The sequence below is a fragment of the Molossus molossus genome, unplaced genomic scaffold (genome assembly GCF_014108415.1).
Source record: "Molossus molossus isolate mMolMol1 unplaced genomic scaffold, mMolMol1.p scaffold_m16_p_1, whole genome shotgun sequence".
In the NCBI taxonomy this organism is placed as follows: domain Eukaryota; kingdom Metazoa; phylum Chordata; class Mammalia; order Chiroptera; family Molossidae; genus Molossus; species Molossus molossus.
The window spans coordinates 49,575,570-49,647,658 of NW_023425344.1; the positions used below are offsets into that span (position 1 = coordinate 49,575,570).

The 72,089-nt window shown below is 36.3% G+C and overlaps 1 protein-coding gene across 1 annotated transcript; it reads right to left on the minus strand.

The window, feature by feature from the left end:
• Nucleotides 1–3,913: 3,913 nt before the first annotated feature.
• LOC118615484 (transmembrane protease serine 11E-like) lies at nucleotides 3,914–55,200 on the minus strand. Its single transcript, XM_036240469.1, has 10 exons — nucleotides 55,135–55,200; nucleotides 38,961–39,085; nucleotides 34,965–35,086; nucleotides 33,477–33,544; nucleotides 29,903–30,066; nucleotides 21,491–21,529; nucleotides 18,991–19,168; nucleotides 17,800–18,059; nucleotides 17,057–17,199; nucleotides 3,914–4,088 (listed from the first exon to the last, which is right to left on the minus strand). The coding sequence occupies exons 1-10, from the start codon at nucleotides 55,140–55,142 to the stop codon at nucleotides 3,927–3,929; spliced, it is 1,269 nt and encodes a 422-aa protein (XP_036096362.1). The 5' UTR covers nucleotides 55,143–55,200; the 3' UTR covers nucleotides 3,914–3,926.
• Nucleotides 55,201–72,089: the final 16,889 nt, after the last annotated feature.

Consider the following 72,089-nt stretch of genomic DNA (forward strand, 5'->3'; position numbering starts at 1 on the left):
CCTACGCACAGATGTTATAGTAGTTTTTTTCATAATAGCCAAAAACTGTGAACAACTTGAATGCCCTTCAATGGGTGAATGTATAAACAAATCGTGGTATGTCCATACCATGGACTAGTACACAGCAATAAAAAATAATAAACTGTTGACACACACAACTTGAATTGATCACAAGGGAATTATGCTGAGTGAAAAAGCCACCCTATAAAGATTAAATACTATAGGGAGGCAGGATATGGAGGAGGGTGTCTTGGAGAGAAAAAGGAGAAACTTCTGTAACAAAACTAAATTAGTAATAATTGAGGGGAAAAAAAGATTAAATACTGTATGATTCCCTTTATATGACATTCTGGAATTAACAAAATTATAAAGACATAGAACAGATTAGTGGTCACCAGGGGTTAGAGACTAGGGATGGAGGTAAGGAAGAAGCTGGGTGGCTGTGAGGAGCATGAGGAATTGTTACAATCAAACTATTATGTACCTTGACTGTGGTGGTGGTCACACAAATTCACATATCTGATAAAATTATATGAAACTAAATGCATACATACAAGACATAATTGAATGTTTTTAAAACTAATAAAATCTGAATAAGTTTGATGAATTGTCTCAATATCAACTTCCTGGTTTTGCTATTTTACTATTGCTCAGCCAGATGTTACCATTGGGGGAAATTGGATAAAGGATACAAAGGATCTCTCTGTATTACATTTTACAATGATACATGAATCTATGATTATTTGAAAATAATTTTTAAAAAGTTTTTGGTTAGGAATTTCAGAAAAGAGGATGTTATGTGTACTTGAGGGAGTCAGGGAAGGCTTCATGGAGGAAGCATCATTTGAACTAGACTAGGATCTTGCTGTAATCCAGCCACTCTTTGGTTAATAAGGCTTATTGTTTTTAGAAGTTGAAATGAAAAATTAGAAAAGCAGTCAGAGAAAAACTGGACAATATATTGTGGAATTATCCGTAAACAATTTATTTCATAGAATCAGAATGAAACAAGAAAACAGCTCATTCTCTTAGTCTATTTCTTCATTTCAAAAATATTTATTCAACCTGTCATGATCAAGAATCAATTATTCAAAACAAGCCAGTTTTATTACAACAGTTACAATAGCACCATTTCTTGAGCACCATTTCTTGTGTTCCATGAATATTTACATCTGATGTAAATATTATCGAGTGTTTAAATAACTGGATTAAGTGACACAGTTAATATAAAATCTGACATTACTCCTTAAAATCAATGTGTAAAAAATAACAAAGCTATGTTTTCTGAATAATACAAAAATAAAAGAGCTGTTCAGCAACATCTGTTGAAAGACTGTTAGACACAGAGCACTTTACTAGAGAGAAAAGATACAGAAGAGGAGTCACCTACCCTTTTGTACAATTAATAAATATTATTTTGGTCATGACTTAACTTTCTCCAGTGAATTGGTTAAAACAGACATTTCCAATAATGCTTAAACCCTTTCTATGTTGTCTTTAAAGGAAGTCGTCACTTTAAAAAATATGACACTATATTACCTGTTTTTCTGTGCACATGAAGTTTGAACTATTGCTCATATTTTCACAGTGACTCAACCTCTATTTCTCATATATTTTTAAAATATCAAAAATATTTCTCTGAGAAATATGATGTCATAGTAAAATTAAACTTCTAAAATTGGTCAATTTAAATCTCTTCAAGTTAAGTTTGCAGAGGAAATTCTTTATGTCACATGTTAATTTTATTTTTGTTTGGAAACTCAGCTCCAGAAATCTATAAAATACTAATCAGGATGTCAGTTTAAATGGATTTATTTTTAAATTCTTTTTCATGAATTGTATTCTTTTGGTTTCACAAGACCCTAATATAAAATTTCTACTTCGGTTTTTACTGTTACTTGAAGACACAGACATCGTATCTTTCTGCAGCTGGCGGGTGCCACCTACAGGACAGACTGAAGAATACACTGAAAGAAGGGAAATGGATTTTTCAATGGAACACTGAGTAAAGTGAAGGAATTAGCAAAAAAACAAAAACAAAAAACAAACAAAACAAAAAACACATATATGCATAACACATAGACACAGGCAACAGTGTGGTAATAGCCAGAGGGAAAGGTAGTTGAGAAGTAGGTGGAGGTGGGCAAAGGTGAGGAGAATGGTGATGGGAAGAGACTTTGCTTGGAGCAATGGGCGCAGAGCATGTTTTATTGAGTTGTACACTTGAAACCTGTATGGTTTTGCGAACAAATGTCACACCAATAAATTCAGTTTTAACAAATGCACTTAAATCTTTGTTTAAAGTCCATCATTTCCCCCCATTTTGTTTTTTTCTCAAAATATTTTATTAAATGGAACAAAAATATTCTGCAAACTATTTAACACTATCAATTCATGTCTGTTTTCATATCCTATTTTAGCCCAGTGCCAAATTTTATCAGCTCACACGCCAATGTTATATTGGGTCAGTTACAGTCAAATGTTCCTACTCATGTTAGTTTTCAAAGTGATTGTGGTACAATACACAACTTGTGTAAGCAGAGTATTAGCGGAAGATTCCAGAAATCTCACCATTAACATGGCATGCATCATTACACCAGCCCTAACTTCATAATAGCCGAGACCACTTGAATGTTGTATTTCTAACAACTCAGCAGAAATTTACCAAAACTGAAATTGTAAAGGTGGCTGATAATTCGGATTTTATTCTTCCATTTTGTGTCCAAGCAGTTAGCAATTCAGTGCCATTCTAGATGCGGGAGTCAGCTTCCCTATGATCTCCTCACATCTGAGCCCCCGGGGCAAGCCTGGGAACACAGCAGTGGGGAAGCAGGTCTGCAATTATTTCAGAATGTTGGGAATGAAGCTACAAAATAAACGTGGAGGAAGCCCTAGCTTCCTTTCCATGACCCTAAGTACGTACTCACATCTGGACTCCATTCTCATGCAAGGCTTGCAGTTCGGGAAAGCTTCGGATACAAATGCACAAACACTTGGTAATAATCTCATTTCATTCAATAGTTTGAACTGATTCTCTCTGCATTCCCTCTCATTCAACCACACGAAAATTTACCACATATGCTAAGCTGGTTGTTCTTAAATGAATTTTCATTTTGGCCTCAGATTTTAAAATAATTTGCAATTAATTAACTAGTGACATTTCCCCATGTTTTTCTCCTTCGTGGATTACCATATTATAATGTCAAGCAAATGAGAGATTTTATTATTTTTTATTATTATATGTTAACATCCTCAGCAGTACAATAGTAAATAAATATTATTTGCTTTATATATAGTTTGTATAATTACTGTAGGTCACAAGAAAACATAATCTTCCCCACTTTTATTCCTATAGTTGTTTGACTGGACATGGGGAAAAAAGTTAAACCTTGTATCTCTCTGTATTTCCTTAGCTTAGTTCCCATTCTTTGTCCATTATAAAGTGTTTGGTATTCTGTCTCTGCTTGACCTTTCATAATGAATATTATCATTTTCCTTATTCTGTAAAAAAAAAAAAAAAAAGCACAGTATTTTTCTCTACATAAAAATGTAGTTTTTCCTTTTTGTATTTTCTTTTATTCTTTGTCCTGCACCTTGAATATGGACATGTACTGATAAGACAGAAACTGGGGAAATGAAGGGGGGAATCACTTCAAAGTATGTATATGCATGAGAAATTTTACATTAACAAGGCATAAATGGCAGGAAACTTCCAGAAAATAAATGAGTGCAAGTTGAGACAGAATCCATCTGGAAGAAACAGGATGCTCACCTGTGGAGCAGAGCTAGGAAGGAAACTATGCATCAAGCAGACAGTTTTGTATTTGGTCAGATCGAGGTGACCTGCGAGGCTTCTTCTGCTCTTCTGTATCTCTAAAAATAGCCTGTAAATAAAAATGCATGCCATTCTACTAGATTTTTCTCTCTTAGATACCAGTTTGGGAAGCAATCCAGTCCCGGAGGGCAGTCACTCTGGTATAAACACCAGGCTTGTAGGGTTTCCCACATTCATCTCCCCAGCTCACGATTCCAGCCAGATACCAAATATCTCTAGAATCTGAACTAACCAGTGGTCCTCCAGAGTCGCCCTAAAGGAGAAAAAAGAGATTAGTCATTAATAATTCATTCATTACAGAGAAATTTGCTATTTTTCTTGTATCTTGAGTTCAATGAAAGGACAGGTTTTGAAAATTCTTTAGTGTGTTGAAATGCAGAAATGATTCCCTGTAAGTCACAACTCACATAAAGAAGGAGCTTCACCACCTGGAGAACTGGCTTAGCCTCAGTGTTCAGTACATTGTGATTAAAGGCTCCATCTCTTTGGAGAATTGTATTCTTAACCTACCTGGTACATCTGACAAAATCATTCCCCATACTGGTTGCCTCTTTATCAGTGTCACATAGCTCCCAAAATAAGGGTGATTCGTTTATTATTGATAATGAGCACAGACAGTATAGTCAAATACCTGGGCTTAAATCTCAAGTCTGACCCTTCCAAGCTGGCTAAGACCTTTAATTTACTTATTTGAAATGCTACTAATAATACCTACCTCTTATGATTGTTTTGAAGATTATATAAGAGTGTGTGAAGTGCTTAGCACAGAGCCTGGCACAGAGCAGAACTTAGCAAATACATATACAAAACCATAATTTCCAACTGTTAATATCGTGAACTCCAGAGGGTTGTTTCTTTATACATATTCTAAAAACAAGATACTGGCTAATCATTCCTCAGATTCCTGGGATCTCTACTTAGTGACCACCCATTACCAAGTGTTCAGCATCCTATGAAGCTCTTAATTAATTAACATACTATTTCATTAACTCCTATGATTCTTGCAACAAAGTATGGGGTTGGATTTCATTGTGTTCATTTTAGCAATAAGGAAACTGAAACACATAGCAATTACTTTGCCTGATGTCACGTGTTAGTGTGGCAGAATTTGAATTTGAAACTCAGAAGCCCATGTTTTTCCCCTCTACATTATATAAACTTCCTTGTGAACTTTCTTTTGTAAAAATATTAATTAATACTTATAATAACTGAATTTTAAACAGCGTGTTTGTGATTTTTAAGTCAATTACCAACAAGTGTTTACTGATGTCATATGTGGTAGGTAGGACATATAAAAAGAGTGGAAACATACAGGCCTTGCCCTCAAGAGGCCTACAATCTACATACAGAGATAAGATGTACCGTATGATGTTATTTAAAAAATAATCATTTTGATCATTGAAACCTAAGCCTTTATGAAGACAGAGCAGTTTAGCATGAAGAAATAATAGATGCCAGAGAAAACATGAAGATGTCTTAAAATAAAGTAATAAAAAAAACCCTAAAACATAGCAATGTATCCAACAACATTACAATTGTACTTTTCAAGATACAATTACTTGTCATTAATTCTCTGGTTGCATAGCCTTTGAGGGTCTGTTGTCTATCTCTAACACTATTTTTTGCCATAAATCCTATTATTTTTAGTGAATGATTTAGTGAGAAATGGAACAGAAAGTTTATTTAGGAATGCATATAACAGAAACTTTTAAAATCAGAAGCCAAACTATGAAGCAACTTCAGTGATCAAGATATGAAGTAAATAATGGAATAAATTGAGGTGTTAACAAAAGGAATGCAGACAAAAGGGATAAATATGGAAGATATGATAAAGAGGGAAAATATTCTAGAACTTTATTGACTCCGTGTGAAGGAGATAGAAGAGTAAAAGACACGAAGAATGATCAAACCAGGTAATATGAATGAGGAACTTGAAAATGGAGAATCTGGTTAACATCGCATGATGCCTGCTGAGTTTGTGATGGCATAAATACAAATGTTAGACTTATATTAACAACTTAAAACATATAAATAAAAATAGTTTGGGAGTAGTGGAAATATGAGACTAGATTTGGGCAAGAGGTTAATTCTGGGCGAATGGATTTAGAATGAAGTGCTGCAGCAGGGGACGGAGAGAGAGGGTGAGCATATTTCAGGATCGTAGAACCCAGTGAAGGATCATATTCTAACAGCCAAATGCCACTGAAGTGAGAAAGAGTAGGAGACCCAAGCAAAGATTTTTGCATGTGGTTATTGATGATTTTCGAGATATTAAAATATAGGGAGCAGGTCAAGTAGCAAAACTGTGAATGTTAGACATAAAAGAGATAAAATGGATGCTAGGTCCCTCCAAAGATAGAAAAGTAGGATAATATAATCACAAGGATAAACTTTTTCTCATCTTTAATTCCTCAAATTTGTGAAGAACATTCACCTTTATACCATTATCAAAATGGCATTGTAGAATAAGGGATATATTTTCAGATGAAATTATTTAACTTCTGGCATTTACTTCAAAATAGACTTGGACTTTTGTGGTGGAGGGGAGGATTGAGGATATCATGTTAGAATATACAGGGATAAAATAATGCATTGAAAATTGTTGAAGCTGAGTGATGAGTGCATGGGGGTTCATTATACTGTTCTCTCTACTTTTGCATACATTTTAAATTTAAAAATAAAAGACTTAAGAAGCATACAGCTGTTCCTATGAAACTTTTAATACCAAAGTTACTGTTAATAGAAGCTGAGGTATGTGAATGAAGGTCATAAATGATGATCACAAATGTGAAAACACAAGATGTTTTCAATAGTTTTAGTAAAGTTAGAGGCAAGTAGGATGAGGGGATTAAGACAAGAGAAGAACTATAATAATATCTAAACAATGATTATAGATTGTAGATCAATGTTTGATTATGTCTATCAAAATGTTATATAAAATACAATTGAGTCTCATTATTCATGGTAGTTATGTTCTCTGAAATTGCTGCATACACTAAATTAGTAAATAATGGATCACCATCACTCCTAAGGGAAATATAGGTTAAATTTCCATGACCCCTTTGGTTAGGTTCTTGTCAATTGATCAACACATAACCACATCTTATGTGTGTTTCTGTTTCAAGTCACCTTATTTAACATATATGATTGATTAATTAACATTGAACCCACAACCAACAGCACTATAACTCGTGCCTGAGTAAGGTTTATCTAACATATACATTTTCTCAATAGCACATCACAGCCTTCTTGCTCTTCATTTTAGACTATACACTTAGGGACTATTTTAAATAGCAGAATAACCAACAAAAATGTGGGAAATGTGGCATTAAATAGTCCACAAAAGGATATAATATTATGGTGTTAAAGGTAAACAAGAAGGCAGCATCACCTCTTTCTACCTGAGGTGGGAACATGCTCATTGGGTGACTCAAATATTTTGCCACTCTCGCTGTGTTCAGGTATGATCGTGAAAGTGCCTTAAGTATTGACTTTGGATTTTCAAACAAATCTTAGCAAGTAGATGAATTCACATGTACAGAATCTGCAAGTAAGGAGGATCAAGTGTAATTTCCAGTGAACCTTCTATTGTTTGTTTTATTTTAGTAGGTTTATTTATAGAATCAACTTGAATTCCCTATAGAATTTTGTAATAGAACCTATCTACACTGCATCATGTCTTCCTTTATGTACAAACAGAGCCTCAGAGCAGAAAAAAGAAACACAATGAAATGAGTTTAATCTTGAGTATTTGCCAGAAGTGTGCAGAAAGGTCAATTGGGTGAAAGAGCTTAGTAACCAACTGAGCAATACTAAAGTGATTGACCCAGAGGTAAATGTTGAGGAAGGACTATGGTGAAGTGGACTGTACTTTAAGGGCAGTTAAACCAATGAAGGGAACAAACAGGTGCAGTATATTATATAAGAGAAAGAGAAATTGAAAGTTGAAGAAAATCTCAAAAATTAATCATATCCACTCTCTGAATCCAAACTGAAAAGCATACAGAATAGCATATAATTTCAAAGACTAATATGAGGCTTAGAGAACACATTAAACATAAGAGCTGTCAAATCACAAAATAAAAGTTATAGAGGTATTTTGGGATTTACCCAAAGCATTAGTTATTGATCCCCTCCAAGGTCTTATCAGCAATGTGCCTAAGGACATAGAGTTCATGGTTGTCATATCTGGCAAAGGTACAAAGTCAACAGTAATAGCCTGTGTGCTGAAAAGCAAAATCGGAGTTCAATAAGATGTCTATGCTGTGGAACAACATGGAATATGCTTATTCCTTTTACCCAAACTAAATACCTCTAAAAAAAATAAAAATAGAACCCTGTACATTAAAAATAAAACAAAAATAAAAAGATTCTGCATCCTGGTCGGCTTGGCTAAGCAGTTAGAGCATCGGCCCACGGACCAGAGAGTCCCAGGTTTGGTTCCCACTAAGGGCACACACCTTGGTTGCTGTTTGTGTCCGGCCCCGGTTGGGGTCGTGTGGGTGGCAACCAATCAATACGTTTCTCTCACATCAATGTTTCTCTCTCTCTCTTCCTTCCTCTCTCCCTCCTGCTCTATCTGAAGATAAATGCAGAAATGTCCTCGAGTAAGGATTAAAAAAAAAAAGATTCTGAGCCATGGCTGGTATGATTCAGTTGGTTGGAGCATCAATGGGTACACCAAAAAGTCTCAGGTTTGATTCCAGTCAGGGTACATGCCTGGGTTACAGGTTCGGTACCCAGCTGGGGCACCTGTGACAGGCAACCAAACACTGTTTCTCTCTCTCTCTCTCTCTCTCTCTCTCTCTCTCTCTCTCTCTCACCATTTCTCTCTCTCTCTCTTTCTCTCTTAGAGTGTGTGTGTGTGTGTGTGTGTGTGTGTGTGTGTGTGTGTCTCAAATCAATACATATATCTTTGGGTGAAGATTAAAAAAACTTTTGTTAAAGAATCTGAAAGGTAGAATGAAGAAGGTAGATAAGCTAAGAACCTCAGGACTCAAAGAATGATAGAGCAGTGAGCTCCCTGGACCCTGAATTTTTTCCCCCTACTTAACTTATCCTGGGCATGGAGCTAAAGAAACCAACAACCTGGCAACCTGGCAATAGGTTCAAATGAAAAGGATTCTCAAGAAACGCCTTCTTTCTCTAATCATAAAACCGCAGGGGGGAACCTGGGAAGACAAAAAGCAATTCAACAATATTCTCTCCACTCCAGCCAAACACAGAAAAATACCGTGGCCCCATTTCAACCCCCGTTAGCACAGGCAAAGCAGGGAGCTTGGATTCCACCCTTACCAGGTGGACGTACGGTCCAATCCCTCACTACACTGGTTTTAGAGAAGCTCAGTGGGAAGCCAGACTATCATTCGTGCCAAGTGACAACAAAGGCCTCCTCCATTTCCCCCATAGTGACCAGCTGGGGAACATGGACTATAGTCCAGTGGTAATGAGGCATAACTCTCTCTCCCAGTGTAATGTCAGAGGAGACCTGGTGGAGAGTCAGGACTGTCACAACTGCTAAGCAGTAATGAGGCCACTACCCCATGTCATTAGTGGAGGCCAGAAGGGGAGCAGCAACAAGGTGCTCCAACCAGCATGGTAACAGAGGCCTAGTGGGAGTCTGAAATTTCACCACCACCACTAATGAGGCTCTACTCCCCTACCCAGGTGTCGAGGGAGGATGAGTGGGAAACGAGGTAGCACCTCCTTTCTTATCCAGTGCAATGTCAGAAGAGGCCTGCTGAAATAGATTTAAGTGAGATCCAGAGTCTCATAACAATACTCAAAATGTCAATGATTTAAAAGTCCAACCATGAACCAAAAAAATCTCAAATGAAAGAAGGCAACCAGCACACACTAACACTGAGGTGGCACAGGTATCGGAATTATCTGACAAAGACTTTAAAGCACCCATTGCAACAATGTATTCATGAGCAGTTACCACCATGCTTGAAACATACAAAATAAGAAGTTTCACAAATAAATAGCAGATATAAAAAAGAATCAAATGGAAATTTTGAAACTGAAAAATACAATGATCAAAATAAAAAATTAAAAACCCACTATATGGGCTTAACAGAAGAATGGAGATGATAAAATAAAATAAAATTTTTTTTTTTAATCAGTAAATTGTCCTGGCCTGGTAGCTCATTTGGTTGGAGTATCATCCTATACACCAAAAAGGTTGCTGGTTCAATTCCTAGTTAGGGCACATACTTATGTTGCAGGTCCAATCCCCAGTCAGGGTGTGTATGAAATATAACTAGCCAACCTATTCAGTTGTATATTTCTCTCTCTCTCCTCCCTCTCTCCCTCCATTTCTCTCTCTAAATAAAAGTCAATAAACATATGCTTGGGTGAGGATTTTTTTAAAAAATCAATGAACTTGAAGCTAGAATGACAGAAATTACCCAATCTGAACAACAGAGAGAAAAAAAGAAAAAATGAACAACAGGTGTCCAGGGACCTCTGAGACTATAACAAAAGGACTAACATTTCTGCCATTACAGTCCCTAAAGGAGACAGAAGTAAAATGGGTGTTGGTGGAGCTAAAAAGTATTCAAATAAATAATGGCTGAAAATTTCCCAAATTTGTCAAAGCACAGAAACCTGCAGATTAAAAAGCTGAGCAGACACAACCCCAGCATTAGAGGCTCAGGAGCAGACATCCATCCCCAGGCAGCAGCAGCACAGAGCAGTAGCTGAGACCCATTCCCAGCAGCACTAGCAGAGGGTGATCAGGAGCTGAGCCCCACCAGGTAGCAGTGCACCCTAACAGTACACCAGCAGGACCCATGTGCACTAGCCACCCATCCTGGTGAGATCCACATGCCCCAGCAGCCACATACTGGTGGGACCCAGGCACCAGTGGGACCTTTGCACCCAAGCAGCACCTACCAGGACAAACCAATACCAGCCACCAGCAGTCAATCCTCTAGGACCCACAGCAGGCAAGAGGTGCCACACACCAAAACATTCTAGGAGACACCACAGCTTTATTTGATACACACATCTGCCTACACATCCCAACATCTCTCACTGGGCCTCGAAATATCAGACAGCTAAAATGGTGAGACAAAGAAACAACATCCAAATTAAAGAAAAGGAGGGATCACCAGAAAAGGAACTACAGGAAATGGAAGAAAGCAATTTGTCAGATAAAGAATTCAAAGCAATGATTCTAAGGGTGTTCAAACAATTCAGTGAGAACTACAAGCAACTTCATGAGAATTATAAAGAGCTCAACAGGAACTATATCAGCTTAAAAAAAGAGGTAGAAGCTATGAACAAAAATCAAGAGGAAATAAAGAATAAAATAGCTGATATGAAAAATACCTTAGAAGGATTCAATAGTAGATTAGAAGAAGCTGAAGACTGAATCAGTGAGTTAGAAGACATGGTAGAAAAAAATACCCAAATAGAGCAGCAAATGGGGGAAAATATTAAAAAACAAGAGGAGAGTTTAAGGGAGCTGTTGGACAATTCAATATGTAACAACATTCATATCATAGGGGTACCAGAAGGAGAAGACTCAAAGAAAGGAATAGAGAACCTGTTTAAAGAAATAATGACAGAAAACTTCCTCAATTTCATGAAGGAAAAGGTCACACAAATCCAGGAAACACAGAGAGTCCCAAGCAAGATGAATCCCAAAAGACCCACAGCTAGACACATCATAATTTAAATGGCAACCATTAAAGACAAAGAAAGAATCTTAAAGGAAGCAAGAAAGAGACAGAATATTATCTACAAGGGAGCTCCCATTAGACTGTCAGCTGATTTCTCAGTAGAAACACTGCAGGCAAGATGGGAGTGGCATGACGTATACAAAGTAATGGAAGGCAAGGGACTGAATCCAAGACTACTCTATCCAGCAAGGCTATTGTTTAAAATTGAAGGAGAAATAAGAAGCTTCATAGACAAAAAAATGCTAAAGGAATACACCACCATCAAACCAGCACTGCAAGAAATGCTAAAGGGACTGCTGTGAGAAGAAGAAAGAGAGAGAGAGAGAGAGAAAGAAACAGGCATAAAATAAAAATGGCAACTAATAAGTATCTATCAATAATAACCTTAAATATAAATGGCTTAAATGCTCCAATCAAAAGACATAGGGTAGCTGATTGGATAAGAAAACATGACCCATGTGTATGCTGTCTACAAGAGATCCACCTCAAAACAAAAGACACAGACAAGATGAAGGTGAAGGAATTGAAAAAAAATTTCTAAGCAAATGGAAATGAAAAGAAAGTTGGTTTAGCAATACTTATATCTGATAAGATAGACTTCAACGTGAGGCCCATAATAAGAAACAAAGAAGGTCGCTACATAATATTAAAAGGATTAATCCAAAAGAGGATACAACCCCGGTAAACATATATGCACCAAATACAGGGGCACCAAAATATATTTAAAGACTTCTGGAGGACTTCAAGAGATGGATCAATAACAATACAATCATAGTGGGTGACTTTAACACCCTATTGACACCACAGGATAGATCTTCTAGACAAAAATTTAACAAGGACACAGAGTTCTTAAATGACAAACCAGATCAGTTGGACCTAATTGATATTTACAGAACATTTCACCCCAAAGCTGCAGAATATACATTCTTCTCAAGTGCACATGGGACATTCTCCAAGACAGACCATGTGTCAGGACACAAAGTAAGTCTCTACAAATTCAATAAAATTGAAGTGATATCAAGCATCTTCTCAAATCACAATGGCATGAAACTAGAAATCAATTATAACAAAACACACAAAAACATTCAAACACATGTAGGCTAAATAGCATGTTGTTAAACAATGAATGGGTTACCAAGGAGATCAAGGAAGAAATTAAAAACTTCCTGGAAACCAATGAAAACGAACACATAGCAACACAAAATCTAAGGGACACAGCAAAAGCAGTCCCGAGAGGGAAGTTCAGAGCACTACAGGCCTACCTCAAGAAACAAGAAAAATTCCTAATTGACTTTCTACAACTTAAAGAATTACAAAGTAAACAAACAAACAACAAAAATACCCAAAGCAAGTATAAGGGAAAAAATAGTAAAGGTCAGAGCAGAAATAAACGACATAAACACTAAAACAACAGTTCAAAAGATCAATGAAACAAAGATCTGGTTCTTTGAAAAGATAAACAAGATTGATGGACCCTTTGCCAGACTCACCAAGGAACAAAGAGAGAGGACCCAAATGAACAAAATCAGAAATGAAAGAGAATAACATTTGACACCACAGAAATACAAAGGATCATCAAAACATACTATGAACAATTATACGCCAACAAATTGGACAATCTAGGAGAAATGGACAAATTTCTAGAAACACACAAAAACTGTGCCTGGAAGAGATAGAAAACTTGAACAGACAAATAACAGCTAAGGAAATTGAAGCTGTAATCAAGAATCTCCCAGCAAACAAAAGCCCAGGCCCAGACGGCTTCACAGGAGAGTTTTAATGAACATTCAAAGATCTAACACCCATTCTACTCAAACTATTCCAAAAAATCCAAGAAGATGGAACACTTCCAAACTCATTTTTTGAGGCCAGCATAATTCTAATTCCAAAACCAGAAAAAGACACTATAAAGAAAGAAAACTACAGACCAATATCCCTGATGAACACAGACGCCAAAATCCTTAACAAAATATTAGCAAATCAGATCCAGCAATACATCAAAAAAATTATGTATCATTACCAAGTGGAATTCATCCCAGGGAGGCAAGGATAGTACAATATTCACAAATCAATAAATGTGATACACCACATAAACAAAATGAAAGATAAAAACCATAAGATCATATCAATAGATGCTGAAAAGCATTTGACAAAATCCAGCACCCATTTCTGATAAAAACGCTCAGCAATGTGGGAATAGAGGGATCATATCTTGACATAATAAAGGCCATATATGAAAAACCTACAGCCAACATCATACTCAATGAGCAAAAACTACAAACACAACCCTTAAGAACAGGGAAGAGACAGGGATGCCCACTTTCATCATTCTTATTTAACATAGTACAGGAAGTCTTAGCCACAGCAACTAGACATGGAAAAAAAAAAAACAAAAAAACATAAAAGGGATCCAAATTGGAAAGGAGGAAGTGAAACTGTCATTATTTGCAGATGACATAATACTGTACATAAAAAACCCGGAAGACTCCATCAAAAATTTACTCGGTTTAATAAATGAATTTGGCAAAGTAGCAGGATACAAAATTAACATGAAGATATCAACAGCATTCTTATACACCAACAATGAACTCACAGAAAGAGAAACATAAAAGCAATCCCATTTACCATTGCAGCAAAAAAATTAAGATACCTAGGAATAAACTTAACCAAAGGAGTAAAAGACCTATTCACAGAAAACAACAGGACACTGAAAAAAGAGAGAAAGAGAGAAAAAAGTGGAAGCATATACCTTGTTCATGGATTGGAAGAATTAACATCATTGATATGCCCATACTACCCAAAGCAATCTATAGATTCAATGCAATCCCCATCAAAATACCAATGCCATACTTCACAGACTAGAACAAATACTCAAAAGTTTATGTGGAATCAAAAAAGACTCTGAATACCTACAGCAATCTTGAAAAAGAACAAAGGAGGAAGGATCACAATACCAGATATCAGGTTATACTACAAAGCCATAGTAATCAAAACAGCCTGGTACTGGCACAAGAACAGGCGTATAGATCAATGGAAGAAAACAGAGAACCCAGAAATTGACCCAAGTCATTATGGACAATTAATATTTGACAATGGTGGCAAGAGCATACAGTGGAGTCAAGACAGCCTCTTCAATAAACGGTGTTGGGAAAATTGGACAGCTACATGCAAAAAAATGAAGCTAGACCACCAACTTACACCATACATAAGAATAAACTCAAAATAGATAAAAGACTTAAATGTGACTCATGAATACATAAAAATCCTAGAAGAAAATGTAGGCAACAAAATTTCAGACATCATACGCAGCAGAATTTTCACTGATACAACAACCTAAGGCAAGAGAAACAAAGGAGAAAATGAACACATGGAACTACATCAGGCTAAAAAGCTTCTGCACAGCAAAAGAAACAACCATCAAAAGGGAAAGGGAACCCACTATATGGGAGAGCATAATTGCCAATGATACATCAGATAAGGGGTTAATTTCCAAAATATATACAGTACTCACACAACTCAACAAAAGGAAGACAAAGAACCCAATTAAAAAATGGGCAGAGGACCTAAAGAGACACCTCTCCAAACAGCACATACTAATAAATGGCCAAGAAACATATGAAAAAATGCTCAGTGTCACTAATCATCAGAAAGATACAAATTAAAACAAATATGAGGTATCACTTCACACTTGTCAGAATGGTCACCATCAACAAATCGTCAAAAACAAGTACTGGTGAGGGTGTGGAGAAAAGGGGACTCCAGTGCACTGCTGGTGGTCATGCAGACTGGTGCAGCCACTATGGAAAACAATATAGTGTTTCCTCAAAGAAGTGAACTGCCATTTGACCCAGTGATCCCACTCCTAGTAATATATCCTAAGAAGCCTGGAACACCAACCAGAAAAAATATATGTACTCCTGTCTTCATTTACAATTGCTAAGATCTGGAAACAGCCCAAATAGTCATCAATAGATGAGTGGATAAAGAAGCTGTGGTACATATACAAAATGGAATACTATGCAGCTATAAGAAAGAAAGATCTCTTATCTTTGAGACGACAGGGTGTGACCTGGAGAGTATTATCCTAAGCAAAACAAGCCAATCAGAGAAAGAAAAATATCACATGATCTCCCTTACTTGTGGAATATATTGAACAAAATAGACCCAGCGACATAGAAGTAGGATACAGACTGAGAAACCTCCGAAGAAGGGAGTGGGGGAAGGAAAGAGATAAACAAAAGAACTTATATGCATGTATGCATAAACATGGACATAGACAATAACGTTGGGGAGGAAGCAGGATTGGGAGGAGGGTGCCAATGGGGCAAAAGGAGAAATATCTGTAACATAAATAAATAAATAAATAAATAAATAAATAAATAAGCTGAGCAAACTCCAAACAGGCTAACCCAGAGAAACCCATGCCAAGGCACATAATCAAATTTCTGAAAATCAAAGACAAAAAAAAAATCCTGGACACAGCAAAAAAGAAATGACACTTCATCTATAAGTGGAAAACAATGAATAACAGCAGATTCATGATTAGAAATCAAAGGAGGCCATGATTTAAGTGCTGAAAGAAAAGAACTGTCAATCCCAAATTCTATACCTGGCAAAATTATGCTTCAGAAATGAATAGTAAATAAAGTATTTTGCCAGATAAATAAAATCTAAGGGAATCTGTCACCAGCCTGTCCACACTAAAAGAATGGCTAAAGAAAGTTTCTGAAACAGAAATGATAAAAAAGAATCGTGGAAAACCAGAAAGAAAGAACAAAACTATGGCTAGATAGATTTTCCTTCTCTTGAGTTTTCTAAGTTATATTTGGCACTTGAAGCAAAAATATTGTCTGATGTGGTTCTCAATATATGTAGAGGATATATTTAATATTTATGTTTATTAATATTTAATATTTTAAATAAGAAAGGATAAATAGGTTTGAGGGGAGGTAAGTTTTCTGTTGTTCACTCCACTCAAACTAGTAAAATCTGCACACTGGTAGACTGTGATAAATTATGTGTGTATAACTTAGAGAAACCACAAAGTGTTTTCTTTACAAAGAGAGAGTCTAGTCAACACACTAATAGATAAATCAAAATGGAATTCTTTTAAAAAGTTACTGTATAATTCTGTTTATATAACACTCAAAATTACAAAATTATAGAGATGGAGAACAGATTAGTAATTGCCACGTGTTAGTGATAAAAGCGTGATGGGGTAGGAAAGTGGGTGTCACTATAAAGAAAGATCTTGGTAGTGTTGAAATAATTCTCACCTGCAGTAGTAGTTACACAAATCTACACATGTGATGAAATGCCATGGAACCAGAAGTACACACTGTACCAATGTCAATTTCCTAGCTTTTGTATTATACTATAGATATGTGAGATGTAACTATTGGAGGACATTGGGTGAAGGGTACATGAGAGCTCTCTGTATTGTATTTTCAATTTTCCATAAATCTATAATTTTTTTTCAAAATATAAGGTGAACAAAAAGCTATGCGGCATATTAATAGGCCAGCCCACTTACCTGGCATGCATCTCTTTTTCCTGACAAGGAGCCAGCGCATAGCATTCTAGGAGTTATAGTGTTATTGTAAACTTCAGGTTCATTACAGGTTTGAGTGTCTATGAGATTCACCTGCACTTGCCAAAGATGGTTTTGACTGATACCTAAAGGAAAAGTAATAGTCTTTATATTTGTTGACATACATATATTTTATAGACTTGAAGAAAATCTTTTATAATTATTGGACAGGATGCTGATATAGACTCTTAGAATATATAGGTTTTGGTTTGTTTTTTTTCAGATACAGTAATTATTTGGGGAGAGAATGCTATTTTATTTTAAATAAAATGTTAGGTACTTAGAAAAGAACCTCAAGTTGTGTAAGTAATTTCTTTTCCATTGTTAAGCTTAGAAGGTAATTTCAGTAGGAGGGCATGATGGTTTTAAGATTCTCTGATCTTCACAATTGAACATATTAATGATCATCATCTTTTATGTCATTAATCCCCTAGTAAAAATTTCAGACATGTTAACTCTTTCAGATACCTTACCAAGCACCATCACTGTAGTGATGCACTTGATAGTAACCTAAGGCTTGAAGGGATTTACATATCTTCTAAATGACTCAGTTCACAAGCAGAGCCTGATCTGGCTCAGGTCCATCCAACGCACTAACATATTTCGACATAATGACATTCCATTCTTTAAATTCCTTAGAATACATATTAGATTACAATGATTTCAGTTTCTCTTCAGATTCTCACCATCATTATGTAGTGCTCCAAATCCGGTCACAAACATCTCATCGCCTTGGCTGAACTCATGGGATGCATCAGGGAGACAAACTCGATGTACCGCATTTGTGTAGGGAACAGGACTAGAAAGCTCTACAACTGAAATATCATAGTCATGTGATAAATGTTCAAATTTTTCATGGACAATTATCCTCCGGATGCCATGTTTCATTTTAGGAGGATATACTGTTACTCCAAAGGAGGCGGTCCATCTGGTTGGGTCCTTATACCTAGGGAGGAAGATACAAAGAATAAATTGTACTTCACCATGCTACCAATACAATGATTTCCATGAAACAATGTAATCTGTCAATATGAGGGTTGTTTTTTTTTATTTTTTTTTTATTATAGTTTCTATGCATAGAAACAAACTCTTTGCAATCTGAGACTCTGGCTCATGGGTCAGATCAGATAGAAATGCCACAATGGCATGTTTCTAGAGACATACAAGCTACTTTACATGCTGAGTCACCACTCCAGATCTTAAGGCCTTTTGACACTTCTGGGCAACAGTGACTCCAAGGGACATATGAAAAACATATCATGTACAGAATGAGAGAAGTAAATGGATTCTTTCTGCACCAGGTCACCTACCCCACAAACATACACATTTCTCTGAAATCTAAAACGGCTGCACAATAATTTAACCAAGCATTACTATCCTGCATACTGTAGGTATTTTACACTGGGTAAAATAGTTTTTATTTCTGGGAATATAACTAGCCAACCTACTCAGTTATATAATTTGTTACTATCAGATTTCTTCATATTTAATTCTTATCATGGGAAATTTCCCCTTTGGGTCAAACCTACAATCCACTTAGCCTCCATCTCTCATAGATACGCAGCAGAGAGATATGACTCTTCTCTTTGATATCAAGCTCAAAGTCCAAAGATGACTTAAAATTCCTGCTTCCTCTGACAATTATTGTGTATTTTTTTCAAAGGATAATTGAAAAATTATCTTACATGGACTTCGATGCCATTTCCATTTCCAGACTATAAAAGCTCTTACTAAGGTTTCTGTGTTTCCCACTCTCTTTGTGATGTATATATCCTTTAATATATACTAAACTCATCTCTCTTAAATTTCATAAGGTATTTTCTTCCTGCCAAGCCCCAATGCACTCTGCTTACTCCCTCGCGAGGTTCAGAACTTACATTATAAAGCAGTGAGCAGCACTCACAAGCCATGTGCCATTAATTAAAGTTGCTCCGCAGCGATGGATCCCGTCCCATTGCAGGCTAGCTTGCCATGGCCATTCACCTTCTTCTACCTGTGTCCCACCAACAATCCTGACACTTGATTTTGAATTTTTATTCCTTCGAGTCCCACAACCTACCAAAGAGAGATGATGCATTAGTTAGCAGTTGTTTTTAAGTTTTAAATTATATTACTATGCATCTGTAACAAAAATAAATTAATTAATTTTTATTTATTTTATTTATTTATTTATTTTTATCCTCACTCGAGGACATTTTTCCATTTTTTGTACAGATAGAGTGGGAGGGAGAGAGAGGAAGAGAGAGAGAGAGAGAAACATTAATGTGAAAGGGACACATCGAGTGCCTGCCACCCGCACGACCAACCAGGGCCGGGGACAAACTGCAACCGAGGTACATGCCCTTAGCGGTAACTGAACCCGGGTGTCTCCGGACCGCAGGCCAATGCTCTAACCGCTGAGCCAAACTGGCCAGGGCAAATTAATTAATTTTTAAAAATTATGTTACTATGTTCCAAATTTTTCATACTTTGTGCTCCAGTAGTAGCAAACATTTTTCTTGTTTTTACCTTCCCTTAAACTATTGTGTTTCATTACTTAACTCTTATTCATGTTATGAGATTTAAGTCAGTCATTGCTTCCTCTAAGATGTCATCACTAACAGTTCCCCACACTCAAACTAGATTAGTTATGATTTTCTTTAATGTCTCCATTAAAAAAATAATAATACTCTCTTATATAGTGTGAGTATTTACTTCTCTTCCCCTCTCTCTCTCTGTATAATATATGTATAACAGGGTTTATTACAGGGTTTCTCAACTTTGGAAGTATTAACATTTGGGATGAATAGTTCTTAGTTGTGAGGGGCTGTCCTATGTATCATAGGATGTTTAGAAGAATCCCTGACCTATACATACTGGATACTAGTAGCACCTGCCCCACACACAATCGTGATAACTAAAAATGCCACCATGGGTCGTAATTCTTAGGGGGTCAAAATTGTTCATGTGTGAGAACTATTATTTTGGAATGATGTGTTCATGCACTAGTCCCTGTACATATAGTCCTGTTAGAGTATGAGCTTCTTTTATTTATTTATTTTATCCTCACTGGAAGACATTCTTTTCCATTCTTTGTTCAGATAGAGTGAGAGGGAGGGGGGCAGAGAGAGAGAGAGAAAGAGAGAGAGAAACCATGACGTAAAAGGGACACATCGAGCGGTCACCACCCACACGACCCAACCAGGGCCAGGAACAAACTGCAACCGAAGTATGTGCCCTTAGCGGGAACCGAACCCAGGTCTCTCTGGACCACAGACCGATGCTCTAACTGTTGAGCCAAACTGGCCAGGGCATGAGTTTCTTTTAGACAGGGATAATATTTCATCTTTTATATCCCTATCGCCTAACTCAGCACTAGCACAGAATAGGTTCCCAATAAATATTGGTGAAAAGAATACATTTCATTTGGGTGATGGGGTTATCCTTTGGTCTCATGCCTAGTTAAATTTATGAATCAACCAACATTCTGAACTGGTGAATAGCATCTTTCTATTCTTTTTTTTTTTTTTTTCATCCTCACCCGAGGACATTTTTGCATTTATATTCAGATAGAGTGGGAGGGAGAGATGGGGGAAGAGAGAAAGAAACATCCACGTGAGAGAGACACATTGACTAGTTGTCACCCACACGACCCCAACTGGGACCAGGGACAAACTGCAAACAAGGTACGTGCCCTTGGCAGGAAACGAACCCTGGACTCTCTGGTCCACAGGCCGATGCTCTAGCCGCTAAGCCAAACCAGCCACGGCTTTCCTCCCATCTTTTAAGACAAATATATTCTATACTAATTCTCTAACTATCAAATGTACCCTCTAAATCTTGGTGGAATACTCTACTATAGAGGAAGGGAAATAATAGGTCTAGGGCCAGTATTTTTAAAATACAAGTAAAGATGGTATCTGGGCCTTCAGTAATTTCATCAATATATGCTCTACCCCATAATAGCCTAAAATTTCCACAATATGAGATAGTAACATCAAGAAGATTTTATTTAGTGTAGAGTAACAAGTTTCTTCCTCTAGCTGAAAAATACCAACATGCAGATTACTTTTCTATAATCTTTAGAAAACATTTGTGAGCGTATATTATTGCTAACTTCAGTCAGACATTAAGAAGTGAGTATTTTTTGTCTCTTCTTTAACAACTGCACAACTCACTTCCACTATACATATGCCCATACATTTACTCCAAAATTCTCCCAATTTTGTTATTCTTTGGTAATAAAATGTGCTTAAGGGATAAGATAAAACATCATGAGCTGTGCACAGAACATTCAAATTATTCTGACCCTTAACACTCCATAAAGTAAGCCTAAGTAAGCTAGTGTTAACATTTTACACTGAAGTCATGCAGTTTTTATAAATATATTAAACTTACAATTGTTCAGAAAGTTGTCTGATTCTGTCTTGTTGATTTCTGAAAACACAGAAATGGTGAAAAGGGTCAGCTCATCAGAATTGCATAATGCCTCTGAATCCTTCAAATACCAAAGGCTGCTTAATTCTATTTTAAGATAGTATATTTCTAGGTTATAAAAAAAGTAACACAGTTATTTTATCATAGACATACTATGTGCATTGCCTTGGGGAAAAGAGAGATCTGAACAGTGTTTCTTAAACTTGAGTGTGAATAAGATTCACATAAGGGAGGAACCAAAAAATGGCGGCGGAGTGAACGGAGCTACACAGACCAGCTCCCAGAACCAAACTGGAATTACAACTATAACACAGACAATCGACGGAAAAAACCAACAGAAAAGCAGCTTGCGAGGACCATACAATGAAGGACACTGACTCCATCCAGGTAGGCTTGCGAAGGCGCGAGACGGGGGCTGGGAGCCCAAGGCCGGCAGCTCGGCAGCGGCCTTAGCTGGGAGCAGTGCCCTCGGGTTATACTCCCAGGCGGCTCCACAGCGCAGCCGGGACAGAGGCTGAAACAGCCACAGCCACTCACCTTGGGCTCCGGCAGAGGAGGGCGGACTGGACTGGAACTGTGTCGGGACGCTCGGGGTTTGGAGGGCACTCAGAGCTTTGGCTGAGTGCAGGCACACAGGACTGTGGCCACATTGCTCCTTCCCAGGGCTCTGAGGAGAGGCAGCAGCCCCTCCCTCCGAGATCCAACCCCACCCTGTGGGCCATTGAAATGCTAATTGAGGCTCACTAACAACCAGCATCTGCCCCACCCTCCTGAAAGCCCCTTGGCTGAGCACCAGAGGGAGTTTTTCAATCAACTGACAACCCAAAACTCATCAAGTAACCTGGACTGCTAGCCTCCAGGCAAAAAGCTAGAGGATAACAGTACCTTTCCTGGGCTGGCAACTTTAACCAGGAAAGTAAGACTTGACAGTGGTGTTCAACGTGGGTCCTCCCTCGCTCATCTAAACACAGGAGAGGGAGCCACAAACAGCAGAACACCAACACCCACAGGGAGAACTTGACAGGCTCCAAAGCCCACAGTGATAGCCAAAATGGTGAAACACAGAAACAGAAGCCAAATGAAAGAGCAAGAGACCTCCACCGAAAATGAGATCAATGTGGAGCAATTAGGCATGTTAACAGAGCTAGAATTCAGAGCCATGATCTTCAGGAAGCTGAACAGCATGAGTAAGGACATAGACACACTGAAAATAAGCCAATTGGAAATTAAAAACCAACAAGAAGAGATAAAAAATGACATATCAGAAATGAAAAACACATTGGAAGGTTTAAAAAGCAGAGTAGAGGAAGCTGAGGACCGGATCAGTGAATTAGAAGACAGGGTAGAAAAAATCAACCAATCAGAAAAACAAAAGGAAAAAAACTATTAAAAAACAGGAAGACAGCTTAAGAGAATTATGGGACAACTGGAAACGTAATAATATTCGCATCATAGGAGTCCCCGAAGAAGAAGAAAAGGAGCAAGGGATAGAGAATATATTCAAAAAAATAGTGAGAGAAAACTTCCCTAATTTGGTGAAAGAAGAAGGCATTCAAGTTCCAGAAACACAGAGAGTCCCAAGTAAGAAGTACCCAAACAGGCCCACACCAAGACACATAGTAATTAAAATGCCACAAATTAAAGACAAAGAGAGAATCCTAAAAGCAGCAAGAGAGAAGCAACAGGTTACCTACAAAGGGAAACCCATAAGGCTCTCAGCTGACTTCTCACAAGAAACACTACAGGCCAGAAGAGAATGGCATGAAGTAATCAAAGTCATGAAAAACAAGAATCTGAATCCAAGACTACTCTACCCAGCAAGGCTATCATTCAAAATAGAAGATCAAATAAAGAGCTTCCCAGACAAAAAAAGGCTAAGGGAATACATTAGCACCAAACCAGCACTGCAAGAAATGTTAAAAGGACTGCTGTAATTAGCAGTAGAAATGGGAAGAAAAATAGAACCACACTAAACAAAAATGGCAATAAATAAGTACATATCAATAATCACCTTAAACATAAATGGATTGAATGCTCCCATAAAAAGACACAGAGTAGCTGATTGGATAAGAAAGCAAGACTCATCTATATGTTGATTACAAGAGACCCACCTCTCAACAAAAGACTCACATAGGTTGAAAGTGAAGGGATGGAAAAAAAATTTTCCAAGCAAATGGAAAGCAAAAAAAAGCTGGGGTAGCAATTCTCATATCTGATAAAACAGATTTCAAAATGAAGACCATAACTAGAGACAAAGACGGCCACTACATAATATTGAAAGGATCTATCCAACAGGAAGATATAACCTTGATAAACATATATGCACCCAATATAGGAGCACCAAAATATATTAAAAATCTTCTGGAGGACTTCCAAGGAGAAATCGACAACAATACAATCATAGCAGGGGACTTCAACACCCCATTGACAGCACTGGATAGATCCTCTAGGCAAAAAATTAGCAAGGAAACAGAGACTCTAAATGAAGCACTAGACCAAATGGATTTAATAGATATCTACAGAGAATTACACCCCAAGGCTACAGAATACACATTCTTCTCAAGTGCACATGGGACATTCTCAAAGATAGACCACATGATAGGTCACAAACTAAATCTCTACAAGTTCAAGAAGATTAAAATCATATCAAGCATCTTCTCAGATCACAATGGCATGAAACTAGAAATCAATTGCAACAAGAACATGCAAAGACATTTCAACACATGGAAGGCTAAATAGCATGTTATTGAACAATGAATGGGTCACCGAGGAGATCAAGGAAGAAATTAAAAACTTCCTGGAAACCAATGAAAATGAACACACAACAACACAAAATCTATGGGATGCAGTGAAAGCAGTTCTGAGAGGGAAGTTCATAGCACTACAAGCCTACCTCAAAAAACAAGAAAAATTTCTAATTGACTGTCGAACCTCACAACTTAAAGAATTAGAAAGCAAACAAAAAGAAAACCCCAGAGCAAGTAGAAGGAAGGAAATAGTAAAGATCAGAGCAGAAATAAATGACATAGAGACCAAAAAAACAATTCAAAGGATCAATGAAACAAAGAGCTGGTTTTTCAAAAAGATAAACAAGATTGATGGACCCTTAGCTAGACTCACCAAGAAACAAAGAGAGAGAACCCAAATACACAAAATCAGAAATGAAAGAGGAGAAGTAACAACCAACACCACGGAAATACAAAAGATCATTAACAACTACTACGAACAACTATATGGCAACAAATTTGACAATCTAAGCGAAATGGACAAATTTCTAGAAACACACAGTCTCCCAAAACTATTCCCGGAAGAGATAGAAAACTTGAACAGACCAATAACAACTAAGGAAATTGAAGAGGTAATCAAGACTCTCCCAGCAAACAAAAGCCCAGGCCCAGATGGCTTCACGGGGGAGTTTTACCGAACATTCAAAAAAGAACTAACACCCATTCTCCTCAAACTATTTCAAAAAATTCAAGAAGAAGGAAGACTTCCAAACACGTTCTGTGAGGCCAGCATTATTCTAATTCCAAAACCAGAAAAAGACACTACGAAAAAAGAAAACTACAGGCCAATATACCTGATGAACATAGATGCCAAAATCCTGAACAAAATATTAGCAAATCGGATCCAGAATTACATCAAAAAAATTATTCAACATGACCAAGTGGGATTCATTCCAGGGATGCAAGGCTGGTACAACATTCGTAAATCAATAAACGTGATACACCACATAAACAAAATGAAGAATAAAAACCACATGATCATATCAATAGATGCTGAAAAAGCATTCGACAAAATCCAGCATCCATTTCTGATAAAAACGCTCAGCAATGTAGGAATAGAGGGATCATATCTCGACATAATAAAGGCCATATATGAAAGACCTACAGCCAACATCATACTCAATGGACAGAAACTAAAAACATTTCCATTAAGAACAGGAACAAGACAGGGATGTCCTCTTTCGCCACTCTTATTTAACATTGTACTGGAAGTCTTAGCCACAGCAATCAGACATGAAGAAAAAATAAAAGGGATCCAAATTGGAAAGGAGGAAGTGAAATTGTCATTATTTGCAGATGACATGATATTGTACATAGAAAACCCTAAAGACTCCATCAAAAATCTATTAGACTTAATAAATGAATTTGGCAAAGTAGCAGGATACAAAATTAATGTCAAGAAATCGACGGCATTCTTGTACACCAATGATGAACTCACAGAAAGAGAAACTAAAAAACAATCCCATTTACCATCGCACCAAAAAAATTACGATACCTAGGAATAAACTTAACCAAAGAAGTAAAGGACCTATTTGCAGAAAACTACAGGTCATTGACAAAAGAAATAGAGGAAGATATAAAAAAGTGGAAGCACATACCCTGTTCATGGATTGGAAGAATTAACATCATTAAAATGTCCATACTACCCAAAGCAATCTATAGATTCAATGCAATCCCCATCAAAATACCAACGACATATTTCATAGAACTAGAACAAATACTTCAAAAGTTCATATGGAACCAAAAAAGACCCCGAATAGCCACAGCAATCTTGAAAAAGAAGAACAAAGTAGGTGGGATCACAATACCAGATATCAGGTTATACTACAAAGCGACTGTAACCAAAACAGCATGGTACTGGCACAAGAACAGGCTTATAGACCAGTGGAACAGAACTGAAAACCCAGAAATGGACCCAAGGCAATACGCTCAATTAATATTTGACAAAGGTGGCAAGAGCATACAGTGGAGTAAAGACAGCCACTTTAATAAATGGTGTTGGGAAAATTGGACAGCTACATGCAAAAAAATGAAACTAGACCATCAACTTACACCATACACAAAAATAAACTCGAAATGGATAAAAGACTTAAATGTGACCCGTCAATCCATAAAAATTCTAGAAGAAAATGTAGGCAACAAAATTTCAGACATCATACGGAGCAGAATTTTCACTGATACATCACCTAAGGCAACAGAAATAAAGGAGAAAATGAACACATGGGACTACATCAAACTAAAGATCTTCTGCACAGCAAAAGAAACAATCATCAAAATGCAAAGGCAACCCACTGTATGGGAGAACATCATTGCCAATGATGTATCAGATGAGGGTTTAATTTCCAATATATAGAGAGTGCTCATACAACTCCATAAAAGGAAGACAAAGAACCCAATTAAAAAATGGGCAGAGGAGCTGAATAGACACCTTTCCAAACAGGACATACAAATGGCCAAAAGACATATGACGAAATGCTCAACATCACTAATCTTCAGAGAGATGCAAATTAAAACAACAATGAGGGACACCTCACACCTGTCATAATGGCCGCCATCAACAAATCATCAAACAACAAGTGTTGGCGAGGTTGTGGAGAAAAGGGGACGCTAATACACTGCTGGTGGGAACGCAGACTGGTGAGCCACTATGGAAAACAATATGGTGCTACCTCAAAAAATTAAAAATTGAACTTCCATTTGACCCAGTGATCCCATTGCTGGGAATATACCCTAAGAAGCCTGAAACACCAATCAGGAAGAATATATGTACCCCCATGTTCATAGCAGCACTATTTACAATAGCTAAGATCTGGAAACAGCCCAAGTGTCCACCAGTAGACGAATGGATCAAAAAGCTGTGGGACATATACACAATGGAGTACTATGCAGCGGTAAGAAAGAAAGATCTCTTATCTTTTGAGACGACATGGAGGGACCTGGAAAGTATTATCCTAAGTGAAAGAAGCCAAGCAGAAAAAGACAAATACCACATGATCTCACTTATATACGGAATATAATGAACATAACAGTCTGAGGAATACAGTAGACCCAGACACATGGAAGTAGGGCACAGACTGACATCCCTCAGAAGAGGGGATGGGGGGGTAGGGGGGTGGGAAGAGATAAACCACAGAACTTACATGCATGTATGCATGACCAATGGACATGGACAACTAAGCCTGGGCCAGGGCGGGGGTGGGGTGGGGTGGGGGGTGCCAATGGGGTAAAAAGGTAAAATATCTGTAACAAAAAAATAAATAAAAATTCATTAAAAAAAAAGAAAGATTCACATAAGGGAGCACTTTCATAATGTAAATTCCTATTTCTCTTCCCAGTAATTCTGATTCAGTAGTTTTGTGTTGAAGACCAGGAATATGAATTTTACACCAGGAAATAAAATGCACATGGACCATAGTCTCTTTGAGGGAAATAATGGTCAGAGCCATAATATTGATTGGCCCAATGCAATAATATTTTTATTGACCATTATTATTTCAGACTATTTTACTAAAGTCATAGGCATAGTGCAATTTGTGTGTTTTTTAATATGTTTTTATTGATTTTTTTAAACAGAGAGAGGAAGGGAGAGAGAGATAGAAATATCTATGAGAGAGAAACATTGATCGACTGCCTCCTGCATGCTCCCTGCTGGGGATCAAGTCCTCAACCCAGGCATGTGCCCTGACTGACTGGGAATCGAACTGGGACCTCTCAGTCCATGGGGCAACGCTGAGTCACACCAGCTGGGCAACATACTCCCATTTGTATAACATCCAAGTGGCATTCCATAAATTAGTTCTCACTCCCATTTTAAACCAATGTTATCTCTTTATAAGTCTTCCTTGTGCCAAAGTTATAGCAAGACAATTTGCCTTCATATTGTCATTTAATTTTAACCAATGGCTCCTTAGCTTGATGTCTCAACAATCAGGCAGAGGGCAGTGATAGTCCCAAGAGGCCATGTTTTCTGTTTGGAACAGAAGTTGCTTAAAATTTAGAAAGAAGGTAATGTCATTATAATATACATGAACAACCAAGGGACCCTATCATATTCTTTCTTGCTCTCATTTTTCTTGGAATCAGTCAACAGTTTACGCTGGAAATAATGGCATAGAAGAGCGTTTTGGTCCATCCTCACTTAAGATGAAGGTAGAGAGAGTTTTAAAATGTACATGTGTCGACAAGGGAAATTTAAAAAAGGTCATGCTAGCCTTGTGCAATGTTTTCATTGATCTGGTAAAAAGTGAAATACATGTATGTATGAGCTATGAAATACAGTTGTATAATTTTTGTGATTCCAAATAGAAATTAAATGCTCTTATATTTGCATTTAAAATTGACATTTCATATTATGAAAGTGAACAGTAAAACTTATGCTAGTACTTTAAATTTTTTCACTTTGAATGATATTAACAATTAAAAATATGACAAATCAAGAGACACCATTAAAGAAAAAAGTCTTATTATTTATTACCTTTACCAGCCCTTTTTATTGCTCTTCAAAGAGTCCAACATTTTTTTTTTCCACTGGGCCCCACAAATTATGTCACTAACCCTGACTAGTGTAGCCTCCCTTCATAAGCAAGACACTTTGTCTTCATTCTTTCTACTTGTCCCCTATGGTCTCATTTCTAGTACTTGCCAATTCCTATGTTGTACCCACTAGACACATGTACCTAGTGAGCTCTTGAAATGTGGCTTGTCTAAATTGAAATGTGCTATAAATATAAAATATACACCAGATTTCAATGCATTAGTGCATAAATAATTTATGTATTGACTACTTGTTGAAATACTGCTATTTTGGATATATTGGATTAATTATACAGACTATTTAAATGAATTTCACAATCTTACTTTTTTAATGGCTACTTAAAAGTTTAAGATCATACATTTGGCCTGCATAGTATTTCTATAGATTAACATTGTTCCTAGAATATGACTTAGCTCTTAACCAGACTTTTATTTCTACTGAGACTCTTATGTTTCTTACTTTCTAGTAATGAGAACTTATCACTGCTTGTTTCCAAAAACAAACAGATAAACAAACAAACAAAAAGCCCTCCAGACTTTTTATATTAGGTGTAATATATACCAAAAATATATAAAAATAAATTACAAATGTTTCATTGGTAAATGTTCTAAGGGAAGAAACTATAACAAGGTATATCAATAACATTTGAAGGCAAATATGTGCATGGCATGAACCTTTTCACACATCACACTCTCAGAACATAAAATATATAAAATATAAGTAATGAGAAAAAGAAGAGGAATAAGTATGCAGAGCCACTTTCTCCTCCTATTATTGGGTTCTATAACTAAAATGTAAGGCCCAATATAGAAAGAAAACCCAGACCCAGGACTTAATGACAGGCTTGCATGCAAGCCATAAGTTTTGGGTAGTATTAAAAATTAAAATGCTTTATTAGGAACAATTTGGTACCAAATAAATATTCTGCTAGTGGTGAAAACCCATAATTAAGGGGCATTCAAAATAATTTTTAAAAATCATCACCCAAGACTAAACTTAACCTGGAGCTATTTTATGTAAGAGAATTAAACTAAATGAGAAAAATAAACTTACTTTTTATTTCAACTGATTCGGGATCTAATTCAGGGGGCCCTACAGCATCTTGCAGCTTTTCATGTAGAACACGTTGAATAATTTTATTTATGGTTTCAGGATCCTCAGTAGAGCGAAATCTAAAAATCAGCAGCATGTGAGCCGACACTCTGTTTTCATCTTTACTGTGGACCAAAAAGGGGGGAAATGTGGTTTTTTTAAAGATATAGTTTAAATATGTTTTACCTCAAAAAGTTAAAAATTAAACTGCCATTTGACCCAGTGATCCCATTTCTAGGAATATACCCTAAGAAGCCTGAAACACCAATCAGAAAGAAAATATGTACCCTGATGTTCATAGCAGCACTATTTACAATAGCTAAGATATGGAAACAGCCCAAGTGTCCATCAGTAGATGAGTAGATACAAAAAAACAACTGTGGTACATATACACACAATGGAATACTATGCAGTTGTAAGAAAGAAAGATCTCTTACCTTTGAGATGACATGGAGGGACCTGGAGAGTATTATGCTAAGTGAAATAAGCCAATCAGAGAAAGACAAATATCACATGATCTCACTTATTTGTGGAATATAATGAACAAAACAAACTAAAGAACAAAATAGACCCAGAGACATAGAAGTAGGGTACAGACTGAGGAGGAGGGAAGGGAGGGAAGAGATAAACCACAGAATTTATATGCATGTATGCATAACCAATGGACATAAACAACAATGCTGGGGATGGGGGTGGAGGTGGGAGGAGGGAGTCAATGGGGGGGAAAAGGAGAAACATCTGTAACAAAAATAAATTAATAAAAATTATTTTTAAAAAAAGATACAGCTTAGAATATAATGTATGGTAGTTTCACAATATATTTTTCTTTGTCATTCATTTGTAACACATACAAAAACAAATCCATAAATGTAATTTTAAAAGATCTAACTTATTTTCTTCTGTATTTCTATTGTTTATCACATATAGAGCTCCCAACTCAGCCTCCCCGATAGTAATAAGCTAGTATGTTCCTGGTTCCTGTTACCACCAAAGGATCCAGTTAAGTACATAGTATTTATATTTTAAAAAATACTTCTCTTGTCAACCATTAAAAATTATCATATACAGTGTATATTGAATATGAAATCAACTCTGGCTTTAGCTTTCAGGCTTAATTCCCAGTGGTTTAAATCCAATAATATTTCCTAAGTAGCCTTCAGGCTCTCCCAAACAACTCCTAAATCCTAAGACTCTTAAAAAGCTTGACCAAAATATGTTGGCTTTACATGATTGTATTTTTGAGGTAGAGTGTTAATTAGCCTTAGTGTTAGTAGAATGAGTTACTGCCGTGGATTCAGCCTTGACTATTCTTTCTCATTCAGTCAGCTGCTCCACCCCCTCTTTTTCACAAACAATCAGTTCCTGCAGAATTTTACTCCTCCCCCTACATGGCATTGTTTTTTACTCACATAAACTGTAAACAGAAATATAAGTGAGAGTCTTATTCTTAGAGGTCAGGTTTTTTTGTTTTTTTTTTTATTGTAAATGTTATTATCCATCCTCTCTGATGTAGTATTTCTACTTTTAGAAATTTAATCTTCAAATACCCTCTTGTGTATACAAGGAGGTATGTATGCATATGTTCATCATAACCTTGTTTTTAAATCTGAAAAATATGTAATAATCAAAGTGTTCATCAAAAGGGCCTTGGCTAAGCCAACTCCAATACATACTTGTAGTGAAATACTAAACAGCCAGCTAAAGAATGAAATAAATGTACATTCAGTCATTGAAAAGATGTGCAAAATAAATTGCTAAGATGAGGTTTTTCTGAGTGGAATTATTGGAGAGGGAGTTTTCACTTTCTATTTTCTGTAATGCCGTTATTGAATTTTATATATTTTTGTATTGCTTTATAATCTGAAGAAACACATAAGGCTTTAAAGAAATTATTGCTGTATATCCCATCGCCTTTCAGCAACCCTGTACATCAATTATTTTTTTCTTCTTTCTCTTAAACTATTCCTATATTGTTTGGCTTATAGAAACAAAAAACAAATAAAATCCTCTCTCTACCCCAGCTATTCAATTTATCTCTCACTCTTATCACAATAAACCTTCTTGAATGGATAAATTACATTCTGCCTTATATTTACTTCTTTGCACTCTGCTTCCTGTCCTCCCAGTCCACAGAGTCTTTCCTACACCAAATGACTCCTCATTGACACATACAGTCAGTCAATTCTTTCCAAGCTCTTCTTGAACTTTGGGCATCTATCATGAACTTTTTTTTCTGCTTCTCCCCTATTTCCTAGGTTCCTATTTTTCTTACATCTCCTTAAATATTATTGTTCTTCAAGTTTTTTTCATCAAACTTTTTTTTGTCTTTCATTATTCTTTTTCTGAGAAATTTCATTTATACCCACACTTTCTGGTATTTTGAGTTGATGATGAGCAAATGTATATCTTCTCCCCGGTTCCCTTTTCCTCCCACAAGTGGTACTCATATTTCAGGCTCACATGGCCCTTTAGCATTTCAATTCAACACTCTAGGACTAACTTCATCTTTCCAACACAATTTACTTCTTCCTACTGCAGTGACAGAAGAAAAAATAATGAGCAGCGAGATTTGTAGAATGAAGAAATAACTTGGAAAGTGGTTTTAGTTATTCATAACATGCAAAGGGCCCAGGAAAGGAAGGAGCATATTGACTTCCAGGTTTCTCACTAGAATGAATGGGTTTTCCTTGAGCTCAAGATATTTCTGTGGAACTCTCATGTGGAGAAGTACATGGGCAAGCATACAGTTCTAGAAGTCAGGAAAAGAGTTTGGATTAGAAATATAAACTTGGATTTCAATAGCATATGAAGCCACATGAGTGAATAAAATTCCCTTCAGAGAGTAAATATTTAAGGATTGGAGATCCAAGAAAGAATAATATTTCAAATACTAGAGAGTATGGAGTTTTCAGGAGAAAGTGGTCAAGGTAATACCTCAAAGATGTCAGAAAAGTAATAGACTAAGAAGTAACTCTTGGAGTTTTTGTCATTGAAATAATATTGGAAATAGTTCTTATCCCTTTTTTGAAAAATACAAATAATTTTCATTAAGACAATATATTAAGATCTTCATATAGTGCTTTACATAAAATGTTATGCTCTGAACTTCTATTTATTCATGGTTGATGATCAGATCTAAGATCTAAAATAGTAGAAGCAGAAAGAGTGAAATGAAAATTGATAAGGAGAACCAAGGGGTGAAGACAAACCTCATCTACTACACTGTTTACTATTAAACCAAAGGATGTGGCATATTTCCGTATTTGTACTAGAGTTTCAAAAAAAGTAACAGTTCTGTAATATAGCCACCAATAAATCCTCTGTCTCTTGCAATCATCTTGCAATGTTTTCTTTTGCATTTAGCAAATCAGCAAGGCACATTTAACCTATGACTTACACAGAACAGGTGCAAAATGAATATTTGTTAAATTGAATTACATCATATTGCAACACTTTGAACAGTATTTATAACTGATTATATTAACAGTTTTAGCTTTAAATTGTATTCAGAAATAATAATTTTAAATCTACATACCTAAATCTGATAATGTGAGACGTGACAAATTCTTCCCTCAATGAAGATTTATGAAATACATTTTTCACCTGTTTCAAAAATATTCAAATTATGTCAGCAAGAACAATTTTCAGAAATTCAGCAAGCAAATTTGAAGCTTAAATATTTTTTTAAAATTAAAAACAAAACACATTGACCAACATTTCACCAGGTGCTATACTTGAGGACTCTTTTTTAGTATTCTACTCAGTAATTTCCACTAAACTCTGCTTTGGGAATTATAGAAACCATAGTAGGGGGGCCTGGAGTTGTATCAGCTGTGCTCACATGGAGATAAAAGAAAATAAAAGACTGTTTTTTTGAAAAGTAGCAGTAAATGTTCACATTCTGAGATATAGACAAATATAGACAAGGAAAATGAATTAATTCTGCCAAGTAGTAGTTGGGTTATAGAAATGAGTGCATGAGTGTCACATGGCTTCCAAACCGGGTGAAAAAGTTATATATATATATATATATATATATATATATATATATATATATATATGTGTGTGTGTATATATATATATATATATATATGCTTATTCAGATATTTCCCTGATTTTGTGTCTACAAATACAGCCAATATTTATCCTTCTCCCAAGCAAGGTGTCCAAATCCTCAGGTTTCTAGTCTATCAAACAGTTTCCAGGTGGGTCATTGCCTTTTTGTTTTTATTCGGGATGTTGGAACTAGAAGACAATTTGGAAATTATCTAGTCTTAATGTTCTAATATTCACATAAAGAAATTTGTTCATAATGATAAGTGGTACACCAAATGACACATCACTATCTAGTACATGGTACTAAAAATAGATGTCCCAACTCCTAGTTTAGGGTGCTTTTCACCACATCATACCACTAATTACCTCATAAAATACCAGGAAAAGTCTAAATTATTCTCTAAGTAATCTGACAATCAGAAGTCATCACCCAAACCCTTGCTCTTTTGGCCAATACTGCTGACTTTTCTACTTTTTAAAATAGTTAATTCATCCCTCAGGATAATGTTGATGCCTTAATGACAGAATGAGTATCCTTGAATTTCCTATACACTTATGTACCAAAAACTGGTCCAACGTTAGAGATCTTTAAATACTAAAACACTATTCAAGTGTGCATCTGAATAGTTTTAATCTTGTGATCTTTTGCTCAAGGTCTCTTCTTTAAGAATTCTAGAATACACCAACCCTCACATTCCCAGAATTTCTGGATGCTGATTATTAAAAGTGTAGCCCTAGCTAAAGAAGGGTGAGTAGGAGAAACATAAAGAAATGACCATGATGACTTGGTTCATCATACTCTCTAAAGTCATGTATTGTTATTTTTATTTTATATCTCTTAGGTAGGGCCTTCTTCTCATTTTAAAAAGACATTCAAGATCGGTTGTGTAAATGTTTTAGAGGCTAGGGTGCTAAAAATTATGGTAAAAAGTAATGGCCCTAGAAATGGGGGGGAAAAAGTGCTTACCATTGATTCAATTCTCTGGCTCATTTCTGTGAAATTTTTAGAAGCCTCTCTTTCAAAATCATCATATAGTTTGTCACTTGTAAATGACAATGTACTATAGTAATTGTAGGCCTTCCTTTGATCTACAAGGAAAGAGATAAAAACCCATCATACTTTTTATCAGATGTGTGTAAAGCATCATCATTTTCCCATCTGGTGGTTGTTGGAAAGACTGAGGCCAAAGAATGTCTCTACGCAGGCCATCATCTCCGTCATCCTGCCCTGAGCTTCATGATTAACTCAGAAGAAAAGACAACAACATTCGTCATCATGAGATTTAGAATGTGCAAAAGTCATAAGAAATATTTGGTGTTCCTATGGGCTAATTAGTCATGTGTTATCCATTCCTGAATAAACCACAAGAGGCAGCAAGTCACGACATCTGAGCAAACACACAGGGATGGATTCAGAAGCTTCCCAGGAGTAAACGCGTTTTTACATTCCAAAGTAGGCTTCTTCCAATCAGTAAACTACACATCAATTCTGGGCACAAGGACTCTAGTGTAAGAATACTTATTTTGACTAAAGAATAAGATGAGGCTAGGACTTAAAATGCTAAAAGTTCAGTATGTAGAAATTGAAGGAGCTAGAGCTGACACCTGGCATGACTTTCCAGGGACACTACCTTGTTTCACCTGACTTTCTTATCACTATATTTTCTCCTGGCAGCTACAGGGATTGGCTTGTCTGATTCTTTAGCTATTGCCTCTACTTTCTGCATCTAGTTTAAGCAGCCCATGTTTTGGGCATACTGAAGAATTAATGCAGCAAAGCAGGTCATCTACCCTCCTATATACATGAAGCAAGCATGAAGCCTTCAGAAGAGTCATTAAACAAGTATTCTCACTACATTTTTCTATAAGAGACTCTGTGCTGCGCATTAGAAATACAATGAGGATTAAGACTATTGTGTATGCTTATTACAGGAAATAGAGAATGCCTCACCCAGTCTCAGTCTCTCTCTTCTTCTTTGCTGCTTCTTATTTGTTCCCTTTTCAATTAAACCTCAGAGGAAAAGAATACTAATATCGGACACCTGTGTCCCAGACATACTCACATATCTCATTTAATTTGTAATAGCCCTCATGTGAAGGCAATATTATCCACATTTATCAGATAAGGGATACAGTCTCAGAAATGGAAATGAATTGCCTAACCCCAACATGACATAGCCAGAAAAGACAGGACTGGACTTCAACCCAAGATCTAATTCTCAAAGCACAAATTTTCTTTACATAGTGCTTCTTGGGGTGGGGAAAAAACCCACTCATTGAAGCTGTAAGAAAAATCTCTCATTATATACAAGTTATGCGAAACGAAAACAACAAAAGAAACTGCTGGTAAATTTCAAAAGATCATCCTGGCAATCTGAAGAGGGAAGCCACCAGTCAGACTGACAAAATCAGGAGGGATACATAAAGGATATGGATGGCAGGCTGGAGACACTGACAGGTCAGCGTCTACTGAGCTTTAGCCACCTAAGTGAGGTACTGGGGAGGTTTTACCTTCCTCCCTCCTTCCTCACCTCTCTTCCCTGGATGGCCACTGTAAGTTGAAATGCAGGCAGGTCCCTGGCAATATACACACTTTTAAGTAAGGTGTTTAATTTATTGAAATATTGACCAATAGTTTATATTAAGTCTTAAGTTGGGCCCAAGACTCTGCATTTCTAACAAGCTCGTCCGCCTAGCACCAGGCTGATGTTGCTGGTACCTAACATCAACATCATGCCAAATAGTAAGGTTCTAAAGAGCAAGAGAACGGATTCTTCTATATCCTTAGATCTGTTTGGGTGTTGTTGTTTTTTAATTGTTAGATTAAATCATTTGAAACTGCCATTTATATAGGTCAAAAATGGTCAAATATCAGCAATTTCATATAACTCAACCAAATGAACAACTTATCTATAGTCAATATTTTACTTTCCTCAAATACTCAAACAGATCACTAAGTGTCAAAACAGTGCCAGTTGTCAAAATTATATGGCATGTGTATTTGTTGAAGAATATCATTTGGAATGTAAACAGAAAAGTAAGAAAAATAAGGATGAATATAAGTTTTATAACAGGTTTGTGATTCTATAATCTACAATGATGTTACTCATAATAGATTCTACTTCTATCATTCGAATCACAGAGAGGACGGGGATGCAGGCTCAAAAGCCCCTTGACACAGACCACACACACAGTTCTATGCTGTCCTGGGCTTTATGCCAAAACAATGTTTCTTCAAGTCTGATTACTTCCATCTCTATCTGTTTCTGTAATATATTTGTTTGGTTTAGTTCGGTTATCTAGGTGTACCATCTCCTAAACACGCGCGTGCTATATCCACTTTGTTTTCAGTTTACATTCCCAAACAGAGGGCAGGTCTCAATTATGACAGTTACACATATCACAACAATCGTTTATTCAGGTGTGCTGTGTGGGCAGCAGAAACTGTGCTCCATATTACTCAGCTCATCATCCAAACAATAGGATCCAGGAACAGGTTACTGAAAAAATCTTGCCAAGTTTTCATTGTATGCATATGAATAAGAGCTTCAGCCTTATAAACACTTGGCTTGGGAAGAGGCAAAGGAGAAGTAAACATTTTCTCTCACTCAGATATTGACACTCCTAGCATTACCAGGAATTCCTTATGAAGTTAGACAAGCCGCAGTATGCCCCTAGAAAATATCATAGGTATGACTCACTTGTTTATCATTCAGTATTTAATAGACATTAAATAAGTTTCTAATATGTGCCACAATCCTCTTAAGTTCTGGAAATACAAAAGTAACTAAAACATAGTCTTAGGCATCCATGGAGAAGAGTAATGATACTTACAACATCGTGGGACTCAATATATTTATAATAGGATTATAGAATTGTAGTTACTTTAGCTATTTTTTTTTCTTGTTAGAAACATGCTCCAGAAAAATGCAGATACCCCAAATTCAAAGACCTGGATGTGGGTAAATTCTACCAAAAATAATCTTTACATTAATTTTTTTTTTCTTTAAAGTGTTCAGAAATAATTTACCTTGCTTAGAAAATTAAGACTGGACTGTATCTACTAACAAAAGATCATCAATTTACAGATCACCATTTCTCTTTACAAGAAAGCTACTTCTACAAATTCCTAATTAAATTAGAATAAGTGATTGGCCTCTTTAGTTACAGGGTCTTGAACATCAAAGCATTATCTAGTCAGTAAGGGAGATATTAAACCAATAGGTCATAGTGGAGTCAACTAATTAAAAGCTGAGGCAGCGCAGAAGTACACTTCAGAAGGGCTGGTTGTCATACCCTCAGAGAACAGTTCTGAAGTACCCTGGGGACCTTTCTAATAACACAGCAGTGTTCATGTTTCATCTAGCAGTGAGATACCCAATTACCATGAAGTGAACCTTTTTACAATGAACCTTCTCAGCATATCCTATCCTCTGTAATCACTTGTAATATATCCCAAGATGAGATTTTAAATAACACAAATAGGCATCTATTCAATAATATATCACTATGAACATTTTTCCAACATACCAGCACAGAACAGAGCCTACTTATTCCCTATAACCTCTGATTATGTAATTAACTCTTTGGGCTGTCAGGATTTCAACGCATTAGAATTATTTTAAATCAAGGTTATTGCCTTATGACTTCAAACAACTCAAGACACTGGACTCTAGCTCTCCTATGGTCTTCCCCTAATTAAGATTTGATTATTGCTCATTAATGAATATAAACACTAGTATGCTATTCTCAGCAGGAAGCATTGTCTCATCAAAGATAGAAGAAAGAATCTCCTTGGCCTGTGAGGATTAAATGTGAAACAAGGCAGGTAAAGAGTTTTTTGTACCAGCAAAGCAAATGAATTATTGTGATGAACAAATAAGCCTGAGGCTAACCAAAACAGAAATGCACAGGAGGAAATACCTGGGGTAAATCACACAATGCCAGGGTAGCCCATACTTACTATATCTCACATAATGAACAATGAGTCCAGTGCACACTGCCAGAACAATCAGGGATATGAAGGTGATGAGGCCAGTGACCCATGGCTTCATACAAGCTCTCTTCGTGGCCATCACCACAGAGGACCTGAGAAAGAAAGCAAATAGGTGAATTATATCAGAGTGCACACCATGTCTGCTCCCTAGATAAAACAGATATTTCTGGGGAATTCAGGACACTCAATTATATGGTAGAGTGCTCTTCTGTTTAGAACACACCGTGGTCCCAGGCTGCTGAAGCTAATCTGGCTCTGGTTGCCTGACTCTTGTCAAGTAATTTGATTTCTCTGTGCCTCAGCTTTCTTGTCCATAAAATGAAGATGATAATGATAGTACCTATCTCACAGAATTGTTGTAAAGATTAAATGAATAACTGTATATAAAGTGCCGCCAACAGTGCCTAGCATGTAGAAAATGCCATGTAAATGTTAGCCATGATTTACTGAGCCATGTGCAAGACACTGAGTTGGGTGCTGTAGGAGCTATGGAAATGTTTAAAACCTGTTTCTACCACTCTAGCATCTTAAAACTTGTTTTTCTGTATGGATTTTAGAGAGAGAGAGGACGTTAGAGGGAGAGAGAGAGATAGAAACATCGATGAGAGAGAACATCGATTGGCTGCCTCCTGCAGGCCCTCCACTGGGGATTTAGCCTCCAAACTGGTCATGTGCCCTGATCAGGAATTGAACCGGTGACCTCTTGGTGCATGGGTCAATGCTCAACCACTGAGCCATACTGGCCAGGCCACTCTAGCATCTTAAATGTGTTACAGCTTGAACCATACCAAGTTCCAGGTAGAGTTTCTAATTCAATCTCTTTTTAGTTTTCTGATTTATTCTAAACAAGTTTTGAGGATACACATAAGAGATAACCAGGGGTCTATTCTTTAAAAAGCTGAATGTGTGAGCTAATTTGTATCTCTAAACTTCATTGATGATGCAGAAAATCTCTTCTTCATGAAACTCCCTCAACTCTCTTATTTGTTCTGCCATCAAAAACACGTTACTGAAAAATGTTTGTCAACCGGCTTTGTGTTTGATTAGTAAAGTTACTGTTTTCTTGATTATAATAGTTGCTAAGCTATTAGCAACTAGAGAAAATGAAACAATAAGTCAGTTTGCTAAAGAGTTTGAATATGATGTTATTTTAAACTTCTGAGGTATTTATCATGCTGGTAGAATCGGTGGCATGTATTCATACCTCCAGAGCACTGTCTGGTACATGAGGACTAGGGGTGAATGAGTGTGGTGTTATTTTGGAAGAGCACCAGGGGGTAAATTAGAATAAAGAAAATTTCAAGTCCAGCTCTTTCCATAGTAGTTTAGAAAAATTAAGTAGACTCTGAGCTTAGTTTCTTTATCTGTCAATAAAGGACAGAAGACCCATTCTTTCTAAAGCACATGGGTGACTGGGGGACCCAGAATGAAATCATGAATGTGAAAAGTTCTTGCGAACTGCAAAGCATTTTGCAATAAAGGTGTTTTTGCTTGCAGAAATCAAAGGGACTCTGTTTCCTAGTGACCAAGAAGTGATATTATCATTTTGATCTGTGCCACACCATCATCACATCCTGTCTCTGCCTCCGTGTTTGTTCTGTGTGAATGCTGTTGCAGAAGTTAATAATGTCATCATTGCTACATGACTCTGCCTCTGCTGAAGGCAATGGGATATGGTGGAAGGCTCCCGGGACTCTACTCGGTCTCTTTTGTTTTTGTGACTTTCCCATGAGGCTGTAGTCAAGGAAACTTCATCTTCCTCCCCCCAATTTCTTCCATCTCTAGTTCTCCCTTGAGTGGGATTCCAAACACCTGTTCCTAGAATGGCAATTACTGCAATATAAAAAGACTTCTCCATAGGAGGTTATTTTTTATGTGCAAATGTGCCTAAGAAGCCTAAAACTGACTATCATTCTTTCATCTGTGAATGCTTGCTATTCACCTGTTGCAAAAGAAAGGAGATGCTGTTAGCAGACGTAAGCAAAACCTGGGGGGTTGGGGAGGGAGGGTGCATGGGGAGGGAAGGGCTTCTCAACTAATATCAGATCATGCCAGATAAAGAATATGAATTTATAATAGTAGGAAACATGATATAATTATCAAAAGTATATGATCACTGTGTAGAATTGTGAAATATGACAAGTTCTATTCTATGATAACTTTTAATCAAGATGGAAAAGTAAAATAATGCAGTCATTAAATCGAAGGGGTAGAGCTACATGAATTAACATGCAAAAGCTGAATGATATATTTTAATTAAAAAGTTGCAGAATAAGATGCATTCTGTGTCTAGTTTCTGTTATTAAAACTATATATGTGTGTGCATAGCAAAATACATGGGGACACAAAACTATGAACAGTAGGTAGAATAACAGAATTAAGAGAAATAGTGTAGCTTTTGAATTAAACAAAAGAGAGAGAAAGAGGCTGAATTTCAAAAGACAAAAAGATAACGAGGACCATTACATGCCTTTTCATGGAATATCTGTCACTATTGTGCCTAAAATTATCAGAATGTCCTCCTTTTCTGACCCCACCTATTACAGCTATTTCAGTGATTGTCTTTGGTGGCTTAGAATGAGATAAGAAAGAGAGCATGGGACAAAGAGAAAAGAGAAGCCATCAAAATCACTTTGAATAAATAATGAAGAAAGTATGTTGCTGAGTTGTACCACCAACTTATTTATTGTATCAGCAGATTAAATTCTCTATTGGATAATAATCACAGACCTCTCCTAACCTGATGAGCTATGTGGAGATAAAAAGTGATAAAATATTTTATTACTTTGAGCTCCCAAGTAGAAAATTATTATACAAGTAGCAAGAACTCTTATTATTATCATCATCATTTTAATTATTAATAATAATGGTAATGACCACATTACTGAGATGTTTGTCATTTAAAACATTATTTCTTTCTTTCCCAGTCTGTATGGCATTGCTTTTCCAACTGATTCACTCTGTTTCTTAATTGCTTTCTTTGTTGTTCTCTCAGCAAGTGATTAATACTGAATTACTTCAAATTAGATGTGGCGGAAGTGTGCTAAAAAAAACACACATTAAAATGGAGGAATAAAACCATGTTATATATCAGCAGAAACATGTAATTAACCCCTTCATGCACATAAACCCTTGTCCAGTCATTATTGCGACATGTTGAAACTAATCTGGACCTCTTCTCATAAAATTCCCCTCAGACAGACTGGTTGAATTCTAATAGCTTCAGTGATATCAAATTTCTTTCTTTCTATTATTTTTCTTTTCCATTTGGGGACATGTCTGATTAGACAGTGAATATAGCAGGTGAGTGAAGCAGTCAAAATATGGGTATTTTTTAAAAGCCCCAAATTGCCAAAAGACAAGTAATACGTCCAGAGTTGCATCATCATTGTCATTTTAATGTGTCATTTTTAGAAGAGTACTAAAAAAAAAAAGCAAAACAAGGGGGGGGGGGGCGCTACCACAAATAAACTTCATGGCAAGCTCTGGGGAATGAGAAGTCAGGACTCACTGTGCTTCAAAGTAAAGTTCAGAAAATCCCCTATACAACACCACTACCGTGGATGGATTGAAAGGGGATCTTGAACTCTTTGCTCATTCTCTACAATGGTAAGCAGCACTGATGTTCTTAGTTTGCATGTTTCACCAGGTCAGTCCAGCTGAGCTGTTTTGAATGAGCATGGACACAATATCTATAAAGCTGGTGATGCCAAAGCATTATTATCAACCACTTAACCCAGAGGTCAGCAAACCTTTCTGTGAAGGTCCAACTAGTAACTAGGGCTTTCTGGGCCACACAATCCCTGTTGCAGCTACTCAACTCTGCCTTTTTAGCACAGAAGCAGTCACAAACAGTATACATCAACAAATGAGCATGTCTGCATTCCAATAAAACTTTATTTCTGTACACTGAAATTTGAATTTCATAAATGTTTTGCTTGCCATGAAATATTTTTCTTCTTTTGATTTGTTTTCAACCATTTAAAAGTATAAAAGTCATTCTCAGCTCAAGGACTGTACACAAACAGGTGGTAAGCCGAATTTGGCCGTTGGGCCATAATTTACTAATAGTTGACTTAAGCAAGAGCCAACAAGTCAAATGCTAATTGTGTTGGAAAGCTGTAATGGTCTTTTCATTTTCTAGTCTCACCTTCATAGCAAATCTAATGCGGTCTGTGGTTAATCCCATTGTCATTGGCCTTGTTTTGGCAATTCTCACTAAAACGTGTCCTATAGCTTGACAACAGGTTTCTCTCCTGTCTACCCAGTCTCTGAATCATTCTCCATTACAGTAAACTGTCTTTCTAGAAGTGATATAGTCAATGGCTGAGACCACTTGAAACCCAAGTCGGACTCAGTCAGCCTGGTATTCGCCCTCTGTCCCATGAGCTTTCAAACTCTTTGCCTTTGTTCCTGCTGCCTCCTATGTGGAGTAACTTAGAGTCTATTTTTTTTAATGTGCATATGTATAATTTATGTAAAACAAGTTGCTAAGGTGGCCCATTTACACCTGAGTCTCTCCCCTTAGCTTACTCTTCCTCGGAATGGCCCATCTTGATCAGTGTACCAATGCTAGAAATTGCTGCACTCTTTTCGTGCGTGTGTGTGTGTGTGAGTGAAAGAACTTTCTAAAAGTTAATTTTATTTTCCTCAAAGTAACACATGCATACTGCCTAAAAAATGAAAGCCATTTCCACTTGAGTCTCTAGCAGTTGTTTTGTATTTACGTCTGAGTTTCTGAATAATGTTCTCATGTAGAGTGTATTCTTTGCTTGCATCATAAAAGCCTGTGTTGTATTTAAGAGCCAGTTCAAAAAGTCGTCTTCATTTTGGTTAAGTCTATTCATCCCTGAATATCATGACAAAATATGTATTTTGAGCTCCTTGAGGATAGGGTCTGAGCCTTATTTATTTCTATATACACTGAACACATGCTCAAGAAATGTTCCCACAAGGAATTGAATTGAAGATGACTAAACCAAACTGAACTGACCATTTTTCAATACCACAATATGGGTTTCAATCTTCCTTAAAGCGCTTCTAGTCTTAGAAAAGAACTTGGAATATGGCACATAAAGAAAGACAGGTCAGACATTGTAAAAAATAATTACTACTTAAGTAAAGCCTGATTTTCATAAGATGCTTATATAATAATCAAGCTTTGGTTAATATTTCTATTTCACCTGTGTTTAAAATGTATGATTTTCCAAATGTGATTTGATCTACCTACTGTAAAGTACAATCATAGTACAAAAAGTGGCCAATACAAATAAAAGGACATTAATTTCAGGAGACACATAGTATTTGAGGTCACTGAATGTATGTCACAGATAATGTATGTTACATTATCTAAACAAAAGCATCATGAAAGACACCACAATGAATTAACAATATAGCACCTTATGACATTGCTAATTCACTAAGTACTTAAGATTTGAAATATAAATGAATAAATTTTAATTATTTTTATATTGTTTTTGGCTCTAGCTTATTTCATTAGCTCGTAGGATTGTGCCTCCTTGTCCTATTTATACAAATCCTTCAGATGTTTTTTCTTACCAGCAGGCTTTGGTGAGATCTTCAATCTTTTTTATACTTTCTATATTAAGACTATCAAAATATTGAGGGGGAAACTAGAATTTTGTATATGTGTGCATTGGTCATATGTTTTCATTGATTTATTAAAACATGACAAATTACTCCTTAATAAAATTGCAAATAACATATTCTGCCCTGTCTACTGTTACACAAACACATCTATAAAGTGTCTAATAGCATCAACTAGGTCCTTGAACTGAATTATATGTGCACTCCCTACAATAACAACTATGAATAGTTCTTATAGAGAAGTTATCATTATAACAAGGTGGTAGTCTAATTACTAGACAACCATTTCCATTTTTTTTTTTTTTTTACAACAGCAAGACAAATGGTGATAAACCCATTGTTTTTATTATAAATGTTTTCTTTTATATTCCACTTTGTTCTACTCTGGATTGAGGTGGCTTATAGGGAGATTCTATATATTAAATATTATATAAATTTATATATGTTATTTATAATATTATGTATAATATATAGTATTAAACTAATTCTAGAGATGTAAGAAAAAAGCAAGACATAAGTGAAAAGATAAGATGGGAACAGAATTAAAACTACATTTTATAATTTCCATGTAAACATTTTCTTAAGTCAGGGAACAAAATTTATAGCTTTCTAGGAGCCATCTAAAAATGAAACTGAACAGACAAAAGCAAACAAGCAAACCTTGGTCAGGAACATTCTTCATGGCACCCATAAGATTAAAACAGAGCAGTTGTTCAGAGGCAATACAATTCTTTCAGTTTCTCATTAAAAGACTACTATATATAGCCCTGGTCAATTTGGCTCAGTGGTTAAAGCAGTGGCCAGCAGATCAGTGAGTTGCAGGTTTGATTCCTGTTAAGGGTACATACCTCGGTTGCCCCCGGCCCTGGTTAGGGTCATACGGGAGGCAGTAAGTCAATGTGTCCCTCTCACATGGATGTTTCTCTCTTTCTCCCTCCCTCCCTCTCCCTCCCTCCCCTTCTATCTGAAGATAAATGAAAAATTTTCCTCAGGTAAGGATTTAAAAACAAAGAATACTATAGAATGTAATGAACTATATTCTCAAACATATTTTGCATAGATACAAAAATTTCTTTTATAATTATTTCATGAAATTCCTTTCATAATGCTCTAAGAATATCCCTTAATACTAACAAATGGTGTCAATTACTATTCAGTAAAAGCAATTTGATATGGGGCAGGGCAGTGTAAAATCATTCAGATATCAGGATATATGATCATTTTTATCTGACGTTTCCATAATTATTCTTGAAATGGCTCCATATGGAATGTTCACATTATAAAGTGTCTAAAGATGATTGAAATCATAGACATTAGCACATTATATTGCTTATTACAGGAGTAAGTTTTTAATAAGCATAGTATTACTCTGTACAATAGTACATTTTTAATAAATGTTGTGAATGAAAGAAAACCCTACCAATCACTAACTTTTAACTTAGGCAAAACCCATAGCTTAACCCTTCTTATATTTAACCAACCATAAAACTGCAGTGATAATCTTTCCTCCCACCTACTTTAACAGGAAGTTGTGAAGATAGCATCTAATATCATCAGACTTTGTTGGAAACATGTACTATATAACTATTAGTGGCAACTCAACAGTAAGGAATGTCTCTGATCTCCACTGTGTTATCATCAAGGTCTTTATTAAGTTCCCAACCAGATATGTGCAGCAGAAAAAATTTTAATTGACACTTTGACCTCTAGAAACTTACAGTCACAGATAGATGGGGCACAAAAAATTTAAAGGTAATATTAAGTAATTGGTTATGTGTTTATAGACTTATAAATTGAGCTATTTAACCCTTAATTTCACTAATATATTTGTTGTCTTTTCCTCAAACTCTTTCCAGTTCAAGACAATAAATTGGCATGATCTGAATAAACAACTTGAAAAGCAGCAGTTTCCCACAGAAATGTTGACAAGGAATGCCACTGCAGCCCATCGTAGGGAATTAGACACACTTCAAAATGTGGCATAAAAGTGAGAATTAATAGGGAGTGTGTGAGTGTGTTATGGCAAGAAGAAAAGTGATTGAGAATCCTAAGCTGCAGACTCTGGAGGCTGCTAATATATAATACAGACTTCTATCAACTTTTTACAATATTAGATGTCTTTCTACCAAGTCTTTCTCATGACCTTGTCTAGATACCTCCTATGAGGGTTGGCATGATGTAGTGGATATAACTCTGAACTGGAAGACCAGTTACCTGCATCCTAGTCCTAAGGGTGTTCATTTAAGGACTTCAGTCCTTTCATCTAAATCCTAAATTTCTCAGATGAGAAATCTGAGATTGTATTCAACATCACAAATTCTAGCATCCCTTACTCCCCGACTTGTATGATGTTGAATGCATTGTCTTCATTTGTTAAAAAACAATGGAAATTTTTTAATTGATCTAGATGCTCTCTAATTTTCATCAAAGCTAGTGTCCCATGCCTAATAACCTAGAAAAGCTTAATATTATTATTACTAAAAGTCAGCAAGTGTTAAACAATAAGCTTTAACATAATTTTTCAAATGTGTTATTTTTCTGGTGGCTATATGTCAGATAATTTGGAATGGTCAGATTAAGGGACTGCATGTTATTTGAAATAATCCAAGAATCATACATATGAGGATGACATAAAATATAATACTTGAATTCTAAGGCAGTTTAAAAATCTATAGACCCATTAAACTCTATTTTATGTAAGCACTGAAGGGTCTTAAAATTAGAATGTGCCAATTGGACCACATGCCAAGACCCTGTGATGTTCTTCAGATTGTTATTTATTTGGTAAGTACTATAAACCATAAACTAAGAATCCTCCAGATAAGCTAAATTTCTGTATATAATCCTATCTGAATTGGTAAGAAGAGACAACTGAAAAATGTATGAACTATTTTAATATTTATATTATTCTTCCAAAAGTAAAATTTCTTGATTAATGGATTTTCTGCCCTAATTGCTGACCTGTAATATATGGAAGTATTGAGTCTTAACTTTTGGATGGTACACAGATTTGTGAATTGATCATTATGTACTCATCTTCACTTAATTATATTCTGATATATTGACATTTTAATAACATATAGTGAAATTAGCTCAGATTCATGTTCAAATAAGTTAGAATTTGCTGTGAAAATTAATACCATAATATAAGAAAAGTATTTTATCCAAGAGAACAAAATATTTTCAGTTACCAATGTCCATGGCCTTAATTCATATATGTATCCTGACAGCTACCAAGTCAATAACTGGTCTAAATGTCAGACCATATAGCACCTGCCTACTGTTTATCACAACATTTGACATGTCTGTGGTTGAGATTCATAGGTGCCTATCCCAAATATTTTTTCTTTTTCTTTAATAATAGAATCTTTGATTTTCTATTGGGCACATGGCCACCTAGAAAACAGAATAATGTCCCTTGTCCATAAGAGTCTCCATTTGAATAAGTTCTGGCCAATGGAATCTCTATTCCAATGGCTAGAATTTTGATGTGCCTATAGTAGCTAAACTACCTAAGTGCTAGTTGGAGCCCAGGCAACCATACTGAACCATGATTTGGAGAATATATGTTTATGCTGGTGGGACCTCATGACAGTAGGAGCCTAGATTCCTAATTACTTTGTGAACGTCCCTGTCAGCCCTCACCTGCCTGCCTTCAGACTTGTTTTACATTAAACTGAAATAGAATTACAGTTTATACACTAAAGCCACTTTATCCTAGGTTTTCTGCTACTCATAACTAAATTAAATATATTTATAACATGCAAAACAGGTTAGTTGTAATCAGGTAAATAGCTATTTTTATGCAATTCTCATTGGGAAAAGAGGACATCAAGAAACATGTTTACTAATTATCTTTCAATATCCATATATGAGTAAGATAAAAATATTTTACTTAATATTCTCTTGCAACATAAATCTGTGATATAAGTAATACATCTAATACTAATAAATCAGGATATCAAGTTTCCATTGAGTATCTATCTGATCATAACAAGCTCTACAACTTTAAACGGCTTCCATTTTCTCACTTCGTGGGTACAGATCTGGGCTTTAGTGTCAGACAGCTTGGGTTTAGTCTTGGCTCTGCCTCTCACGAACTAGGTGGCTCTGAGCAAGTTATCCTTTACAAGTCTTCATTTCCCCACCCACCAATGGGGATAATGAGGACCTAACAATAGGATTCTTCTAAGGGTTACATGAAATAACATTTACAGAGCAATTGTCATCCTACCAGGCACACAGTAAATGCTCAATAAGTGTTGACTGTCATCATTTCTTCTTCATAATAAGAAATAAATTTGTCTTTAAAGTGGAGTGAAACATCCCTCAAGTTGTTTCATGTGTTCCTGAGGGGATAAGGAGATAGGGTGGGTGAGGCTCGTACCCTTAGTCCCACTCTACCCCTAGCAAACCTGCTCCATACAACAGAGCTTTGCATTAGGCCTTGAGTGCAAAAGAGGATTCCACTGGTAAAGAAAATGTGGAAAACCACTCATCTTTGGACCTGTCTGTCTCTAAGAAACTATAAGTCAGGCCAATGGTCAACTATGAAGTGTACAGTACAGTGCAAGGATTTAAAACTCTACTTATGAAACCCAAAATTAGTTTTGCTTTGATTCCAGTAATAAATATCCAAGTGCTTAATTATGGCTTGAATATATTGTATAGATTGAAAGATTGGTTTGTAATATTTTGAATGTATTATTTGTAATCTTTGGTATTCTCTTGATTAGGAAAATTGAGACACTACGATTAAGCTGATTGTTTGAAGAACAAGGAAAGTTAGCTCTGGTTAATCAAGGGAGCATTTGTGATCCAGGGATCATGGTGTGGAGGAGGCAGCAGGGATCACTGAAAAGTGTGGAACTGGAGTTAGAGCACATGTGTTCCATCTTCAGCCCCAACAATCACTTACTCAAAGATGTGAAAGTCTCAGTCTTCCTCATCTTTGATTTCCTTATCTGTTAAATTATGGTAATATTAATATTGTCTGCCTCATAGGATTGTTGATAGGTACCAAATATATATATATGTGTGTATGTGTATGTGTGTGTGTGTATGTGTGTGTGTGTATCTGTATATATATATATATATATATATATATATATATGTATTCCTACCATAGGTACCCTCTCTGAATTTTACTAAATGTGACCTGACAAGCTTTAAATTTGCAATAACTAATTTTTAAAAGGCCATATATTACAAATCCAAATGGTAATAGTAATAACAATAACCATATTTCCTGGCTTATGTAAACACCTGTGTTAATTTAATTTTTCTACTTGACAATATTGAACTCAGTATACAGTGAACTGGAGGATAGATTCTATCTCTAATATTGATCAATTTACCTATTCCTGTGACCACATGCAAATTACCTAATCTTTGAACGTTGTATCCTTTACTTTATAGAACACAGACAACAATGCTTCTTGTCTCCCAGCCTCAGAGGTCTATTTAGAAGATTATCCATTGAATAATAATATTGTTTCTTGCAAATTTAACTTTTATGTCTTTAAACACACAAGTTAGTTAAATCGGCATAGCAGCAGAACCACCTAAGTAGATAAAGAAGACATCATAAAGATTGTATAGCATTGTAGAGTATAGGTTTGGAGTCAGATAGATCCAGCTTAATTCCCAGTTCTGCCATTTATTGCCCCTGGGCAAATAATGTTACCTGTGAGCCTCAGTTTTTTCATATGTAAAATAGGTATAATAATATAACCATAGGTTGCTATAAAGATTAAATGTACATGATGTTTTAGAAAAGTAGCTGGAACATAGTACAAGTGAAACAAATTATAACAATTATTTTCTTCTGCACTGACTCATAGTTTGACTTTAAACAAAGTGCTAAATTCTTCCATATCTGCTTTTGTGGCTACAAAAAAATGATATTATCTGACAACTTCAGATGAAAGGTTGCAAGATACCATTTAATGATGACTGTATAGTACTTCAAATTCCCTGAAGCTTAGTTCTACTACCTCAGAATTACTATTCTAAAAATCCCAGAAATTGCCCAACCGTGCAGGTGATGCATGTGCCTTGGAGAAGATTGAGCTTGTAGGCTCTGGCACGACCTGGTGTCTCTGACGTCCATTTCTCTTTCTCAACTCTTAAAGCTTTCCTAATCTCTAATCCACTCATTCCTAACCTATTAAATTATGCTTGAAACTGTGAGAGCATTCTTCACAATTCTCATTCACCATCTTCGATCGGAATACGTCCAAAGGAATGTGCTTCAAGAAGTTTTTAGTACAGTTCTAAATCTTAACCCTGGCAAAATCAAGAAATGCAGCCAGAGTACCATTTCACCACCTACCATCTTGGAAGACCTGGTCCATAACTACCCAACCCACCCCATTCCCAAGCACTAAAGCATCAGGTATTACAAACCTGAAGTTGCTTCTTCTTCTTAAGTGTTTCTATATATTCCCTCTTTATAGTGAAGTACTGACATATTTTTGGAAGAAAGCAGACAGCAATGAAAGAATAACAAAGGTCTATTATATAGACATAGTTACTATAAACTGATTAATTCCTTCCATGAAATGCTACACTGAGATGAACTTGCTTTTTTCACAATAGCTAATGTTGTAATCCTTTTTATAAAATAATGATGATGTAATTGAAGTGCTATACTCTCAGTCACTGGTCACCTTTGAGATAGGGTGGAAAAGTTGGGTCATATTCTTATTTAAATACAAAGACAGTATTAAGAAAATTAAATAAGGGCAGTTCATGCATTATTTAAAAATGTTTTAATAACATACCAATGAGAGTAAAATTATACCACCACTCTTTCTTCTTAAGCATATATGTGCATTATTTCACATTAGTCTGCATATGGTCTGTTCCTTTGCCTATACATTGCATAAGCATGTATGGGTATACATACAGATGCATTTTCTCCATATGTGGATATGCATGTGTGCATGTTTTTCATTTCTCTGTTAGACTGCAAACTTTCCAAAGATTCTTCTTTTAGGTCCCCACACATTATAAACAATGTGTTACAACTGAAAAGTACACACATTGAGCAGAAAAGCCAACAGAACTGAGTATAAAATAAGAACTCATTAAAAGTTGTTACATGGACCAGGACTGATCTTAGCTGAAGGAGAAGCGAGGCCCAGTGTTAAACACTTGGAGCACAGTCATACAGCAACCTTAGGCCTAACTCTCTGTAGCATGGCCCTTCAGCATCACTATCTACAGACTAATTTCATAGGGGATATTACTAGATTAGCTTTTCTTTTTTTATTGATTGATTTTTTTTTTCTTGAGAGAAACATCGATCTATTGTTCCACTTAGTTATGCGTTCATTGGTTGCTTCTTGTATATGCCCTGACTGGAGGTCGAAGCCACAACTTTGGCATATGAAGATGATGCTCTAAACCAACTGAGCTTCTCAATCAGGGCCTAGATTAGTTTTATATCAAGGTTTTCCCTGTAAAAAAAACAAATTTTTAATCCGAAAAAGACTACCCTCCCTGTTTGACACAACTACTCAAATAATGTCGGTATCCTCCCATAAGTTTCCTATACCTCCTTAAATTATCTTCTCCTCCTTAATCATCACTACGCTGCGTAAATGAGTGTTCTTTTTCCTCACAGGAAAAGGTGACCAGGGAGAGCGCACCTCCCATTAAGGCATCATTACACCAATTTAAATAAAATGAGGGCTACCTCTTTAAAAGATGACTGATTTCATTTCTGCTTTAACTTCTTTATATCTTACCAGTTCTTTTCCTTTTTTATGGCTTTACACTGTATCAGTTCTTCTCCAACTGTAGTACAAATAAGAATTACCTTGTGTAACTTCTAAAATATACATTTTCAATGCCTCAACCAGAGATTTTTTAGAATTTCTGGAATGAGAACTATACTTTTCTACTTTCAATCACCATCTATTGAACCTAATGCAGAAGGTCAATGGGCCACACACTGAGAGATAGTCATACCCCACTGAGTAAAACTTAAAGTTGTCCATGATGTTTCATGTGTATATTACTCATTTCATCTTCACCTTTTTAAATGTGTGTAGATATTAATGTCTATAAACTTAGTCTGCTTGCCTTTAATTCTTAGCAGTTGTTGCTGGTGAATACAGTTAGCATACATCCCTATTATCAATATATATACAGGGGTGGGCAAAAGTGGGTCTACATTTGTTCGCATAAAAAATAATACAATAATTAATAAATAATAATACAAGAATAAACTCTGTGTTTTGTGTACTCACAACTATAAACCACTTTTGCCCAGTCCTGTCTTTATTTACTTTTTTAATGTTTTTTTCTTTATTGATTCTAGAGAGAGAGAAAGGGAAAGAGAGAGTGAGATAGAAACATCGATGAGAGAAAACATCAATCCTCCGCCCCCCACTGGGGATCAGGCCCACAACCTGGGCATGTGCCTTGACTGTGAATCAAACTGGTGACCTCTTGGTGCATAGGTCAACACTAAACCACCCACCCACACCGGCCGGGCTGCCTAGCCCTGTATTTAATAAATAGATTCTTGCCCTGGCCGGTTTGGCTCAGCAGTTAGACCTGCAGTCCAGAGAGACCCAGGTTCAGTTCCCGCTAAGGGCATGTACCTCGGTTGCAGTTTGTTCCCAGCCCTGGTTGGGTTGTGTGAGTGGCAACCACTCGATGTGTCCCTTTCATGTTGATGTTTCTCTCTCTCTCTTCCTCCCACTCTATCTGAACAAAATATCAAAAAATGTCCTCGGGTGAGGATAATAAATAAATAAATAGATTCTTCTCTACCCAAATCTCTTCCCTATAAACTTATTCTTGATAAAGTTTTCTTTAACTTTCTGCTGTGGGTGTTTGTTTTTAATATTTGTATGTTCTCTTCACGCTCAAAGAATTACTATAATAACAAGAGTTTTGAGGAAATTGTAGCATAAAAAGAATGTTTACCTGGTCCAAATTTCTTATTACCCTTAAGTTGTAAAATAGTGGTTCTCATTTAGAACACATGGGGTGGGGAGGCTGTGAGAAATTTGTCTAAAGAGAAACATGCCATTTAATAAAATGCTCCACCTGTTTCTTATATGACTTCCCAGTTATGACTCAATGTCCCTAAAAAGAAATTGCCTACATATATCCTAGTATTTCAATCATATCTCTTTCATCAGAGCATTGCTGTTGGTACACTTATTCCAGCAAATGTGCATAGTAAATTTAATGCCTTCTCACTCTAGTCCATTCTCTTAACATAGCCAAAGGTCAACTCAAACATGACATGCTCCACTTTTTATAGAATTTTTAGATCAGGGGAGTATTTTTGTTCCTTTTTAATTTGTTCCTTGAGCTGTACCTTCCATCTACTCTGAAGCAGGACCAAAAATAGATACATCTTTTGCTTCAAATTAGAGGCTATACATAGAAAAATGCACTCCAATACCCCAACCTTATAGTTTCTCTACACAAATCCCAGACTCACTCAGATCCAACATAATCTGAAATCTAACTAATATCTTGAGTTTGACAGAGATTCTAAGTTTAAATAAAAACACTCTTTTCTATTATAGTATTCTTAAAGATAGTGCAGGCAAAAAAGATAGGACACAAAGCCATCAAGGATTATAGAGAAATACTTACAAAGATAGGGAGTCTTGAAAAATCTGACTAAATGTCTAATGTTTGTAGCTCTTAGTTTCTTCATTAACATGTATATATAAATAGTAAATTTCTCATAACAAGTATGTAGAACTTTCTATCAATGACAGAACCTGGATGTTTTTCCCTATTAAGATTCCATTGAAAGTTTTACATTTTTCAAACTGTTTCTTCTCAAAGTAGAAATTAATCTCAATAAAAGATATGCCAATACATCAATCAGAGAAAATTAAATTTTAATCTAAAGATAAAATTATTTCCAGAGTCCAAAAGTTAGTTTCTAACTTTGAAATAAAACAACTTCAAAATAATTATAACTCATCTATTAGAGAAATTGATTGTAGCCAGGTACATTATTAAATCTATTTTTCAAATCCAGCTATAATAGTTTAGTCATATTGTCTTCTTAAACTATTCCTCACTCTTCCAAAACATGTACAATTTTTAAAAGTTAAACTAAACTATTTACTTACATAAATAAAAGTAATTTGGATCTGTATGATTTCAGACTTTTTTTTTATCATGTATAGTTTTGAAAATAAGAGTATTTTCTCAATAAGACAAAGCCCAAGCTAAAAACTTGTTCTAGTCTTCTTAAAATAAACAACAAAAAATTAAAAGACAGCTATTCAAACAGTATGTACCTTTACCTTTTGTTGAATTCTTCTGAAAGTATATGGAGAAACATTTTTGGATGGGACATAAGAGAACAGGAAACACTAATACAGAAAGAATAGGAATCTATTTCTTGATGTAATTTTATATTAAATATCAAAAGTATTCTATATTAAACAAATAATAAATCAGAGATCTATACATTCCTTGGTGTGATTTGTGTCTCATTTTAAACTACAAGTTAAGACCAAAAAAAAAAAAAAAGGAAACTCACGGATACATTGCTGACCAGCAAGGAAGAGTCCTGTGGAGACCAAGGTCTGCAATCAAGTGTATGCATCCAGCTCTGTCAGCAGCTTCCTGGACTGGATGAAGTGAAGAAAGAAATCACTGATGATCTAAACAGAACCAGTCTGACGGGTCTTGACAAGTGTGATGGGAACTGTTTGTGTAACTAATAGGACAAAGTCAAATTTTATAGGGAGCTAGAGAACATAAATAATTTATAAACACTTTCTAGGAGTGAAATTTAAAAACTATTGTCTTAAGACTCTAAAAGTGTTAAATCGGAATATTTGGAAAAAGATGTTTAAATCTAGAAAGAAACTCTAAAATCATTTGCTCAGACTCTTCATGTTTCCAATGAAGAAACTGAGGTTTAATTAAGTTGAATGACTCAAAATCACCAAGTTTGTTTATGAACTATTTAGCCAAACATGAAAAGGCAACAATAATGATGTAAAAATGTCCATATTTAAGATTAAATTGTTCTTATTACACAGTTTTTAAAAAGTTAAATCCTCACTAATGAATTAATACTGGTTTAATAATACTATATTCTATTTTATACCCATTTTATGAAATATTGTTTATACTCTTACCTTCAAAGAAAAACAGATTCTTCCTCAGTGTAACTGTGGGCCAGGATTGTCAGACCCATTTTAATAGAATCTTATGACTTTTTTTAACCAAAATCCAGATTCCAAACTCAAATAAATCCTTTTATATGGTCCTATGATCCTGTATACTTAGGATTATGTATACCTAAAGATAGTTTTTTTTTAAACCCTATGACTATAAGTTAGAATTTATAGAATATCAGAAAACCAGAAGCTAGGGCTATAAAAATAGAGGACAAGTGGATATAAGCCTAAAGATATCAAAAGATACTCATGAAAACATTTTTCCATGTTAGCATCCTTCATTCGGGCTACTCAAAGAGCATAAACAGTGTGTGTCATCAAATTTCATGATATTACTTACACTTTAGTAGCTATATAAAGAATGACAGGGAAAGAAGAAGGAATGAAACATTAGACTAAATTATCCATCAAATGGAGCATTTCACTTACTTAAGCTTTCCTTTGATTGTTATTCTTAGAGTTGTAGGATACAAATACAGTCAATCATTTTTAAATTAATTGATCTCTAAGAGAAAAAAAAAGGCTCTTAGAGCAAACATTTGTCTTTCATTCAAATATTTAATTTTTGTGATGCTGTTTTTCAGAAATTATAAATTTTATTCCACAATACCTTTGCCCTAAATTATAGTGTGAAGAAAATGTATTTGAGGAGTTATGCCCCTCTTTAAGTCTGAGATCAGGGCAGTCTGTCTTCCCTGTGTCCTCCTGTGAATGTAACAGATATGTCACATTACATAACTTGTAAAAGAGCAACATAACCACAGGCATTTTTGCCAGCCAGGAAACCATTCCGTCCTTAGTCCTCCCTATACATGTCAGTGCCATAACAATGAGGCATGCGACGGCTGTGAGCATGAATATACTAAAGAAGTACAGTGCCAGTATGGCTAGTCACATGATTTTTAACATTGTTTAAATATCCCCTAGCTTGAACCAAGTTCTTTTATGCCAGATAATACATGATTGCATATGCATGGTACACTGATTAATTTATGGAAGCACTCAAAGTTATTCCTGGTTATTTTTGTATTGCTAGAGCCATCCTTTTATTGGCCAGTTAATTGGGTTGTACATTACAGACAGACCAATGTCATTAAACTAGTGAATGAGCTAGTTAGCAGATAAACACAGCTATTATCATTTGCAGATCCACTTCCTCCTAATCATGTATTGTTTTGAAGGACCTCATGCATCTTAATGTTTAATCTGAGAAAACAAAGAATATAAATATAATTAGTTAATCTTTGCTTCTATCTCAGTGAAAAAAGATCATGTAAAAGTGCTGCTGAAAAACAAGCTTACACTTTTGTCACTCACTTTCCTTTTCTGTGTTTTATTTTCTTAGCCAAAATATAATTTGTTTTCTCTATAAGATGTTCTGCATCTGCTATAACTATCTTCAGAATGCTAGAAATAATTTGTCTGGGCATAGAAGGGAGACCCTGTTAAACTTTACAATGCATAATCACACACAGTAAAAACCAGAGATAAGGGTTTTTACAATTAAAAGACAATTAAAATGTTAGGAAAATATTTATTGTATAATTTATCAGGATATACAATACAGACTGATTAATATTATAAACTAGTGGGAGAACGAAGTCAACATTTTGGGGCCCATTTTATTTTTTAAACTTTTTTTTGCAATTAGTCTTTGAAAATCATTTTTAAGATTAATCACTTTCATGTTGGGGGATCAACTTACAGTCTTCTGAACAGAATTTTTCTGGGATATGAAATAAATTTATTTATGTATACTATCACTTTACAAGTAGACTCCCCAAAAGTATTTAATAAATTGATAAAATAGGGGTGAAATTCCAGAAAAAGTACAAATGCAAATATGTTCTGCATATTGTTTATTCTTGCTCTTAGACAGCTGCAAACTTGGCTTTGAACTTTCTGGCAGAAAGGATAATAAAAAAAACTAAGAAAAAATTTTATTATTGAAAGGAGAGAAACATATCAAGAGAAAATTTTTTCTGCCACTGAATTGTTGAAGAAATTTCTCACATGTTACACTGAACAATGCATTGAATAATATCAGCAATATTTTTATAAAAAATTATAAGAGAGTTTTATATAGCTTTCTAATAATGAGTTTAAAGAAGCCTAAGAACATAACTTTGAAGTTGGTGACAGATTTTTATAGATGGTTTTTTGTGGTCATGAATGTATATAATTCCACTGATGTAGCTTGATCCAAAGGCAGAACTTAAAGCATGTAAACTAGAGATACGATGTTCTTTAGATGAACTTTTGTAAATATCACTTTTCTCAGATCTTTATAAGAACAGAATAGGAGATAGTCTGATGTCATTAAAGTAGTAAATGAACTAGTTAGGCCTAGAGAGTTAGTTTTCTTTTCTTTTTTTTTTAATCTTTATTGTTGAATGTAAAATGTATTACAGATGTTCCACATTTTTACCCCATTGACCCCCTCCTCCCCATTCCGGCCCCCCTCCTGCCTTTTCCCACACTATTGTCTGTGTCCATTGGTTATGCATGTAAATTCTTTGGTTTATTTCTTCCCACCCCCCCAACCCCCTTCCCTTTGAGGTTTATCAGTTTAGCAATGAATATGTACTTCTTAATCCCCTCACCTTTTTCACCCATTTCCCCAACCTCCCTCCCATCTGGCAACCAACAAAATGTTCGCTGTATCTATGAGAATGTTTCTGTTCTGCCTGTTCATTTTGTTTGTAGATTCAATTGTTGATAGATATGTATTCATTGCCATTTTGTTTGTTCATATATTTTATCTTTTTCTTCAAAAAGACCCTTCATCATTTCATATAATAATGGTTTGGTGGTGATGAACTCCTTTAACTTTTTCTTGTCTGGGAAACTCTTTATATGGCCATCAATTCTAAATGACAGCTTTGCAGGATAGAGTAATCATGGTTGTAGGTTCTTGCTTTTCATCACTCTGAATATTTCTTGCCACTCCCTTCTGGCCTGCAAAGTTTCTTTTCAGTAATCAGCTGACAGCCTTATGGGAACTCCCTTGTAGGTAACTAGCTGCTTTTCTCTTGCTGCTTTTAAGATTCTCTCTTTGTCTTGAACCTTTTGCATTTTGATGATGATGTGTCTTGGTGTGGGCCTCTTGGGGTTCATCTTATTTGGGATTCTCTGTGCTTCCTGGACTTGTATGCCTGTTTCCTTCACCAAGTTAGGAAAGTTTTCTGCCATTATTGTTTCAAACAGGTTTTCAATTTCTTGTTCTCACTCTTCTCCTTCTGGTAACCCCAAGATGCGAATGTTGGTGTGCTTGAAGTAGTCCCAGAGGCTCCTTACATTATCCTCATTTTTTTGGATTCTTTTGTTTGTTTGTTTGTTTGCTGTTCTGATTGGGCATTTTTTGATTCCTTATATTCCAAATCAACAGTTTGCTTCTTGGATTTACGTACTCTACTATTGAATCTGTGTAAATTATTCTTTATTTCAGTTAATGCCTCCTTCATTTCTGACTGTGCATCCATGATTTCTAACTGGTCCTTTTTTATGCTCTTGAGGCCCTCACTAAGTTCACTGAGGTTCTCACTAAGTTCACTGAGCATCCTTATAAGCAGTATTTTTAACTCAGCATCTGTTAAGTTGCTTATGTCCATTTTGCTTAGTTCTTTTCTTGGGTTTTGTTCTGTTCTTTCATTTGGGACCTGTTTCTTTGTCTCCTCATTTTGGCTGCCTCCCTGTGTTTGTTTCAGTGTATTACTTAATGAGAGGTATGGGGCTAGCTGAGACCAGATGCTGCTCATTTGAAATAATTTAGGAAAAACCTGAAGCAGGATCCAAGACAGGCCAATCCTATTGGGTGGGGTGGGGCGGGGGCCTCAGGGAGTCACCAGGGCAGGGCAACCAGTGTGAGCCAGGTTTCTGGAGTCCCAGATATGAAGGCTGTCTGCCGCCCCAGGGAAGGGCTCACCAAAGGAACAAAGGCCTCTGACAGCACGTTTGTCCCAAAGAAAGCCTCCTGTCCAGCCCTCGCTCCAGTGCCAAACAGCTCACTTCTTCCCTGTATGTCTCTGGTGCCCCTCGAGCTGCCTCCCCTCCAAGCTTAGAGGGAGGGGGTCCGATAAGACTGTGCACGGGCCCTTTAAGGAGCTGCATGGGGCTCCAGCCACTTCAGCTTCCCTGAGCCTCAGTTCCTGCTGGTTTTTCCAGCCAGAAGTTATGGGGACTTCTCTTCCTGGCACTGGAACCCTGAGCGGGGCACCTGGTATGGGACAGGAACCCTTCAGTCCTCAGGAAAGACCATCCCAGCCGAGGTATCCTCCTGATTTTTATCCGCCACACGTGGGTATGGGACCAGCCCATCTCGCCACCAGCCCCTCATGTCTCCGCCTCTCCTACTAGTCTCAATGTGGCTGCTGCTTTAATTCCGTAGTTGTAGGGCATCCATTCAGCTGGATTTCAGGTGGTTTTGAATGATGGTTGTTCTGTAGTTTAGTTGTAACTTTGATGTGGTTGTGGGAGGACGCGATACCGCCATCCTGACCGGAAGTCAAGTTAGTTTTATATATGTTACTGATTAAGGGAACATCAATTTACTTTATTAAATGAAAGGGACAGTTGACAGAATCAATATTTTATCAAAACTGGGGAGCTGGGTGAATTTTACATTTAAATAAAATAAAATCCCATGCCCTGGCCGGTTTTACCCAGTGGTTAGAGCGTAGGTCAGTGGTCCAGAGAGACCTGAGTTCAGTTCCCGCTAAGGGCACATACCTCGGTTGCAGTTTTTCCCCTGCCCTACTTCAGTTTTGCGGGTGGCAAACACTCGATGTGTCCCTTTCACATCGATGTTTTTCTCTCTCTCTCTCTTCCTCGAGCTCCCTCACACACTATCAAAACAAAAAATGGAAAAATAAATAAAGAAAATATAAATAAATAAATAAATAAATAAAGTTCTATAAGATGATGATTTTAGATTAGTGCACTTGGACTTAGTAGATCCAGTGTGGTTTGTATTGTTTTCATTACCTGATTACTTGCGTAAAATATTCCAACAAAAACATGCATGCAAACTACTTTTTTTTTCCATTTATTTTTATAATTTAATTTTTGTTACAGATGTTTCTCCTTTTTTACCCCATTGACACCCTCCTCCCCATCACCCACACACCGTCCCCGGCTTTATTGTCCATGTCCGTTGGTTATGTGTACATGCATATAAGTTCTTTGGTTTATTTCTTCCCTCCCCCACCATCGCCTCTTCTTAGGGTTATAAGTCTGTACCGTACCTCCACGTCTCTGGGCCTACTCTATTCCTCAGACAGTTATGTTCATTATATTCCACAAATAAGTGAGATCATGTGGTATTTGTCTTTTTCTGCTTGGCTTATTTCACTTAGAATATTACTCTCCAGGTCCCTACATGTCGTCAAAAAGGATAAGAGATCTTTTTTTCTTACAGCTGCATAGTACTCCATTGTGTATATGTACCACTGCTTTTTTATCCATTCATCTACTGATGGACACTTGGGCTGTTTCCAGATCTTAACTATTGTAAATAGTGCTACTATGAACATGGGGGTACATACATTCTTTCTGATTGGTGTTTCAGGCTTCTTAGGGTATACTCCTAGAAGTGGGATCACTAGGTCAAATGGAAGTTCAATTTTTAATTTTTTGAGGTGACACCATATTGTTTTCCATAGTGGCTGCACCAGTCTGTATTCCCTCCAGCAGTGTACTAGAGTCCCCTTTTCTCCACACCCTCACCAACACTTGTTTGATAATTTGTTGATGGCAGCCATTCTGACAGGTGTGAGGTGATACATCATTGTTGTTTTAATTTGCATCTCTCTGATGATTAGTGATGTTTAGCATTTTTTCATACGTCTCTTGACCATTTGTATGTCCTGTTTGGAGAGGTGTCTATTTAGTTCCTCTGCCCATTTTTTAATTGGGGTCTTTGTCTTCCTTTTGTTGAGTTGTATGAGCACTCTCTATATATTGGAAATTAACCCTTTATCTGATGTATCATTGGCAATGATACTCTCCTATACAGTGGGTTTCCTTTCCATTTTGATGCTTGTTTCTTTTGCTCTGCAGAAGCTTTTGAGTTTGATGTAGTCCCATGTGTTCATTTTCTCCTTTGTTTCTGTTGCCATAGGTGATGTATCAGTGAAAATTCTACTGTGTATAATGTCCAAAATTTTGCTGTCCACATTTTCTTCTAGGGTTTTTATGGATTCACAGGTCACATTTAAGTCTTTTATCCATTTTGAGTTTATTTTTCTATATGGTGTAAGTTGATGATCTAGTTTCTTTTTTTTTGCATGTAGCTGTCAAATTTTCCCAACACCCTTTATTAAAGAGTCTGTCTTTACTCCATTGTATACTCTTGCCTCCTTTGTCAAATATTAATTGAGCAAAATGTCTTGGGTCCATTTCTGGGTTCTCTTTTCTGTTCCACTGGTCTATGTGCCTGTTCTTGTGCCAGTACCAGGCTGTTTTGATTATAATAGCTTTGTAGTATAACCTGATTTCTGGTATTGGGATCCCACCTACTTTGTTCTTCTTTTTCAAGATCGCTGTGGCTATTCAGGGTCCTTTTTGGTTCCATATGAACTTTTGAAGTATTTGCTCTAGTTCTCTGAAATATGTCGCTGGTATTTTGATGGGGATTGCACTGAATCTATAACTTGTTTTGGATAATATGCACATTTTAATCATGTTAATTCTTCCAATCCATGATCAAGGTATGTGCTTCCACTTTTTTATATCTTCCTCTATTTTTTTTCAATGTCCTGTAGTTTCCTAAATATAGATTCTTTACTTCTTTGGTTAACTTTATTCCTAGGTATCTTAATTTTTTTTGCCGTAATGGTAAATGTGATTTTTTTTTTCAGTTTCTCTTTCTCTGAGTTCATTCGTTGGTGTATAAGAATGCCATCAATTTCTTGATGATAATTTTGTATCCTGCTACTTTGCCAAATTTATTTATTAAGTCTAGTAGATTTTTGATGGAGTCTTTAGGGTTTTCTATGTATAATATTATGTCATCTGCAAATAATGACAGTTTCACTTCCTCCTTTCCAATTTGGATCCCATTTATTTTTTCTTCCTGTCTGATTGCTGTGGCTAAGACTTCCAGCACGATGTTAAGTAATAGTGACAAAAGTGGGTATCCCTGTCTTGTTCCTGTTAAGGGAAATATTTTTAGTTTCATCCCATTGAGTATGATGGTGGCTGTAGGTCTTTCATATATGGCCTTTATTATGTCGAGATAGGATCCCTCTATTCCCAGATTGCTGAGTGTTTTTATCAGAAATGGATGCTGGATTTTGTCAAATGCTATTTTAGCATCTATTGAAATGATCATGTGGTTTTTATTCTTCATTTTATTTATGTAGTGTATCACATTTAATGATTTGTGAATATTGCACTAGCAACTACATCCCTGGGGTGAATCCCACTTGGTCATGGTGAATATTTTTTTTTTGATGTATTGCTGGATCTGATTTGCTAGTATTTTGTTCAGGATTTTGGCATCTATGTTCATCAGTGATATTGTCCTGTAGATTTTTTTCTTAGTAGTGTCTTTTTCTGTTTTGGAATTAAAATTATGCTGGTCTCGCCCTGGCCGGTTTGTCTCAGCGGTTAGAGTGTTGGCCTGCGGTCCTGAGAGACCCGGGTTCGGTTCCCGCTAAGGGCGCGTGCCTCGGTTGCAGTTTGTCCCTGGCCCTGGTCGGTTGTGCGGGTGGCAGCCACTCGATGTGTCGCTTTCACATCGATGTTTCTCTCTCTCTCTCCCTTCCTCTCTCTCGCTCCCACTCTATCTGAACAAAAAATGGAAAAGTGTCCTCGGGTGAGGATAAAATTATGCTGGTCTCATAAAATGAGTTTGGAAGTCTTCCTTCTTCTTGAATTTTTTAAATAGTTTGAGGAGAATAGGTGTTAGATCTTTTCTGAATTTTCAGTAAAACTTCCCCGTGAAGCCATCTGGACCTGGGCCTTTGTTTGCTGGGAGAGTCTTGATTACCTCTTCAATTTCCTTAGTTGTTATTGGTCTGTTCAAGTTTTCTATCTCTTCCAGGCGCAGTTTTGGGAGACTATGTTTGTCTGGAAATTTGTCCATTTCGCTTAGATTGTCGAATTTTTTACCATATAATTGTTCATAGTAGTTGTTAATGATCTTTTGTATTTCTGTGGTGTCAGTTGTTACTTCTCCTCTTTCATTTCTGATTTTGTGTATTTGGGTTCTCTCTTTTTGTTTCTTGGTGAGACTAGCTAAGGGTCCATCAATCTTGTTTATCTTTTCAAAGAACCAGCTCTTTGTTTCATTGATCCTTTGAATTATTTTTTTTGGTCTCTATGTCGTTTATCTCTGCTCTGATCTTTACTATTTCCTTCTTTCTACTTGCTCTTGGGTTTTCTTTTTATTTGCTTTCTAATTGTTTAAGTTGTGAGGTTAGATAGTCTATTAGAAATTTTTCTTGTTTCTTGAGGTAGGCCTGTAGTGCCATGAACTTCCCTCTCAGAACTGCTTTCGCTACATCCCATAGATTTTGTGTTGTTGTATGTTCATTTTCATTGGTTTCCAGGAAGTTTTTAATTTCTTCCTTGATATTCATGGTAACCCATTCATTGTTCAATAACATGCTATTTAGCCTCCATGTGTTGAAATGTCTTTGCATGTTCTTGTTGCAATTGATTTTTAGTTTCATGCCATTGTGATCTGAGAAGATGCTTGATATGATTTCAATCTTCTTGAACTTGTAGAGATTTAGTTTGTATCCTATCATGTGGTCTATCTTTGAGAATGTCCCATGTGCACTTGAGAAAAATATGAATTTTCTAGCTTGGGATGTAATTCTCTGTAGATATCTTTTAAATCCTTTTGTCTAGTGCTTCGTTTAGAGTCTCTGTTTCCTTGCTAATTTTTTGTCTAGGGGATCTATCCAGTGATGTCAAGGGGGTGTTGAAGTCTCCTGCTATGATTGTATTGCTATCAATTTCTCCTTTGAAGTCCTCCAGAAGATTTTTAATGTATTTTGGTGCTCCTATATTGGGTGCATATATGTGTATCAAGGTTATATGTTTCTGTTGTATATAGATCCTTTCAATATTATGTTGTGGCCGTCTTTGTCTCTAGTTATGGCCTTCATTTTGAAGTCTACTTTATCAAATATGAGTATTGCTACCCCAGCTGTTATTTCCTTTCCTTTTGCTTGGAAGATTTTTTTCCATCCCTTCAATTTCAACCTATTTGAGTCTTTTGTTGTGAGGTAGGTCTCTTGTAAACAACATATAGATGAGTCATGCTTTCTTATCCAATCAGCTACTCTGTGTCTTTTTACCAGAGCATTCAATCCATTTACATTTAAGGTGATAATTGATATGTACTTATTTATTGCCATTTTTGTTTAGTGTGATTATATTTTTCTTCCTATTTCTTCTACTAATTACAGCAGTACTTTGAACATTTCTTGAAGTGCTGGTTTGGTGCTAATGTATTTCCTTAGCCTTTTTTTTTTTTTTTTTTGTCTGGGAAGCTCTTTATTTGACCTTCAATTTTGAAAGATAGCCTTGCTGGGTAGAGTAGTCTTGGATTCAGATCCTTGTTTTTCATGACCTTGATTACCCTTGATTACCTCATGCCATTGCCTTCTGGCTTGTAGTGTTTCTGTTGAGAAGTCAGCTGAGAGCCTTATGGGGGTTTTCTTTGAAGGTAACCTGTTGCTTATCTTTTGTTGCTTTTAGGATTCTCTATTTGTCTTTAATTTTTGGCATTTTCATTACTTTGTGTCTTGGTGTGGGCCTGTTTGGGTTCTTCTTACTTGGGGCTCTCTGTGCTTCTTGAACTTGAATGCCTTCTTCCTTCACCAAATTAGGGAAGTTTTCTGTCACTATTTCTTCAAATATATTCTCTAACCCTTGTTCATTTTCTTCTTCTTCAGGGACTCCTATGATGCAAATATTATTACGTTTCCAGTTGTCCCACAGTTCTCTTAAGCTGTTTTCCTGTTTTTTAATTGTTTTGTCCTTTTGGTTTTCTGATTGGTTGATTTTTTTCTACCCTATCTTCTAATTCACTGATCCAGTCCTCAGCTTCCTCTACACTGCTGTTTAGATCTTCTAATGTGTTCTTTATTTCCAATACGTCATTCTTCATTTTTTCTTGGTGGTTTTTAATTCCCAACTGGTTGATTTTCAACATTTCTATGTCTTGACTTATGGTGTTGATATCCTTCCTCATGCTGTTGAGCTTCCTCAAGATCATGGCTCTGAATTCTAGTTCTGTTAACTTGCTTAACTGCTCCTCATTTATCTCATCTTCGATAGGGGTCTCTTGTTCTTTCATTTGGCATTTGTTTTTTTCTTTCACCATTTTAAATATCACTGTGGGCTTTGGAGCCTGCCAGATTTTCCCTGTGGTTGTTGGAATTCTGTTGTTTGTGGCTCCCTCTCCTGGGTTTGGATGAGAATGGGAGGACCCATGTTAAACACTTCTGTCAAGTCTTACTTTCCTGGGCAGAGTTGCAAGCCCAGGAAAGGTTCAGTTATCTTCTAGCTTTTTGCCTGGAGGCTGTTAGTCGAGGTTACTTGAAGAGCCTTGGGTTCTCAGTTGAATGAAAAACTCCCTCAAGTGCTCAGTGTAAGGGGATTTCCCGAGGGTGGGGAAGATGCTGGTTGTTAGTGAGCCTCAATTTGCATTTCAATGGCCACCAGGTTGGGTTGAATCTTCGAGGGAGGGGCTGCCGCCTCTCCCCAGAGCCCCAGGAAGTAGTAAGATTGCCAAGGTCGTGTGGGGCTGCAACTCAGCAAAAGCTCTTAGTGCCCTCCAAATCTCAAGTGTCCCCACACAGTTCCAGTCCAGTCCACCCTCCCTCTGCCAGAGCACAAGGTGAGTGGCTGTGGCTATTTTAGCATCTGTCCTGGCTCTGCGCTGTGGAGCCACTTGAGACTTTAACCCCCAGGGTGCTGCTCACAGCTAAGGCTGCTGTTGTCCATGGACTCCCAGCCCCCTCTCGCACCTCTGCAATCCTACCAGGATGGAGTCAGTGTACCTGGTTATATGGTCCTCGCAAGCTGCTTTTCTGTTGCTTTTTCCTGACAATTTGTCTTTATTTTAATTGTAATTCCAGTTTGGTCCTGGAAGACGGTCTGTGTAGCTTCCATTCACTCCGCTGCCATTTTTAATCCTTTAATCCTCTCTAGAGTCAAAATACTTTTATTTTTATTGCAATGAAGGCTTCCAACCATGATGTATCACATCTCCTTTTTATATTCCTTAATCAAATCTTGGCATATGGCATTATTTTCTACTAATTTCATTTATTAGAACTTTGATCTTGTTTAAAACTTAAGTTGTACATTTGATATAAATAAGATCACCTCAATGCAAGCTTACACTGTGGTGCTGGCTGCTGGGAACAGAGTGGTTGGAAGACTCCTCCTTCCTCACTGCTTAGCTCCTCTTCTGGAATCAGAGAGGAAAGGTTACAAAGGTAAAAATCTTACATAATCAGCCATGTGTAGGTGTGGGGAAGTGTCCCAGGTCTTTTCCTGGTTTAATCCAGTCTTATCTACTGCTAATAGATTCTGCTAGTGAAAGTTCCATGCTGGTGATGGGCTTGGTTTTCTTTTCATGGTGCTCAGCTTTACCCTCAATCACTGAGGAATCCCTCAGGGAAAGCATATATGTCCACTTTGGGTTCTGACACCAGTTGTACCTCTCACCCCTTCTCCAGCTGGAGTTTTCCCTCACTTGGCAGTTATCTGCTTTTTTTCTTTGCTCCATACTACTTTGAATATAGCCATGGTAACCACTGAGAGCATCTTCTGAACCCTCTAAGAGTTCTTCTTTTCAATTATGAGCAACAGAAAAAATCCTACTCAACATCCTAAAATCTTGTTTATATCTAGTTATGTCCCCTAATTTCTACTAGATTTTATACTTATTGGGGTACTTTTTTCTCATGATGTTCCATCATTTCCATTGATTCATTCTATGTATCTATTATTAACCTAAAATTACTTGACTACTCCCACCTCATCTCCAAATACTAGATGTGACTCCACTCCACCACATGGATCTCTGTTTGCTCTTAAACCCCAGATTTCAGTTCCCCTTCATGGCCTTTATACTTGCTGTTTCTACTTCCTAGAATTCTCTTCCCATTGATTTTTCTGGCACTTATGTAACTTAACCTAGGTGGCACACTGATAAATGTCTAAGTTGGGAATGGAGCCCAATTCATCTAGTTCTACTTTACAGGCTGAGTTGTTAGCCACTATACTTTAATATTGCATTTTTAACTTCTACATTGGTGTTTTTCAAGCCTTAAACTATTTTTGATAAGGCATTAAATGTAAGACCTAAAAGACCACCTATTTTTTTTTTCTTTATTGATTTTAGAGAGAGAGGAAGTGAGAGAGAGAGAGAGAGAGAGAGAGAGAAACATCGATGAGAGAGAACATCGATTGGCCACCTCCTGCATACTCCCACTGGGAATTTGGCCCACAACCTGGGCGTGTGTCCTGGCCGAGAATCAAACCAGCAACCTCTTGGTGCATGGGTTGACGCTTAACCACTGAGCCACACTGGCTAGACAAAGACCACCTATTTTAAATCTATAAGGTTAAGCAAGAGAATATATGTATATTATCTAAATTTACATAAAGAGAGGCATTCAGTGTTCAATATCTAGTCAAAGATACAAAGTCTAAGTGGGTTTCTATTTCAAATGTATTTACCTATAGTTTTATGTAACATCTCATTCTAAAAAAAGGGAGAGGGAGATATTTAACAATATTAATGATTTGATGATTGTATAAAGGATATTTTCTTGTACAAGAAGTAGCCAAATTAAATAAGGTTAGGTGGTACTAAATTAATTGAATTTGAACTAAAGTTGTGTTTGGCACCTATGTCTCTGGAAATTATAAAATGATTTTGATTACAATGAGGGGAAGAGGCTAACTGATATTGCAGTCTCTTTCAAGAAAATAATTTTGTTCTTTTTCATTTTTTATTTCTCTTCTCATCTAGCACAATGACTAGTATAGTAGAATCGCTCAAAAGCTTTTACAGAATTCTAGAAATATTCTTATAAAATATGTTGTTCTGCTTATTTAAAACTGGACCAAGTGAACAACTCTTTTGTTTTTCTTTTCTAAAGTCACAAAGAAGGCCATTTTGATCACTGGAAGCTGCAACTTCCTAGGTGGGTCACCATTCTGAGTTATTTTACTACAGCAATATATTTTCTTACGTATTAATGACTCCTCTTAGTTTGTTCAGTCCTAATACTAATAAAGTTATAACAGATGCACAAGTGATAATGAGACCTGCCCTAAGTGTGGAATATCTGAAAGCATGAGGTACACATTATTAAAATAGAGCCCCTAAATAGACTGTCAGAATGGACATGTCATTTCTTCATGGCCTGAAAATATTTAAGGGAGAGTATTCAGTATCAAAAGCCACTATATGTAGCATTATTGTGTCTGATATATATATATATGAAAGGGAAGAGAACAGAAGGCTAAGGCTGGAAAAGAAGTCTAGACATAAAACATTCTTTTGCTGAAATAACTTGAGGTGCAGGAATATACATTTGTAGGAGGACAAGGAAAGGGTAGGCACAGGCCCTTCTTCATCTGTCTTCTCATTCAACTTCATTACTCAGTCCTGATTAAATGTGTGGACAAAGTCTATCCCTCTATCTCCACCTCAGAGGAGTTCACAATGATTGGGTATGTTTGTTTCCAGTTTACTCGATGGGCAATGAGTCTCATATCATATTCACATAAGCAATATGGCTTGAGAACTAATGCTATCATCATCACTATCCCATTTTTTATTGAGAAGAAAAAGAATAAACATAAAATTCTTGAATACTGAGATAGTATAGTCTTTTAATGATAAGATAATCAAAAGAAGCAGTTGACTATGAAAAAATAATTATATTTGCATCAGTTTAATCTATATATTTTAAAAATATCTACTATATTTAAGTGTACAGGCGGGAGCAAAAGTAGGTTTACTGTAGTTCATATGGAAAATGATATAATAATTAATAACTAATAATACAAGAATAAACTATGTTTTGCGTACTCACAGCAATAAACCTTACTTTTGCCCACCCCTGTGTACAGAGCTCCATGGTTGGAAAGTGGAATGATTAATTGTCTCTGTTAGCAGTAAGGCAGAGCAAGGGAGGCAGATATGATTGCTCCACGTGGGGAAAGGTAACAAAGAGCTAATGGAAGAGAAAATGGAATAATTGATTCTTCTTGTCAAAGACTTCAGAGGGCCAAGGACATACAAATGACTAAGACTGTACCAGTATAACAAAGAAAGCTAATTTCAGGAGGAAGAAGCAGCCTGAGCAAAAGTACTGAGATTTCAATAAAATACACAATACACTGGTAATATGTGCACACACAAAAAAATGTTCAATCTGAAATAAATACAGTTGTTGTTGTTTTTTAATCCACAACTCTAAGCATTCAAACTCTTTTGCCCCTTCTTGATAGGTCAATATATAAGCAACCCCAGAAACAAGTTACCATATTGAATGTCATTTTTGACAATCCCTATAATTTCTAAGAAATGATTCTACATGGCTGAAGACAAGTAAACTTTTTTCAAATAGAAAATTACCACCAAGACAGTCCATTTTTATTTCTCCTCTCATACTGCATCACTCTCTTAGAAGACATCACCGAGCCACTTAATGGACCCTGCTCTGTTCTTCATAGAACACAATACTTCACCTAATGTAGCACTTATTAGCCCATTTTGTAATTGTCTGTACATTCGTGTCCCTCGTGACAGTGTAGACCACTTAAAGACAGGGATTGTGTCCTTCTCTTATTAGTATTCCCAAGACCTAAGTGCCAGACACATAATTAGCTCTCAACAAAAATCTATTAAATGAACAAGTATCTTCACACTTGTAGTTTTGTGGGTTCAAGATTCTCCTGTAGAGTGCTAGGCCAGGCCTGGACAAGAGTCGGTAGGAATGACAACTGAGATATAGTTCCCAGGGTAGGACACACTAACTGGTCCATGTTGAAAAAGCAAAAGGACTGAATGGAAGCCAAAATTCTTGAAGAGACTGGAGTTTCAAAATCAAGGAAACAAAGTGCAGGGGCAGAAGCAAGGTCTTAAAAATGGGGAGAAGACTGGCCAATGTGGCTCAGTGGTTGAGCGTCGACCCATGCTCTAAGAGGTCACCGATTTGATTCCTGGTCAGGGCACATGCCCAGGTTGTGGGCTCGATCCCGAGTGGGGGGCATGCAGGAGGCAGCCAATCGATGTTCTCTCTCATCGATGTTTCTATCCTCTCTCCCTCTCCTTTACTCTCTCTCTCAAATCAATAAAGAAAAAGTATTTTTAGAAAAATGGGGAGAAAATTTTGTGCTGTACCTCTAAAACTGAGAACTCTGTGTTCACAGGGGTATTTGTCAAGCTGCCTAGGAGGACAGAAAGCCATAAGACCAGCATGGACCATCATCCTACAGTGTCAAGGTTATTCAATGGTGAGTAATTTAAACATTATATTTCTATTAAACAGAGATAGACAGGGTAAAGGCAAATTTGCACAGATCTTAATAATAAAAATGAGATTTCAAAATAACTGCTTTCAGTAAGCCATGTTATTTTGTATCCCCAAATTCCTAGAATCATGTCTTTTCCCTCTGATGTTGGGGATACTGAAGTACAAATCTTTGAGAAGCATAAGTAGGGTAACAAGGTGAGCAAAACCAAAATTTTAAAGAAATAATTGGGCACAATTTGAAAGGGATCTTGGGCAACTAACAAGAACAATGTTGGGCTGTCATTAACTTAATTTCACTTATCTGCATAAAGGTAAATTGTATGGATTAGAGAAAATGTTAAGTAGATGACTAGTTCTTAACTTCTTTTTAACTAAAATCATTTTTTCTTTTATGAAACAATGCATAAAACAAGATTTGTCACAAGTTGATAATTGTTGAAGCTAGGTGGTAAGTACTTGAGGGTTCATTATACTATTCCGTTTACTTGGGGATTTATTTGGAATTTTCCAACTAAAAGGTTAAAAAGACAAAAACAATGCATGCTTATTTATAAAATAATATTACATATAGGTGAGCAAAAAAAAGTAAATGTAAAAGAAATGTAATTTCATTGTCCAGATACCATTCTTTTGTAGTGTTACTTTTCTAGACTATTCATAGATACAGATAGATTCAAACATTTTAAAAATCTAGAGAGTAGATAGATGATAGATAGATAGATAGATAGATAGATAGATAGATAGATAGATAGATAGATAATAGATAGATAGATGAGAGATGATAG

What these genes read in the sequence shown, in the direction of transcription:
- LOC118615484 (XM_036240469.1), bottom strand. An exon ending in AGACAACTTTCTGAACAATT is followed by an intron (nt 19,169 to 21,490) that starts GTAAGTTTAATA and finishes TCTCTTTGGTAG; the next exon opens with GTTGTGGGACTCGAAGGAAT. An exon ending in GAAAAAGAGATGCATGCCAG is followed by an intron (nt 4,089 to 17,056) that starts GTAAGTGGGCTG and finishes TTTCTCCTTTAG; the next exon opens with GGCGACTCTGGAGGACCACT.